At 21.2% G+C, this 72089-nt stretch overlaps 2 pseudogenes; both read right to left on the minus strand.

The window, feature by feature from the left end:
- Nucleotides 1–3148: 3148 nt before the first annotated feature.
- Nucleotides 3149–54964, minus strand: LOC111304024 (1,4-alpha-glucan-branching enzyme 2-2, chloroplastic/amyloplastic-like; annotated as a pseudogene).
- LOC149515362 (18S ribosomal RNA) lies at nt 51098–52789 on the minus strand (annotated as a pseudogene).
- Nucleotides 54965–72089: the final 17125 nt, after the last annotated feature.

The following is a 72089-nucleotide window of genomic DNA, read 5'->3' on the forward strand; positions in this document are numbered from 1 at the left end:
TAGTGTATTTTAGTAATTTCACACATTTCAAGATGTGATTAAGGTTTTCAAAATTTTAAAAATCATTAAATAATATCAAACTATAATTTGAGCATTTCGTGAAATTCTGACCTTACAAAGGTTAACTTACTAAAACACCCCAAAGAGGCTTTTGGTTTGGGGGAATCTATGCATTTTCCCCCTGAATCGTATTGTTAAGTATTTGATTCCAATATTTGATTTAAAATAATATGATTCCAAGGGAAACTAACAGATTTTTAATAGTACCCAAAGTCTTAGAATTAAAAACCCACTTCCCCTTGTGGTATTTTAAGATTCTAAAGGAAAAATTATGTTATTTTCAAATTTGACCTAAATAAAAAATTATGAAATAGCCGTTACTATTTTAAAAAGTATGTCTGAAAGTGACTACAAATCAATTGTAGATTTTTGCTGTAAAAAAATATTTTTTTATTGATGATATTTTATAAATAAAAACAACAATCAAATATATGTTAAGGAGATTATGATAATTATTTAAGAATTAATATATGTGAATTCCTTCCAACCAAACGAGTGAATTTGAACACGGGATACCTTGAAAATGGAAGAAAACTTCGGGTATCACACTTTTTCAGGGATCAAACTTTATCCTAAAATCTAAGATTTCGCGAACCAAATGTCCCTCAAAGTATTTTACAAAAACACCCCTAGAGTATTTTTATAATTTCACATTTCTCAATGTGTGATCTAGGTTTTTAATTTACAAAAAATCCTTAAAAAAATTCAATTATGATCCAAAAAATTTCACGAAAATTTAACTTTAAAAAGGCCAAATTATGAAAATATCTTTAAAGGATATTTTGGTAAATTTACCTTTCTTAAAGTGCAACCAAGGTTTTCAGTGTTTCAAAATCACAACTTTCAATCTTAATCCACATTGGTTCCAATATGATTATTACAAATTCATCTAAGGGTGCAAAATTCACATTTGTTTTTGTTTTAAGGAATAAACTCACTCTTGGATCAAGATTCCTAATGTGGTTCAATGGTTCAAATTATTTAACGCCAAAGAAGTGATTTTTAAAGTTTTTTTATCATGTGAAAAAACCATTTTACTCTTGTTATAAAGTTTTTAATCTTTAGGCTATTTTCTTGGAAATCGATACTCCCATGTTTATTTTTGTGATTTTAAACCACAAAAAATTATGAAATAATATGAAACTAAAATCTGAAAGTTTTTGTGAAAATCCGACTTTAAAAAGGTCAAATTACGAAATTATTTTAAAAAGATATTTTAGTAATTTCACACATCCCGAGGTGCAGCTATAGTTTTGAATGTACAAAAAATCAACTTTTTAAAAGCATTATCTGAAAAGTTTCACAAAAAATCGATTTTGAGAAGCTTAAATGATAAAATTACCCTTTAAGAGGTATTTTGATAATTTCATACATTTTAAAATGCAATCAAGATTTTTAAAATTATAAAAATTATCAAATAATAGCAAACCATGATTTAAAGCGCTTTGCAAAATTTTAATTTTGGGAAGAGCAAATTATGAAAATACCTTTAAAAATATTTTTATAATTTCACACCTCTAAATAGGTGATTTGAGTTTCTAATGCATCAAAAATCCTAAAAAAAATTCAATTATGATTAGAAAATTTTAATGAAAATTTCACTTCGAAAAGGTCAAATTACGAAAATATCTTCAAAGGATATTTTGATAATTTTACTTTTTTGAAATGCAATCAAGGTTTTTAGTGTTTTAAAATAAAAAACTCCAATTTTAATTCACATTGGTTTCAATTTAATTGTCATGAATTCATCCAAGAGTCCAAATTCACCTTTATTTTTGTTTTAAGGAGCAAATTTTTACCTTTAGATCAAGATTTCTTATGTGATATAACAATTCAGATTATTCGTTATAAAAGATATGATTTTTAAAACTCTTAGATCAAGTGAAAAGATTATTTTACGTCAAATATAAAATTTTTAATCTTTAAGTCATTTTTTTTAAAAAATGGATGCTCTTGTGTTAATTTTTGTAATTTTAAAATAAAAAAAATTATAAAATAATATAAAATTAAAATTTTAAAAATTATGTAAAAATTTAATTTCGTGAAAATCAAATTATAAAATTATTGAATTTTAATAATTTCACGCTTTTCAAAATGTTTCATGATTTTAAATATTTGAAAAATTATCAAATATTTTAAAAATGTGATTCAAACAATTTTACAAAAAAAGGATTCGAAGGCAGATTAAATTATGAAAGTACCTTAAAAAATAGAATGCAATTGGTCGGCGATATTAGACAATAGGCTTACATCTCTTGTGATCTAAGTTCTGATGACTGGTTCTTCCATCACCACTCATGCTCGCCACTGTTTTAACTTCTCTCATTCCTTTATCTTCTTCCTTGAACTCAAACCAAAATCCTTACAAAGCCCTCGGAGGAAATCCCTCTTTTAACAAAAAATTTGGATTCTCTATCTCGTAAAACCCCAATAATTGCCCCATTAAGATGCCTACAGCTCCATGGATGAAGGCTCCTCGCCTTCTCCAACCGCGTGAAGTGTTAAACCCTTCAAAACCCACCACCAAAAAGGGCTCAAACAGAAATGCTAAAGCACCTGACAAGGCATTGTTTGGCAAGGAAAGTGGGGTTAGAGGGAAGAAAGTGATGAAAAATATCATTAGAAGCATGGAAAAGCTACAAGGAAATGTTGTTTTGGAAGTTACCCAGATTGGGATTTCTGAAGAATTCGAGCTGGAAAGGTGGTTGGAGGAGATTGGAAGAGATGGAGAAGCGAAGAAATATGATACGAAAATGCCTTGGTTTATGTTTAGGAAGATGAAAAAGGAGAAAGTTTTGACTCAGGCTGAAATTAGTCTTGATAAAGATTTGCTTGAGAGATTGAGAAGGAAGGCTATTAGGATGAGGAAATGGGTTACGGTGATGAAAGCGGTTGTAACTCAGGCTGTTGTTGATAAGATAAGGTTGGCTTGGAGGAAGAATGAGCTTGTGATGGTGAAATTTGGCGTCCCTTTGTGTAGAAATATGGATAGAGCAAGAGGAATCGTTGAGGTTTGTGCGACAACTCCTCGAGAAGACATTTTCTTTAAGCCACTCCATTATCAGGAGACTCCATGATAGAGAAAAGTTTAGCGGTCTAAATGTTCTGATTCTTTCACAGGTTCTGCTACTTCTTCAACAGTTACACAAATTTCCACGGGTAATGATTTGCCAACTGCATTTGGTTCATCTTTTACTAGCGCATAGACCACTGCTGTTCTACCTGGTGCATACACCAAGAAGGAACGAGGCCGGTCATAGACCACTGCTGTTCCACTTGGTGCATACATTAAGAAGGAACGAGGCCGGTCATCATACCATCCTTCCTGCAGAAGCCCCCATTAGGTTATAAGTTGGAGAACCCTTGATTGAATGTCGAAAGGGCATACAGAATTCAGCAATAAATCTTCAGAGAATTTACTTACAGTGCTGAAGTACTCAGCATTATGGTTAAGTCCATTGAAGTCTCCAAATAATGGATCATCTGAATCCAATACAATCTGGGAAAAGGAACAAAATAAAAATGTTAATCATCTCGTGACAAACAGCATGAACTTTGTTGAAACAATATTTGAAGAATCAATAACAATATAAAAAATGAATGATTTGTGGATACGAATAACTAAGTGGGCAAGGTGGGATAACAAAAGGCATAAGGAATTTTTGGCATGCAAATTCTTTCATCTTGTATGAACCAAAAGATGTTATACCTTGTACTTTCCTGGCTTTAAGCAGCCCACTCGGTAGTCAAAATAGCTGTTATGCCAGTGAAAGTTGAACACAAAAACCAGGTTGCCTCTTTCAAAGACAATCATCCTATCTCCTTCATCCTTCCGTGATATATATTGGTGCTCAGAAGTCATGAACTGAATAAACAATCAACCGCGCATCATTTTTAGTGGAAAGTAAAGCTTCTTGGCTACCCAGACAACACTGTTTGATTTGGATAAATCTCATAGCATGAACAGGCGATAATTCATAATCACAGAAGACCATAACACAGAATACTAGTTCAAAATAAAAGGTAAAACTTTGTTTTCTAGGGATTATGAAATTAAGGGAAAGAAATTGTTTAAAAATTGAGTAATCCTGTGAACTAATAATGCTTCTCTTCTGTCTTTTATGTGAAGAGAAAGAATCTACTAAAATCAGAGTCACGCCCGCAGGCATGTATGGTGAGCCTGAAGGTTTTAAAGATCCATGATCATGAAATGATTTAAATGAAATCATTTAATGATAAATTTTGTCAAAAACTTCAAGCAATGACTTCAAGAAGATTACAATAGACATTTTGCTAATTAAAGTGACAACTGAAAGTGATCACCGATGACTATCTCTATTTGCTTATTACTCTCTTAATTTTCACTTCCTCTCTTCTATTCTGCTTAATGTTCATTGATTTTCTTTGTTTATCATTCCTTTATTTTAAAATTTCGCATCCAATTGACTGTGATTAATCACTAGATAGAAAAATAAATAACATAAGCAATAAAATGTATGGTTAAGCAATCCCATTCATCAGAAAATATAAAACAACAAAACAACAAGCACCATCAATAGTTACGTCATACTTTGCTTCTAGATGCTGCATTGCCTGATCAAATTCATGCATCCCACGATACCTCAGATAGTCTGCATCCCCCTGTGTGCATATAACAAAATATAACAGTGTATTGCAGCACATGTGAACGCTCACACACATACAATGTGGAGACATTCATGCATAGCAACCGTAAGGATCAATAATACTGTTATATAGTTGATTGTTGATTGTAAAATACAAATGCAGACAACACTGCTAGTAGCCAGATGAAAGTAAAATCACATTACTATCAAACTTTGTAATAAATTGTAACAGAAGCAAATATGAAATGAAGAGAAACTTACAAGATCAAATCTATGCCGACATTTATCATAACTGAAATTATTCCCGGAATTACTGTGCCATTAGGAAGACGCTGGTCACCCATTGGAAAATCTATCCACTCTGAAGAAAAGAATAATGGAGAAATTATAACACAGCATCAAGAATCGTCAAATTGTACAATTTGATGATAAAGAATGAAGAGACATCAGGAAGAGTTGCAACCAGTTGATCTTTACCAGGATGACCAAATTCATTTCCCATGAAATTCAAATATCCTTCTCTACCTAATCCCATGGTAATAAGCCTAATCATTTTGTGTAATGCTATCCCACAATCTATAAGCGAAGTAGTTGGTCTATCTAGAGCCATAAAGTCATACATATCCCGCAAAAAGCAATTGAAGCTAATTATATTATTAATTATAAAGCTGAATCAGGCTGGTTATACACAATTTCTCTATTTAAATGAAAACCAGGGTAACTTTTTTTCGTTTGTATTTAACTTTGCAAAATGCAATATAATTGCAGATTTCTAAAACCTTGAGGCCAAGGAAAGAAAAGATTGTTAAGTAAAATCATTTCCTATATCCAGTTAGCTTTCCAAGTGCGTAATACTCATAAGCATGAATACAAGTAAGAACATATTTAACCTTATCCATCAACCAGAATGCTATTATTTTGTCACCAACCACCTCCTGTTGGTAAGTGTGTGAAAAATGTCGCCCATTTTCCAGTCTCCATCCCTCTTCCCATATGACATAACAACGCAAAAAGTACACATAGTTTAACATCAAATACATATCACAAGATAGTGGATTCCAGGTCATCACATGGTAAAAAGTTTTAAATTGGATAGTTACTCACTTAAGAAGCTCAATCCATTTATCAGCAATGGCCATGTGCAGTAGGTAATCAAATCCGACACCACCATCTTGGACAGGAAGGCAAAATGTAGGCATTCCACTCACCTGTAGCATACACAATTGCACAATTAGCATAACAAAGATAAAGAATATTGACATTTTCCCAAAAGAATTACTCATCTCAATTACATTCCTCTTAGTATTATCCTTTATTTGTTTTACTAATTATTTGATTGATTATTATGACAGATGACAATTTAAGATGGTGGAAGTCTACCTTCAACTAATTCCTTTTCAATATTCACAGAACTTAAAGAATGTTATTTTTGCTAATAATTTATGAAAATCTGCAACTAAATCACTCCAATAAAAACATTTTATCAATTAAATGTTCCTTACTATGCTAATATTTCTAAAGGTAAAACATAAATTACGTTTTATTATGCTAGTAGCTCTTTAGGTGAATTATTTGCACAAAAGATGTAATATGTGAAAAGCAAGGATATTTTAAAATTTCTAAAGATTCTTGTTTGTTCCCTTCAAGTTTTTTTGGAATTTTCATTTTTGGCATCTTTAGTTGCTATGTTTCCGTAACTCTTGGTCTAGAATAAAAATTAGTTCAATTTGCAGCAAGCATTTTTAACAATTCTTTAGTTCATTCTACAATATCAAAACACTTAACTACTAGCAAGGTAACCTACTTATTCATGGCAGATGAATTCAATTGATGCATGAAGAGAAGTGATGAAGCAGTAGAGAATTAGAAAAACATGTACAATACACAAAATGTTTGGTAGGCTTATGCATAGACATGTACATGTGTGCAAACTTTTTCAAAACCATTTCTATACTTAGCATCCTCATGGATCATGTAAAAAAGTATTGAAACCCCATTCCATTTACACAACCCAGTGCAACAAATGTCACTGTAGAAGAGACAGGGGACTTAAAGCGAACATCATAACTCTGAAACAGATAAATGATTATAAGTCCAAGGATGCTCAATGTGACTCAAAGAAGAGTTATAGAACATACATCTTCACCAATGGTGACAACCTCAGGATATAGCCTATGAATCATATGATTAACTAGCATCAGATAGACAACAGCATCTACATCAGTTACATATCCGAAGTACTCATTGTAGTTTCCAGTAAATGCTACCTACAGCAAGTTCAAGAAAACAAAGGTTAAGTCGGGATAATACATTGTAAAGATGCAATGACACTGACACCTTTTAATCCTCAAAAGAATTTAGTTAAGAAACAAATGTAGAGAAAGGATGCTTCACCACTTAACAAGAACCAAATGTTACATCAGTTCTACTTCTATATATAACATAAAGTCAAAACTTTGATAATTAACATCTGAACATGCAAGTAGCTTATTATATAACACCAAGCAAAATAGAAAATCTACAAACTCACTCAGATATTACCTGCAACCCATGATAGGTGTACATCATTGAAGTCACACCATCAAATCTAAACCCATCAAACTTGTATTCTTCCAGCCACCATCTTGCATTTAAAAAAAGAAACCTTAGTACCTAAAGCAACAAGTAAAAATTAATATTTACACACAATAGGATGGAAGGAAGCCAAAATCTTTCAACAAGCTATTGTTTAAGAGAAGTTTCAGTAGAAGTACATACTTTTCAGCTTCCATAATTAAAAAGGCGAGAATCCCACATCCAGTGGTGACCCTTTGACACCGAGTGGAAGTAATGAGCATCGATTCCATCAAACATGTTCAATCCATCTAACACATTATTAGATACGTGGCTGTATTCGTCAAACATCAATCAGATACAAAAATGGATGAGAAAATTAATTAATAACTTAATTTAACTAAAGAATAAAAATTATCTGAGACTTATAGCAAAAGATTACTTACTCAAAGCAATAGAGCAAATACTTGAATAAAAATTTGCTACAGTTTAGAAAAGAATTTAACATTAATGACACCAAAAGATAAAACTTTCATTGTAAACAATACAATAAGATTCCATTTGGTAGTTGATTTTGCTACTAGCTTTTTGCTTCCAGAAGCAGAAAGTACATTTGGGTAGAAAAGATAATAATACTTTAAAAGAATTAAAAATAAAAAATTTAATCTCTTGTAGATCAAAATACTATGATTTCTCTTTTAATAGAACAATTATACTGCAAATTCTATTACATTTAGTCATATATATTTTCAAACAATTATGACTTTGCTTTCTCCCTTTTAGGTTTGTTCTTTAGAAACCTTTTAGGAAGCCAAAAGCAACTAGAAAAAACATAGTAAGAGTAAGGACCAATAACAACCTAAATTCTCATGGCCATATTTGCATCAATTCTACTGGAAGAATGACCATACAGTCTAAGCAGGAAAAGAAGAAGACAAAGAGTTTATATTTTCATTTTTAGTACGAAAAAGCTGGGAAAAACTGTTTGCACAAAAACTGTAATAGCAAATAAAGCTGAAGGGTGTGTTTCTAGAAATGATATTCTCCTGCAAGTGCAATTATTACCGGTGTACAATATCCATAAGAACAAGTAGACCCAACCTCGTGAGCCCTATCTATCAGTGACTTAAGATCATCAGGGGTTTTAAATGGCTGCTTGGTGCAAAGAAGTTTGTCACATGATACCTGCAACATATTAAATGCAACTTGTTAAAAGTAGAAGAGTTTAGTTTCCATAACCAAAACTAAATTCTGAAGAAATATTTCTGTTTACATCCAAAACATAGCATTTTAGTGCAAGTTAACAAACATAAACAGCAACAAATAAAGATGAGCTGATATTTTGATGGAGATACCCAAAGCTAACATAATACGAGTGCTGTTGAATAGCCATGATTTGAACAGCATTATATCCAAGTCTTTTAATACGGGGAAGCACGTCATCTCTAAAGTTGGCATATGTGTTAATTATTGGCTCCTGCAACACAAAGTTGATAATATTAAGAAAACTAGGAAATGGATTAACCATACCAAAATGTAGCATGGAAGATAAAGATTGAAGGTGTTTGTGGGACAAATTTTCTTTGAATGACAGTATGATGAAAACTAGAGATAAATTTTGGTTTAATTGCAAATTTAGGCTTCTTAATGGGTCTTAGAAATGGGTGAAGAATTATAATGAAATACAATCAAACCAACTTCTATGTTATTTATTTGAAACTACTATTTAAGATATTTCTATACACAAAGCAGTTAATAGAGATCTAAGTCACTAGTTGTTTAGCATTTGCATTACCATTAACTAAAGTAATACTCATTATTTAGTATAATCCAAATGGAAGGACTTCTTTTAACCAAAGAACACAAAAAGTAGGCCATATAAACATACGTGGCTTTTTGCTAGCTTAATTTGACAGATTTTCTCTTTAAGAGAAGCTACCCTACCAATGCAGGAGAGTTTTGTTTCAAAATTTACAAGCCTTTCTAGATAGCTATATTGTTTGATGCTCTTTAAGATGTTCAATCTAAGTCAAAATATCTTTCTATCTTCCTTTTTTTTTGGGGGGGAGAGGTAAAATTGATAGTTTAAATACAATACTAAGATAGTTTTTCCTGTAAAATGTATTGTCTTATAAAACCTCCTACTTTACTTTTCAGTCTCAAAACTTTGCAGGAACACTTCATAAGAAGGGTTGAAAGAAATAGCATAAAAAATACGATCCCACATATTATAGCATTTAATGAAGCTTTTTATCAAACTTAAGGTTTCCTCTTTTAAGATTAAATAAATCAAGGAAATGCAATTCAGCACAGAGATAGAAGAGTTGAATAACAATTTGCTACATGCAAGGGAAAGGATGACACATACCATGCTACTCATTCCAACATATGATTCATAGACTCTAAGTGCTTTTGGTCTTTATGGCTAGGGGTGTCTGAATACCTACTTTTCCTATTACAGTATAAAAATCATTAGTCAGGTTAGAGAGTATAAAAATTTAAGATAAGACATATATTATAGACTAAACTAAGTTCACTGTGTTGTGCAGTGATTAAACTTGAACAAGCGAGAAAACAATTTAGAAACTGACTTCATATATGAAAAAGAACCAATCAAAATTGTTTTCTTAAAAACCTTTAAGGGCATTGATCTTAATATTAACGTTATAAAGGAAGACGTTCATCAAAACAACCTACTCTAAGATGAATAAGAAATTCATTATTTGTTTATACAATCATTTAATCATATTTGTGTGCAGGCATGCATGCATGCCTTTGTCTACATATCTTCAGACACGTGCAGTCATTTTAAAATGATCATAAACATTAGTTGGTATTTCTGATTTTCCCGAAGCTCCAAATATTTTAGCAGCTTATAGTTTGAAAAGAATAAGTTATCTAATCTTTCGAACAAAACTAAAAGATTAAATAGCCACTACCTATACCTTTTCTGGCGGATCATAGTATATTCTGTTGTATGGGATTTCACTGGTGCTTGAACAGAGAACTTAATCCAAGCAGGAATGGAGTTCTTAATCCCAAATGGTATTTTCATACAAATCTATAATTATATGGTCAAAAAGTTAAAATGGACACATGGAAAAAGAGGTTTGGATGAATGATAATTGACATGATCATAACAGTCCACCAGAAAAATATTTTTTTTTTCATCTTCTTCTTTTCTTTCTTTCTCCCTTCTTTTTAGGGCAGGAGTTAGTTTGATTCGAACTCAGCTACCTTGAATAATTTTGTTTGACTTGGAGACCACCCCATTAAATACTTCAATGCCTTTATGTCATGAATTCTAGTAATTAATTATTATGAAGGTTGTAGTATTAACCAATGATTTATTCAAACCATATACACATACAATAGGATCAGTGTAAAAAAAAAAGCATCATATTTAAAAGGTTCCTAGTCCACAGGTCATGATCAAAAGGTTAAATACATTGTTGATCTACAAGGAAAGAGTTGCAAGTTTTTATAGTTTCTTTTTACTCTGACTTAAAAAGTGGAAAAAGAAAATAATAAACAAGTAGCATTTGAATGTTAGCACAATAACTTTCAAGAGGCAAACTTATACTCATCTACAGGTAATTTACCTTCACTTGAGAACCATGGGGAATTGGTGATGAACCATCAGCATTATTAGACAAAAAGATTTCCTAGACACCAAACTCATTCTATTAAAAAACAATTAATATTTGTAGAATTAAACACTAGATGTTATTTAAATATAGAAATAACAATAGATCACTGCCAATGTAAATCAACACAGCTTTCTAAACACTTAGAACATAGTCACCTTCCCTTTTATACTTGAGATTGCATGGCATTAAATATATGAATTTGTTGATACAATTAATTGTTACATAAGCAAGGTGACTTTTGCTCTTAATTATAAAAACTTTGACAAGGTTTATCTTTTTAAATTTTCTATTTAGAGCTATTAAGAATACCAACTGCACCAGACTATACACCTAATCTTTGGTCCATTAAGAAGAATATTCATGCTCACATAAATATAAAAAGATCCATGTTTACATTCAGATTTAACATTAAGCTAAATGTTTTGACAAACTAAGCTTAAATAACTTTTAACTTCTTTCAGCATGTGCATTTAGAGAAGATATAAGCATTGACTTATGAACAGATGATATTGCAAATATTACAGTTTCTTAAGGCATATATCTTAGAGCACATAGGTCAAAATCAAAGAGAAAAGCATGGGAAACAGTAGCTCATTAAAAGCAACACAAATGATGTGTAGTTAATCAATAGATATAAAATTGTAAGAAGGTTGCCTCAGAAACAAAGTGTGGAGTTACTGATATTTTGACAGCACCAACTCCATCTTAGGATTGATTTATGTATGTCATGTATAGGAGGAGAAGATTCAAAAAGCAATCAAAGAAAATCACTTGAAGGTGTACCTACTAAAGTATTGCTCAATTATTATGAACTTCACTACACTTAATGTCAAGTAACCCATCAATGGAAGGTCAGTTCTTACGGACATGGAAAATATCATTTCAATGCACATGTGGCATTTATTATTACAGAAGCATAACATACTCGGCTCATAATATCTGCATTAGGGTTCCAATTGTTAAAATCTCCAATTAGTGCTACTGGCTGAAAAAGAAAATGCAGTAAAATAATCACAAAAATTGAAGAGAAAACAGAACACCTAGAAGTTAATAAGACTTTTTTTGATTGCATAGAGGTTAGTAAGATTAATTGTTAAAATCTCAAACATAATATCTGCATTAGGGTTCCAATTGTTAAAATCTCTAATTAATGCTGCTAACTGAAAAAGAAAATGCAGTAAAATAATCACAAAAATTAAAGAGAAAACAGAACACCTAGAAGTTAATAAGACTTTTTTTATTGCATAGAAGTTAGTAAGATTAATGGTTAAAATCTCAAAATGTAAAAATGATGCATAACAAACCCTAACTCCTGGGGACTATTCCCTGTAACTTATTCCTATCTCACTTAAAGCCAGATGAGATTATAATAAAAAAGAGCAATATCAACTTATCATAAAACAACTTCTAAGACCGAAAAAAATAAAATATGAATGGAGAATAACATTTTTACTAAAAATTAAAGTTAACAAGATAGCTATTAAGCAATGTAATACAAAGAAATGATAAAGGAAACATAGAGAGGATATTCACAAATAAAAAAATAAATAAAATAAACATATAAAAGTGAAATAATAGAGAAAGGACTAATTCTAAGGGCTTTAATAAAATTCTCAATTTTTGCTTGCACCAAAGAACTAAATACTTGCTCCACACTTTATTGAGCATCAAGGAACTAATTTCTTTCTTAGATCAATCTGCCTAAATTTTAAACATATAAAAGTAAAAGATCTGGAAAGTCATGTCCACTATTCCCACACAAATCAATCACAAGAATATTCCAACACTAATTTCATTTAATTGAAAATTGCTCATTTGAACCAGAAAGAGTAATAAATCAAAACAAATTAGATTTAGCGTAAAAAGTAATGACATGCAACCATGGGAGCTACAATTAATATGCAATATTACAGCTATGAAAAATAAGCCCATGCTAACAATTAGATATTTGGAAGAATGGTAACCTGCGTGTGAAGCCAAGCTTCTCATAGCCACGAGAAAATGCCTCCAAACCACCTTCATACTTGTCAATTTCCTATAATATTCTCTTATATATTGTATACCTGTAATTGGATAAAATATACAAGGTATTTTGGATATAAAATAGTAAAGTGAAAATGAAATACAAATAAAAATAAAAAATTAGACAAGAATAAAATAAGAACACTGCCTCAATAAAAGATGAAAAGCAAATAATACAAGATATTTAGCACCAAAGAGCCAATGTAGTGATAATGAAAACATATTGACCATCGAAATTAAAGCTGGCAAGTCAAATGACACCTAAACAATAAGTTAATCGAAAGCATAAAATTTTACACTTTTAGTATCTTTTTCCAACACAAACTATAACTCATTCCCCTGGCATTTGAATACATATATAATCATAAGACCATAAGTAGCAATAACCCCCTCGTATGCGAATTCACACATAATCATAAGACCATAAGCAGTTTATTGCTTTTTACAATTTAAGCCAGTCATAATGCACTTTAAAAATCAATCATATGATTCAATTACAAATTCTAGGAAACGAAAAAGAAAGCGGAGCTACTGAAATAAAAAACTTATATGATTCACATATAATCATAAGACCATAAGCAGCTTATTACTTTTAGCAATTTAGGCCAGCCATAATACACTTTAAAAATCAATCATATGATTCCATTATAGATTCTAGGAAATGAAAAGGAAAGCGAAGCTACTGAAATTTAAAAAAAAAAGTAAAGCTGCTTGGTTACTTGTCCAACCAAATAAAATCTAGTTAAACAACTAAATAATAGAAATAGAAAACCAACACAGGGCCTTGCAGTAATGAAAACAAACACTAAACATAACAAACTATAAGTGGTTTTTCAAGTATTACTTCTCAAAACCATAGAATAAATGTTTACTGCTAATAGGGAGACATACAAATGCAGATTTATTCACTAAGTTCCTATCCAGATACCAACATGGATATCCAAGGACCATGAGCAAGTTTGGCACTGTGCACATAGAAAAACACAGTGCACAAGCAACTACAAACAAAATAGCAAAAAAATTCCAAAAAACTAGAGAAATAAAATCTACAACCATCTTATAAAGTCTAGAGGATACTCAATATTTGAACCCAAATCATCACAGGTCACAAATACAAGCAAACAACAGAGGATTGTCTTACCAGTAATCAATATGTTCACGGAAACCCAAAAATGTTAGATCTATTTCATATATTTTTTATCCTGTACCAGGAGAGGGAATGGATCTCAGTTTTGCTTTACTTTTCTCAGTATATACTCTCCTGTGGAAAGGGACAGATGGCTCCTCAGAATGAGCTTCTTCATCATTATTTGCAAGTGTAGATGGAACAAATTCTTTTTCTTTAACCTCAACCTTTTCATCATCTTCCATTTTTTCACTGTCTACATCATGAATTAACTATAGCAAAATTATAAAGAGACAAGACAAATGATAGTTTAATATTGTATTTTGAACCACTAACTTGAAATGAGCATCAAAATTAGCTGCTAATGGCCAGAAGTTCAAAGACAAACACCAAGAACATACCATTCCCTGACCTTATTCCACAGCCTTTTATGTAGTATACAATAATTTTTTCCCAAAAGAGTCAAAGTTCAAAATTAGAACCACAAGTCTTCAATAACAAGTTAAAACTGTTTTAGAGAAGCAATAAGCTTGAATGACATCAACTCCATCTTGAAATTTCATTTTTCGATTTACTCCTACATATAAACTCATGAAAACTCAATTGCACTCAATCTAAAACTAAAAGTGTAATATTCTCATGCATTATTCTCAAAAAATTACAAACCTCTGGATCATCTAAAATAGTGCTAGGACTTTCCAATTGATCTGTCAAGGATGAAGAACTATAATCTTGACACCATGAACAATATTAAGAAAATTTAAAAAGAAAATCTGTTTACTAAACCTTTTCAAATAGTTTTGACTATTTGAATAATTATCTATTTCAAATCTTTATGACCTTTTACTTTGTCATCAAACAATTGGTTTTGTTCATACTATTTTATTTGGAATAAAATAATACTAATTTAATAATATTTCGAAACTTAATAACCAAAAAAATTAAAAAATAAATCTAATTGCTGAGCCAGTTTAAATAGTTAAGATTATATGAACAATTATTTATTTTAAATCGTTATGACATTTTTTTTACGTAAAACAATTGTTTTGTTCGTACAAGCTTATTCTGATTAAAATAATATTAATTTAATAATATTTCAAAAATTAATAAGTAAGAGGTTTTAAAAAATAAATTAGTTTATCGAATTCAATTCAAATGGTTAAGATTATTAGAATAATTATTTATTTGAAATCGTTCGGATCTTTTGTTTAGTCATAAAATAATTGTTTCAATTTATACAAACTTATTTAGAATAAATTAATACTAATTTATTAACATTCAAAAAATTAATAAGAAAGAGATTTAAAAATATAAATTTATTTATCGAACAAATTCAAATAGTTGTTACTTTTTGAATAATTGTTTATTTAAAATCATTATAATCTTTTAATTTATCATAAAACAATTGTTTCAGTTAATAGAAGCTTAAATGGAATAAAATAATATTAATTTATTAATATTTTTTAAAATAATAAGTAATAAGAAATTTAAAAAATAAATTTGTTTACCGAATCAGTTAAAATAATTATGGTTATTTGAATAATTATCTGTTTCAAATTATTATGACTTTTTGTTTTGTCATAAACCAATTGTTTTTAACCATACAAGCACATTCAAAATAAAATAATACTAATTTATTAATATTTAAAAATTAATAAGTAAGAGATTTAAAAATAAAACTGTTTACCGAACCTATTCAAATAGTTATGACTGTTTGAACAATTTTTAATCTTAAATCATTAATATCTTTATTTTGTCATAAAATAATTGTTTTTGACTATAGAAGCTTATTCGGTTAAAAATAATACTAATTTAATAATATTTTAATATTTTAATAATATTTTAAGAATTAATAAGAGATTTAAAAAATAAACGTGTTTGTTGAACTAGTTCAAATAGTTAAAATTATTAGAATAGTTATCTATTTTAAATTGTTTTGACATTTTGTTTAGTCATAAAATGTTTGTTTCATATCTTACAAGCTAATTTGGAATAAAAAAATCCAAATTTATTAACATTCGAAAAATTAATAAGTAAAAGATTTGAAAAAATAAATCTGTTTACCTAACAAGTTCAAATAGTTATGACTATTTGAACAATTATTTATTTAAAATTATTATGACTTTTTGCTTTGTTATAAAACAATTATTTTAGTTCATAAAAGTTTATCCAAAATAAAATATACTAATTTCTTAATATTTCAAAAATTAATAAGCAAGAGTTTAAAAAAATAATTTTTTTATTGAACAAATTCAAATAGTAACAACTATTTAAACAATTGTCTATTGAAAATCATTATAACATTTTGTTTTGTTGCAAAACAATATTTTCAATTCATACAAGCTTATTCAAAATAAAATATTACTAATATATTAATATTTCAAAAATTAATAAGTGATTTAAAAAGTAAATCTATTTACCAAATCAATTCAAATAATTATGGTCATTTCAACAATTATCTATTTCAAATTGTTATTACCTTTTGGTTGGTCATATAACAATTGTTTTTATCAGACAAGTTTATTCGAAATAAAATAAAATGAATTTATTAATATTTCAAAAATTAATATGTACGAGATTTAAAAAATAATTTTGTTTACTTAACCAGTTCAAATAATTATGACTATTTGAATAATTATTTATTTAAAATCGTTATGACTTTTTGCTTTATCATAAAACAAATATTTTTATTTATATAAGTTTGTTTGGAATAAAAAAAAAACTAATATATTAATATTTCAAAAATTAATAAGAGATTTAAAAAATAAATATGTTTATCAAACTAATTCAAATAGTTATGACCATTTGAGCAATTATTTATTTTAAATTGTTATGATTTTGTTCTGTTATAAAATAATAATTTATGTTTATACAAGCTTATTCGGATTAAAATAATACTAATTTTTTAATATTTCGACAATTAATAAGGAAAAAATTTAAAAAATAAATATGTTTAACGAACTAAATTAAATAATCATGACTATTTGAATAAATATCTAGTTCAAATTGTTATGACTTTTTATTTTATCATAAAAAATTATTTCAGTTCATATAAAATTATTCAAAATAAAATAATATTAAGTTATTAATATTTTAAAAATTAATTATACGAGATTTAAAAAATAAATTTATTTACCAAATAAGTTTAAATAATTATGACTATTTCAACAATTATATACCTGAAATTATTATAATATTTTGTTTTGTCATAAAATATATATTTTTTTGTTCATAAAAGTTTATTTCGAATAAAATAATATAAATTTATTAATATTAAGACAATTAATGGGTAAAAGATTTAAAAAATAAATTTGTTTACTAAACAAGTTTAAATCTTTATGACTATTTGAATAATTATTTATTTCAAATTATTATGACTTTTTGTTTTGTCATAAAACAATTATTTCTGTTCATACAAGTTTATTCGGATTAAAATAATATTAATTTATTAATATTTCAACAAATAATAAGTAAAAGATTTAAGAAATAAATATGTTTACTGATTAGTTCAAATTCTCATGACTATTTGAATAATTATCTATTTCAAATCATTGTGACATTTTGTTTTATAATAAAACAATTATTTCAGTTCATATAAGCATATTTGAAATAAAATAATGCTAATTTATTAATATTAAGAAAATTAATGAGTAAGAGATTTAAAAAATAAATTTGTTTATCGAAAATATTCAAATAGTTATGACTATCTAAGTAATTATCAATTTCAAAAAATTATGACCTTTTGTTTTGTCATAAATAATTGGTTCTATTCATGCAAGCTTGTTTTAAATAAAATAAAATATATTTATTAATATTTTAAAATTTAATAAGTAAAAATTTAAAAAATAAATGCTTTTTAAACACGTTCGAATAGTTATAACTATTTGAATAATTATTTATATCAAATCGTTATGACCTTTTGTTTTGTCATAAACCAATTTTTTTTATTCATAAAAATTTATTTAGAATAAAATAATATTAATTTATTAAAATTTCAAAAATTAATAAGCAAAAACTTTAAAAAATAAATCTGTTTACCAAGTGAGTTTAAATAATTATGACTATTTAAACAATTGTTTTTTTCAAATCATTATGATCTTTTGTTTTATCATAAAATAATTATTTCTATTCATATAATTTTATTCGAAATAAAATAATATTAATTTATTAATATTATAAAAATTAATAAGTATGAGATTTAAAAAATAAATTTATTTGTTGAACAAGTTTCAACAGTCATGTTCATTTAAACTATTATTTATTTCAAATCGTTATCATATTTTATTTTGTTGTAAAACAATTATTTCTATTCATACAAAATTATTCACAATAAAATAGTCTTAATTTATTAACATTTCAAAAATTAATAAGAGATTTAAAAACTAAATTTGTTTATTGAACTAGCTCAAATAGTTATGATTATTTGAAAATTAATGTATCTCAAATTGATATGCTTTTCATTTTTTCATAAAAAAATTATATCTGTTCATATAAGCTTGTTCAAAGTAAAATATTACTAAATTAATAATATTTTAAAAAATTAATGAGGTTTAAAAAATAAATGTGTTTACCGAACCAGTTCAAATAATTAATTCAAATAATTAAGATTATTAGAATAATTATCTATTTCAAATCATTTTGACCTTTTATTTTGTTATAAAATAATTATTTCAGTTCATAGATGCTTATTTGAAATAAAATTATACTAATTTATTAACATTAAAAAATTAATAAATTAGAAATTTTAAAAAATAAATTCGTTTATCGAACAAGTTTAAATAGTTATGACTATTTAAATAACTATCTATTTCAAATAGTTATTTGAATTAAAATAATATTGTTTTATTAATATTTCAAAAATTGATAAGTTAAATATTTAAAAAAAAGGTCAATTTATCGAATCGGTTCAAATAATTATGACCATTTGAATAATTATCTATGTCAAATCATTAGGAATTTTTGTTTTATCATAAAACAATTATTTTTCATCAAAGAAACTTATTCAAAATAAAATAATACTAATTTATTAATATTAAAAAATTAATAGGTAGGAGATTTAAAAAATAAATTTGTTTACTAAATTAGTTCCTATTTAAATAATTATTTATTTTAAATCGTTATAACCTTTTGTTCTATTACAAAATAATTGTTTTGGATCATATAAGTTTATTTAGAATAAAATAATACTAATGTAATAATATTTCAAAAATTAATAACTAAGAGATTTAAAAAAAAATTGTTTGCTAAAGTAGTTCAAATAGTTAAAGACTGTGTGAATAATTATCTATTTCAAATCATTATTGCCTTTTGTTTTTTCATAAAACAATTGCGTCAGTTCATACAAACTTATTTGAAATAAAATAATATTAATTTATTAATATTTCAAAAGTTAGTAAGTGATTTAAAAAGTAAATTCATTTATTGAATCAGTTCAAATAATTATGGTCATTTTAGCAATTATATATTTCAAATAGTTATTATCTTTTGTTTGATCATATAATAATAATTTTTAATTGTACAAGTTTATTCAAAATAAAATAACATTAATTTATTAATCTTTCAAAAATTAATAACAGTTTTAAAGAATAAATTTGTTTACCGAACTAGTTTAAATAGTTATGACTATTTGAATAATTGTATACTTTAAATTGTTATAACCTTTTATTCTATCATAAAACAATTATTTCTGTTCATATAAGCTTATTCGAAATAAAATAATAGTAATATAATAATATTTAAAAAATTAATAAATAAGAGATTTAAAAAATAAATTTGTTTGCCGAACTAATTCAATAGTTAGGATTATATAAAGAATTATCTATTTCAAATCGCTTTTGTTTTTTCATAAAATAATTTTTTTAATTCATACTAGCTTATTCGAAATAAAAAAAATAAATTTATTAATATTTTAAAAATTAATATGTAAGAGATTCAAAAACTAATTTTGTTTATCTATCCAGTTCAAATAATTATAATTATTTTTATAATTATCCATTTCAAATCGTTACAACTTTTTCTTTTATCATAAAACAAATATTTTTGTTTATATATGTTTGCTCATAATAAAAAAATACTGAACTATTAATTTTTCAAAAATTAATAAGAGATTTAAAAAATAAATCTGTTTATCAAATCAGTTCAAATAGTTAGAACTATTTGAGCAACTATTTCTTTAAAATTGTTATAATTTTTTGTTTTGTTATAAAATAATAGTTTCTGTTCATACAAGCTTATTTGAATTAAAATAATACTAATTTATTAATATTTCAATAATTAATAAGTAAAAAATTTTTAAAATGAATATGTTTACTTAACTAGATCAAATAGTTATGACTATTTGAATAAATAGCTATTTCAAATTGTTATGAGCTTTTGTTTTATCATTAAAAAATTGTTTTAATTAATATAAGTTTATTTGAAATAAAATAATACTAATTTATTAATATTTCAAAAATTAATAATTAAGAGATTTAAAAAATAAATCTATTTACCAAACAAGTTTAAATAATTATGACTATTTCCATAATTATCAATTTGAAATTGCTATAACTCTTTGTTTTGTTATAAAATTATTTTTTTCTATTCATAAAAGTTTATTTTGAATAAAATAAGAAAAAATTATTACTATTAAGATAATTAATAAGTAAAAGATTTAAAAATACATCTGTTTATTGAATAAGTTTACATCTTTATGATTATTTAAATAATTATTTATTTCAAATTGTTATGACTTTTTGTTTTATCATAAAATAATTGTTTCTGTTCATATAAGTTTATTCAAATTAAAATAATATTAATTTATTAATATTTTGACAAATAATAGGTAAAAAATTTAAGAAATGAATATGTTTACAGAACAAGTTCAAATAGTTATGAGTATGTAAACAATTATTTAATAAAATAAATAACCTTTTGTTTTATCATAAGACAATTATTTCAGTTCATAAAAACTTATTCAAAATAAAATAATATTATTTTATAATATTTTAAAAATTGATAAGTTGGAGATTTAAAAAAGAAGTCAGTTTATCAAATTGGTTCAAATAATTATGGTCATTTAAACAATTATGTATTCAAATCGATAGGAACTTTTTTTTTATCATAAAACAATTGTTTTTCACCATATAAGCCTATCGGAATAAAATAATACATTATTTATTAATAGTTCAAAAATTAGTAAGTAGGAGATTTAAAAAATAAATCTATTTACCGAACTAGTTCCTATTTGAATAATTATCTATTTCAATTCATTATAACATTTTATTTCATTATAAAATAATTGTTTTAATTCATTTAAGTTTATTCGAAATAAAATAATACTAAGTTAATAATATTCTAAAAATTAATAACTAAGAGATTTAAAAAATAAATCTATTTGAGGAAGTAGTTCAAATATTTAAGATTATATGAATAATTATTTATCTTAAATCATTATGACTCTGTTTTATTATAAAATAATTATTTCAGTTCATATAAATTTATTCGAAATAAAATAAAATAAAATTATTAATATTTCAAAATTTAATAAGTAAGTGATTTAAAAAATGAATCTATTTATCAAATCAGTTCAAATAGTTATGGCAATGTTAACAATTATCTATTTCAAATTGTTATTACTTTTTATTTGTTCATATAATAATTGTATTTGAACATTCAAGCTTATTTGAAATAAAATAATACTTATTGAGTAATCTTTCAAAAATTAATAAGTAAGAAATTTTAAAAAATAAATCTATTTATCAAACTAGTTCAAATAGTTATGACTATTTGAATAATTGTAAACTTTAAATCGTTATAACTTTTTGTTCTATTATAAAACAATTATTTTTGTTTATACAAGCTTATTCGGAATAAAATAATACTGATATAATAATATTTCAAAAATTAATAACTAAAAAAATTAAAAAATAAATTTAGTTGTTGAATCAATTCAAATATTTAAAACTATATGAATAATTATTTATTTTAAATCGTTATGACATTTTATTTTGTCATAAAATAAATTTTTTTTTGAATTCATACTAACTTATTCAGAATAAAATAAAATGAATTTATTAATATTTCAAAAATTCGTATATAAGAGATTTAAAAAATAATTTTGTTTACCTAATCAGTTCAAATAATTATGACCATTTGAAAAATTATCTATTTCAAATTGTTATGATTTTTTATTTTATCATAAAACAAATGTTTGTGCTCATAAAAGTTTGTTCGAAATAAAAAAATACTAATTTATTAATATTTCCAAAATTAATAAGAAATTTTAAAAATAAGTATGTTTATCAAACCATTTCAAATAGTTATAACTATTTGAGCAATTATTTATTTCAAATTGTTATGATGTTTTGGTTTGTTATAAAAAATAGTTTTTGTTTATGGAAGCTTATTCAGATAAAATAGTACTAATTTATTAATATTTTGACAATTAATAAGTAAAAAATTTAAAAAATAAATGTTTATTGAACTAGATCAAATAGCTATCACTATTTAAATAAATATCTATTTCAAATTGTGACCTTTTGTTTTGTCAATAAAAAAGTTATTTTAGTTCATAGATTCAAAATAAAATAATACTAAGTTATTAAGATTCCAAAAATTATTAATCAAGATATTTAAAAAAATGACTCATTTATAGAAGAAGTTTAAATAATTATGACTATTTCAATAATTATATATTTCAAATTGTTATAACCTTTTATTTTATCTTAAAATGATTTTGTCTCTTCATACAAACATATTTCGAATAAAATAATATAAATTTATTAATATTAAGATAATTATTAAGTAAAATATTTAAAAAATAAATCTATTTACCGAATAAGTTCAAATCTTTATGACTATTGAATAATTATTTATTTCAAATTGTTATGATTTTTTGTTTTATCATAAAACAATTGGTTCTGTTCATGCAAGCTTATTTCGAATAAAATAATATAAATTTATTAATATTTCAAATATTAGTAATTTAAAAAATATTTTTTGAACACGTTCAAATAGTTATGACTATTTGAATAATTATTTATTTTAAATTATTATGACATTTTATTTTGTCATAAACCAATTGTTTCTATTCATAAAGGCTTATTCTAAATAAAATGGTACTAATTTATTAAAATTTCAAAAATTAATAAGTAAAAGATTTAAAAAATAAATTTATTTATCGAATAAGTTTAAATAGTTATAACTATTAAATAATTATTTATTTCAAATCGTTATGCTTTTTTGTTTTATCATAAAACAATTGTTTATATTCATACAATTTTATCAAAAATAAAATAATATTAAATTATTAAGATTCTAAAAATTAATAAGTTGGAGATTTAAAAAATAAATTTATTTACCAAATAAGTTCAAATAGTCATGTCTATTTGAACTATTATCTATTTCAAATCATTATGATATTTTGTTTTTTGTAAAGCAATTGTTTTTATTTATACAAAATTCTTTGAAATAAAATAATATTAATTTATTAATTTTTAAAATTAATAAGAGATTTAAAAACTAAATTTGTTTATCAAACCAGTTTAAATAGTTATGACTATTTGAACAATTATTTATCTCAAATCATTATGATATTTATTTTGTCATAAAGTAATTGTTTCTATTCATACAAGCTTATTTGGAGTAAAATATTGCAAAACTAATAATGTTATAAAAATTAATAAGTAAGAGATTTAAAAAATGAATGTGTTTGTTAAACCAGTTCATATAGTTAAAACTATTAGAACAGTTATCTATTTCAAATTATTGACCTTTTATTTTGTCATAAAATAATTGTTTTAGTTTATGCATGCCTATTTGAAATAAAATAATACTATTTTATTAACATTCAAAAAATTAATCAATAAGAAATTTTAAAAATAAATATATTTACCGAACAAGTGCAAATAATTATACTATTTCATTTACATTCAGAAAATTAATCAACAAGAAATTAAAAAAAAATGTTTACCAAACAAGTTTAAATTGTTATGACTATTTGAATAGTTATATTTTAAAATCGTTGTGACCTTTTGTTTATAAAACAATTGTTTTAGTTCATAAAAGTTTATCTAAAATAAACTAATATTACTTTATTAATATTTCAAAAATTGAGAAGTTGGAGATTTAAAAAATATATCAGTTTCTAGAATTAGTTCAAATAATTATGGCTATTTGAATAATTGTCTATTTCAAATTGTTATGAACTTTTGTTTTATCATAAAACAATTATTTTTCATCATACCAACCTATTCAAAATAAAATAATATTAATTTAGTAATATTTCAAAAATTAATAAATAGGAAATTTAAAAAATAAATATGCTTATCGAACCCGTTCAAATAGTTATGATTATTTGAATAATTATATATTTCAAATCCTTATGACTTTTTGTTTTATCATAGAATAATTATTTATCTTCGTAGAAGCTTATTTGAAATAAAATAATACTAATATAATAATGTTATCAAAATTAATAACTAAGAGATTTAAAAAGTAATTTTGTTACTGAACCAATTCAAATAATTAAGGCTATGTAAATAATTATCTATTTCAAATCGCTATGATATTTTGTTTTGTTGTAAAACAAATGTTTTTTTTTATATAATCTTTTTTGGAATAAAATAATATTAATTTATTAATATTTTAATTAATATGAGATTAAAAAAATAAATCTGTTTACCAATTAATTAATATTTTTGTTTTGTTACAAAACAATTGTTTCTATTCATACAATCTAATTCGAAATAACATAATTTTAATTTATTAATGTTTCAAAAATTATTAAGAGACTGAAAAATTGAATCTATTTATTGAACAAGTTCAATTAGTTATGACTATTTGAATAATTACTTATTTCAAATCACTATAATTTTTTCTACTTATACATGCTTATTTCAATTAAAATAATATAAATTTATTAATATTTACACAACTATGAGTAAAAGATTTAAAAAAATAAATATATTTACCGAATAAGTTCAAATAGTTGTGACTATTTGAATAATTATTTATTTCAAATCATTATGATTTTTTGTTTTATCATAAAACAATTGTTTTTGTGCATATAAGTTTATTCGGATTAAAATAATATTAATTTATTAATATTTTGACAATTAATAAGTAAAAGATTTTAAAAATAAATATATTTATCGAACAAGTTCAAATGGTCATAACTATTTGAATAATTATCTATTTCAAATTGTCATGACATTTTATTTTATCATAAAATAATTGCATCAGTTCATATAGACTTATTTGATATAAAATAATACTAATTTATTCGAAATAAATCAATTTGCAGAACAAGTTCAAATAGTTATGACTATTTGAACAATTATCTATTTGAAATTATTATGATTTTTTGTTTTATCATAAAATAATTGTTTCTATACATATAAACTTATTCTAAATAAAATAATATAAATTAATTAATATTTCAAGAATTAATAAGTAAATAATTAAAAAATAAAATTATTTTCTGAACACATTCAAATCGTTAGAATTTTTTGTTTTCTCCTAAATCAATTGTTTCTATTCAGACAAGCATATTTGAAATAAAATAATAATTTATTAATATTCCAAAAATTAATAGGCTTGAGATTTGAAAAAATAAATTTGTTTACCGAACAAGTTCAAGTAGACATGACTATTTCAACAATTATCTATTTAAAATCATTATGACCATTTATTTTTTCATAAAACAATTATTTTAGTTCATAAAAGCTTATCCAAGATAAAATAATTTAACTTTATTAATATTTCAAAAATTAATAAATAAGAGATTTAAAAAATAAATTAGTTTATTGAATTAGTTCAAATAATCATGATCGTTTAGATAACTATCTATTTTAAATCGTATTATCTTTTGTTTTGTCATAAAATAATTGTTTTTCAGCATACAAGCTTTTTAAAAATAAAATAATATACTTTATTAATATTTCAAGAATTAATAAGAGATTTAAAAAATAAATCTATTTGCTAAACCAGTTCAAATAGTTATAACTATTTGAATAATTATCTGTTTGAAATTGTTATAACCTTTTGTTTTATCATAAAACCATTGTTTCTGTTTATACAAACTTATTGGAAAAAAAAAATTTTGAAAATTAAAGAGTAAAAGAATTAAAAAAAGAATTTATTTATCGAACAAATTCAAATAGTATGACTATCTAAACAATTATTTATTTCAAAACATTATGATCTTTTATTTTGACATAGAACAATTTGTTCTGTTTATGCAAGCGTATTTTAAATAAAATAATATAAATTTATTAATATATTAAAAATTAATAAGTAAAAGATTTTAAAATATAAATATGTTTACTAAGTAAGCTCAAATAGTCATAACTGTTTGAATAATTATTTATTTCAAATAGTTATGATTTTTCGTTTTGTTTTAAAACAATTATTTCTATTCATACAGGTTTATTTGGAATAAAATAATACTAATTTTTTAAAATTATAAAATGTAATAAGTTGAAGATTTAAAAAATTAATCTATTTATGGAATAAGTTTAAATAGTCATGTCCATTTATACTATTATGTATTTCAAATCATTATGACACTTTGTTTTATCGTAAAACAATTGTTTCTATTCATACAAAATTATTCAAAATAAAATCATATTAATTTATTACTATTTCAAAATTTAATAAGAGATTTAAACACTAAATCTCTTTACTAAACCAGTTCAAATAGTTATGACTAATTGAACAATTATTTATCTTAAATCATTATGATCTTTGTTTGCTTAAAATATTTTTTTTTATTTATACACACTTATTCGAAGTAAAATATTGCTAAATTAATAATATTCTAGAAATTAAAAAGTAAGGATTTAAAAAATAAATGTGATTACCAAACCAGTTCAAATAGTTAAGACTATTAGAGCAATTATTATTTCAAATCGTTTTAACCTTTTATTTAGTCATAAAATAATTGTTTCAGTTCATACATGCTTATTCGAAATAAAATAATATTAATTTATTAACATTCAGAAAATTAATAAGCAAAAAATTGTAAAAATAAATTTGTTTACCAAACAAGTTTAAATAGTTATGACTATTTGATCAATTATCTATTTAAAATCGTTATGATTTCTTACTTTATCATAAAACAATTGTTTCAATTTATAAAAACTTATCGAAAATAAAATAAGATTATTAATATTTTAAAAATCGATAAGTTAGAAATTTAAAACATTAATCGGTTTACCGAAGAAGTTCAAATAGTTTTGACTATTTAAACAATTATCTATCATAAAACATTATAATCTTATGTTTTGTCATAAAACAATTGGTTTTGTTCACGCAACCTTATGTCGAATAAAATAATTTAAGTTTACTAATATTTAAAAAATTAATAAGTAAAAATTTCAAAAATAAATCTATTTTCTAAACACATTCAAATAGTTATAACTATTTGAATAATTATTTATTTCAAATCGTAATTACCTTTTGTTTTGTCATAAACTAATTGTTTTGTGCATGAAAACTTATTCGAAATAAAATAATAGTAATTTATTAAAATTTTAAAAATTAATAAGTAAAAGATTTAAAATATAAATAAGCGAGTTCAAATAATTATAACTATTTAAACAATTATTTATTTCAAATTGTTATGATATTTTATTTTGTCATAAAACGTATGTTTCTATTCATACAAGTTTATTCAAAATAAAATAATACTAATATATTCTAAAAACTAATAAGTTGTAGATTAAAAAAAATAACTTGCCAATCAAGTTTAAATAGTCATGTCCATTTGAATTATTATTTATTTCAAATCGTTGTGACATTTTATTTTGTCGTAAAATAATTTTTTCTATTCAAACAAGCTTTTTCTGAATAAAATGATGTAAATTTATTGATATTCCAAAAATTAATAAGTAAAATTTAAAAGATAAAATTGTTTTTTGAATAGGTTCAAATTATTATGACTTTTTGAACAATTATCTATTTAAAATAGTTATGACCCTTTGTTTTGTCATAAACCAATTGTTTCTTTTCATATGAGTGTATTCAAAATAAAATAATACTAATTTATTAATATTTCAAAAATTAATATGTAAAAAATTTTAAAAATAAATCTATTTATCGAGTTAGTTTAAATTATTATGACTGTTTAAACAATTATTTATTTCAAATAATTATGATCTTTTGTTTTATCTTAAAACAATTGTTTCTATTCATTGAAGTTTATTTGAAATAAAATAATACTAATTGATTAATACTCTGAAAATTAGTAGGTAGGAAATTTAAAAAATAAATCTATTTACTAAACAAGTTTAAATAGTCATGTCCATTTGAACAATTATTTATTTTAAATCGTTATGACATTTTATTTTATCATAAAACAATTATTTTTGTTCATATAAAATTATTCAAAATAAAATAATACTGATTTATTAATATTTTGAAAATTAATAAGAGATTTAAAACTAAATCTATTTGTCAGAATAGTTCAAATAGTTATGACTATTTAAACAATTATCTATATCAAATTGTTATGATATTTATTTTGTCATAAAACAATTATTTCTTTTCATGCAAGCTTATTCATATTAAAATAATACTAATTTAATAATATTCTAAAAATTAGTAAGTGATTTGAAAAATAAATGTGTTTGTCGAACTAGTTCAAATAGTTAAGTTTTGTCATAAAACATATGTTTCTATTTATACAAATTTATTCGAAATAAAATAATGTTAATCAATTAATAGTCTAAAAATTAATAAATTAGAGATTTAAAAAAAAATTATTTATCGAACAAGTTTAAATAGTCATGTTCATTTGAATTATTATTTATTTTAAATCGTTATGACATTTTGTTTTGTCGTAAAACAATTGTTTATATTCAAATAAGCTTATTCTTAATAAAATAATATAAATTTATTAATATTTCAAAATTTAATAAGCAAAAATTTAAAAAATAAATATATTTTCTAAACATGTAAATAGTTATGACCCTTTGTTTTGTCATAAATTAATTGTTTCTGTTCATACAAGCGTATTCGAAATGAAATAGTACTAATTTATTAATATTTCAAAAATTAATAAGTAAAAAATTTTAAAAATAAATATATTTGCTGAGCTAGTTCAAATTGTTATGATTGTTTAAATAATTATTTATTTCAAATAGTAATGATCTTTTGTTTTGTCCTAAAACAATTGTTTCTATTCATACAAATTTATTCAGAATAAAATAATACTAATTGATTAATACTCTGAATATTAGTAGGTGGGAGATTTAAAAAACAAATCTATCATAAAACAATTGTTTGTCATCATACAAGCGTATTTGAAATAAAATAGTACTTAATATTTTAAAATTTAATAAGTAAGAGATTTAAAAAAAATGTTTACCAAATTAGTTCAAATAGTTATGACTATTTGAACAATTATATATTTCAAATCATTATAACCTTTTGTCATAAAACAATTATTTATGTTTATACAAGTTTATTTGAAAAAAATAATATTAATATAATATTATTGTGAAAATTAATAACTAAAAGATTTAAACCATAAATTTGTTTGTCGAACCAAATTAAATAGTTAAAACTATATGAGTATTTATCTATTTTAAATCGTTATAACCTTTTGTTTCGTTGTAAAACAAACGTTTTTGTTCAAATAAGTTTGTTTGAAATAAAATAATATTAATTTATTAATATTTTAAAAATTAATAAGAGATTTAAAATATTACTTTATTAATGTTTTGAAAATAAATCTGTTAATCAAACTAGTTCAATTAGTTATAACAATTTGAGCAATTATTTATTTTAAATCATTATGTCCATTTGTTTTCTCATAAAATAATTGTTTCTATTAGTAAATCTTATTTGGAATAAAGTAATGCTAATTTATTAATATTCTAGAAATTAATAAGTAAAAGATTTAATATATGAATCTGTTGGCTTGACCAATGCAACTAATTATGATTATTTGAACAATTATCTATTTCAAATTGTTATGACATTTTGTTTTGTCACAAAACAATTATTTCTATTCGCACAAGCTTATTCAGAATAACATAATTCTAATTTATTAATATTTCAAAAATTAATACGAGATTTAAAAACTAAATTTAGTTATCTGATCAGTTCAAATAGTTATAATTATTTGAACAATTATCTATCTCAAATCGTTATGATCTTTGTTTTGTCATAAAACAATTGTGTCTATTCATTCAAGCTTATTCAAAGTAAAATATTGCTAAACCAATAATATTTTAAAATTAATAAGTAAGAAATTTGAAAAAAAAATGTGTTTGCCAAACTAGTTCAAATAGTTAAGCCTATTAGAATATTTATTTATTTCAAATCTTTTTGACCTTTTGTTTAGTAATAAAATAATTGTTTGAATTCATACATACTTATTCAAAATAAAATAATACTATTAGAATAATTATCTATTTAAAATCATTATGATATTTTCTTTTATAATAAAATAATTGTTTCAATTCATAAAAGCTTATCCAAATAAAATAATATTACTTTATTAAAATTTCAAAAATTAAAAAGTTGGAGATTTAAAAAATAAATTAGTTTATCGAACCAGATTATAGCCATTTGAACAATTATCTGTTTCAAATTGTTATGAACTTTTGGTTTGTCATAAAACAATTGTTTTTCATCATACAAGCCTATTCAAAATAAAATAATACTGATTTATTAATATTTCAAAAATTAGTGAGTAGGAGATTTAAAAAAATAAACATGTTTATCGAACCAATTGAAATAGTTATGACTATTTGAATAATTATATATTTCAAATCATTATAATTTGTTATTTTTTCATAAAATAATTATTTATATTCATACAAGCTTCTTTGAAAAGAAATAATACTAATCTAATAGTATTATGAAAATTAATAACTAAGAGATCTAAAATATAAATTTGTTTATCGAATTAGTTTAAATAGTTAAGGCTATATAAGTAATTATCTATTTTAAATAATTATAAACTTTTTTTATTGTAAAACAATTGTTTTTGTTCAAATAAGTTTGTTCGAAATAAAATAATATTAATTTATTAATATTTTAAAAATTAATAAGAGATTTAAAAAATAAATCTGTTAATCAAACTAGTTCAATTGGTTATAACAATCTGAATAATCATTTATTTCAAATCATTATAACTATTTGTTTTGTTATTAAATAATTATTTCTATTGGTACAGTCTTATTCAAAATAAAATAATGCTAATTTATTAATATTTTAAAAATTAATAAGTAATGGATTTAATAGATGAATTTGTTGACCTAACCGGTATAAATAGTTATGACTGTTTGAACAATTATCTATTTCAAATCGTTGTGGTCTTTTGTTTTGTTACAAAAAAATTATTTTTTCATACAAGCTTATTTGGAATAACATAATTCTAATTTATTAATATTTCAAAAATTAATAAGAGATTTAAAAACTAAATCTGTTTATCAAATAAGTTCAAATAGTTATGATTATTTGAACAATTACTTATTTCAAATCGCTATAACCTTTTGTTTTGTTATAAAATAGTTGTCATAAAATAATTTTTTTATTCATACAAGCTTATTTGAATTAAAATAATGCAAATTTATTAATATTTCAATAATTAATAAGTAAAAAATTTTTAAAAAATAAATCTATTTATCGAATATGTTCAATTAGTTATGACTATTTGAATAATTATTTATTTTAAATCATTATGACTTTTTGGTTTATCATAAAACAATTGTTTTTGTTGATATATGCTTATTCATATTAAAATAATAGTAATTTGTTAATATTTCAATAATTAATAGGTAAAAGATTGTAAAAATAAATATGTTTATCAAACAAGTTCAAATAGTCATAACTATTTGAGTAATTATATATTTAAAATTGTTATGACCTTTTGTTTCATCACAAAACAATGGTATCAGTTCATATAGGCTTATTTAAAATAAAATAATATTAATTTATTAATATTTCAAAAATTAATGCGTAAGAAATTTAAAAAATAAATCTATTTATCGAACAAGTTCAAATAGTTATGGCTATTTGAATAATTATCTATTTCAAATCGTTATGGCCTTTTTTTTCGTCATCATACAATTGTTTATGTTCATACAAGCTTATTTCAAATAAAATAATATAAATTTATTAATATTCAAAAATTAATAAGTAAAAATTTTAAAAATAAATATATTTTCTGAACACGTTTAAATAATTATCTATTTCAAATAGTTATGACATTTTGTTTTGTCATAAATCAATTGTTTCTATTCATACAAGCTTATTTGAAGTAAAATATTGCTAAACTATTAATATTCTAAAATTAATAAGAGATTTAAAAAATAAATGTTTGCCAAAACAGTTCAAATAGTTAATATTATTAAAACATTTATCTATTTCAAATTGTTCTAACATTTTGTTTAGTCATAAAATAATTGTTTTAGTTCATACATGCTTATTGAAAATAAAATAATATTATTTTATTAACATTCAAAAAATTAATAAGTAAGAAATTTTAAAAAATAAATCGTTTATTAAATTAATTCAAATAGTTATGACTATTTGAACATTTATCTATTTAAAATTGTTATGACCTTTGATTTTATAATAAAATAATTGTTTCAGTTCATAAAAGCTTATACAAAATAAAATAATATTACCTTGTTAATACTTCAAAAATTGAGAAGTTGGGGATTTAAAAAATAAATTAGATTATTAAATCAATTCAAATAATTTTGGTCATTTGAACAATTATCTATTTCAAATCATTATAAACTTTTGTTTTGTCATAAAACAATTATTTTTCATCATATAAGCCTATTTAGAATAAACTAATAGTAATTTATTAATATTTAAAAAATTAATGAGTAGGAGATTTAGAAAATAAATCTAATTATTGAACTAGTTCAAATAGTTATGACTATTTGAACAATTTATATTTCAAATCGTTATAACCTTTTGTTTTATCATAAAATAATTATTTATGTTCATACCAGTTTATTTGGAATAAAATAATACTAATCTAATAATAGTATGAAAATTAATAATTAAGAAATTTAAAAAATAAATTAAAAATAAATTTATTTACCAAATCAGTTCAAATCGTTAAGGCTATATGAATAATTATTTATTTCAAATTGTTATGACTTTTTGTTTTGTTGTAAAACAAATGTTTTTGTTTATATAAGTTTGCTAGAATAAAATAATATTAATTTATTAACATTTTGAAAATTAATAAGAGATTTAAAAAATAAATCTGTTTATCAAATCAATTCAATTAATTATAACAATTTAAATAATTATCTATTTCAAATCGTTATGACCATTTGTTTTTTCATAAAAGAATTGTGTCTATTGATGCAGTCTTATTCGAAATAAAATAATTCTACTTTATTAATATTCTAAAAATTAATAAATAATGGATTTATAAAATGAATATGTTAACTTATTTAGTTATGATTATTTGAACAATTATCTATTTTAAATCATTATGATATTTTGTTTTGTCACAAAACAATTGTTTTTATTTGTACCAGCATATTCATAATAATATAATCCTAATTTATTAATATTTCAAAAGTTAATAAGTAAGAGATTTAATAACTAAACCTGTTTGTCAAACAAGTTCAAATAATTATGATTATTTGAATAGTTACCTATTTCAAATCGTTATAACCTTTTGTTTTATCATAAAATAATTTTTTCTATTCATACAAGCTTATTTCAATTAAAATAATACAAATTTATTAATATTCAGACAATTAATAAGTAAAGAATTTTAAAAAATAAATCTATTTATCGAACAAGTTCAAATAGTTATGATTATTTGAATAATTATTTATTTTAAATTGTTTTGAGCTTTTCTTTTGTCATAAAACTATTATTTTTGTTTATACAAGCTTATTCGGATTAAAATAATATTAATTTATTAATATTACAACAAAATAAGTAAAAGATTTAAAAAAAATGTTTATCGAACAAGTTCAAATAGTCATAACTATTTGACTAGTTATCAATTTCAAATCATTACAACCTTTTCTTTTGTCATAAAACAATTGTAATAGCTCATATAGGCTTATTCAAAATAAAATAATATGAATTTATTAATATTCTAAAAATTAATGAGTAAGAGATTTAAAAAATGAATTCATTTATTGAACAAGTTCAAATAGTTATGGCTATTTGAACAATTTTTTATTTCAAATCGTTATGACATTTTATTTTGTCATAAAACAATTGTTTCTGTTCATACAAATTTATTTCAAATAAAATAATATAAATTTATTAATATTTCAAAAATTAATAAGTAAAAATTTAAAATATAAATCTTTTTTTTAACATGTTAAATAGTTATGACCAATTGTTTCTGTTCATACAAGCGTATTCAAAATAAAATAATACTAATTTATTAATTTTTCAAAAATTAATAAGTAAAAATTTTTTAAAATAAATCTATTTATCGAGGAAGTTAAAATAGTTATGGCTGTTTGAACAATTATTTATTTTAAATAGTTATGATCTTTTGTTTTGTCATAAAACAATTGTTTCTATTCTTACAAGTTTATTCAAAATAAAATAATATTAATTTATGAATATTATGAAATTTAATAGGTAGGAGATTTTCAAAATAAATATGTTTATTGAATAAGTTCAAATAGTCATGTCCGTTTGAATAATTATCCATTTCAAATCATTAAGACATTTTATTTGATCATAAAAAAATTGTTTATGTTCTTGCAAAATTAGTCAAAATAAATTAATATTGATCTATTAATATTTTAAAAATTAATAAAAGATTTAAAAAATAAATCTATTATCGAAACAGTTTAAATAGTTATGATTATTTGAATAATTATCTATGTAAAATAGTTATGATTCTTATTTTGTCATAAAACAATTGTTTCATTCCATACAAGCTTATTTAGATTAAAATAATATTAATTTAATAATGTTTCAAAAATTAGTAAGTAAGATATTTAAAAAGTAAATGTGTTTGTTGAACTAATTCAAATAGTTAAGACTATTAGAATAATTATTTATTTCAAATCATTCTGGCCTTTCATTTAGTCATAAAATGATTATTTAAGTTCATACAAGCTTATTTAGAATAAAATAATGCTAATTTATTAACATTCAAAAAATTAGTAAACAAGGGATTTAAAAAAATAAATGTTTATTGAACAAGTTCAAATAGATTTGACTATTTGAACAATTATTTTTTTAAAGTCGTATGACCTTTTGTTTGTGATAATATAATTGTTTTAGTTCATAAAATCTTATTGGAATAAAATATTACCACTTTATTAATATTTCAAAAATTAGTAAGTAAGAGATTTAAAAACTAAAGTTGTTTTCTGAATCAATTTAAATAGTTATGACTATTTGAACAAATTTGAATCTCAAATCGTTATGATCTTTGTTTTCTCATAAAACAATTGTTTATGATCATAGAAGCTTATTCAGATAAAAATAATACTAATTTAATAAGATGCCAAAAATTCGTAAGAGATTTAAAATAAATGTGTTTGCCAAATCAGTTCAAATAGTTAGGACTATTAAAATAATTATCTATTTCAAATCATTTTGATCTTTTGTTTAGTCATATAATAATTGTTTTGGTTCATAAAAGCTTATTTGGAATAAAACAATACTAATTTATTAAATTTCAAAAAATTAATAAGCATAAGATTTGAAAAAATAAATTTGTTTACTGAAAAAGTTCAAATAGTTATGACTATTTGAATAATTATCTATTTAAAATCATTATGATCATTTGTTTTGTCATAAAGCAATTTTTTTAGTTCGTAAAAACTTATTCAAAATAGAATAATGCTACTTTATTAATTTTTCAAAAGTTAATAAGTAAGAGATTTAAAAAATAAATTAGTTTATCGAATTAGTTCAAATAATTATGGCCATTTGAACAACTATCTATTTCAAATTGTTATTACTTTTTGTTTTGTCATAAAACGATTGTTTTTCAATATGCAAGCTTAATCAAAAGAAAGTAATACTAATTTATTATTATTTCAAGAATTAGTAAGAGATTTAAAAAATAAATCTATTTACTGAATCAGTTTAAATAGTTTTGACTATTTGAATATTTATTCATTTCAAATTGTTATAACCTTTTGTTCTATTATAAAACAATTGTTTCTATTCATATGAGCTTATTCGAAATGAAATAATACTAATTTAGTAATATTTTGAAAATTAATAACTAAGAGATTTAAAAAATAAATCCATTTGCTGAACCAATTCAAACAATTAAGACTATATGAATAGTTATTTATTTCAAGCTTATTCGGAATAGAACAGTTATTTCAACTCATACAAGCTTATTTGGAATAGAATAAAACTAATTAATTAATATTTCAAAAATTTATAAGAGATTTAGAGAATAATTCTATTTACTGAACCTATTCAAATAATTATAACTATTTGAACAATTATCTATTTCAAATCGTTATTACTTTTTGTTTTGTCATAAAATAATTTTTTTTGTTAATATAAGTTTGATCGAAATAAAATAATACTAAATTATTAATATTTAGAAAATTAATCCATAAGAAATTTAAAAAGTAAATCTGCTTATGAAACTATTTCAAATAGTTTTGATTATTTGAATAATTATTTATTTAAAAATGTTTTAACCTTTTATTTTGTCATCCAATAATAGGATTTGTTTGTACTATTTTATTTGGAATAAAACAATACTAATTTAATAATATTCTCAAACTCAATAACCAAATAAATTAAAAAATAAATCTAATTACCAAACCAGTTTAAATATTGAGACTATGTGAATGATTATCTATTTCAAATCGTTAAGACCTTTTCTTTTATCGTAAAATAATTGTTTTGTTCGTACAAGCTTATTTGGATTAAAATAATACTAATTTAATAATATTTTAACAATTAAGAAGTAAGAGATTTAAAAAATAAATTTATTTATCGAATCAGTTCAAATGGTTAAGACGAAGAAAATATTATCTATTTCAAATCATTCTGATCTTTTGTTTAGTTTTAAAATAGTTTTTTTAATTTATATAAGCTTGTTCAGAATAAATTAATACTAATTTATTAACATTTGAAAAATCAATAAGAAATAGATTTTAAAAAATAAATTTGCTTACGAAAAAGTTTAAATAGTTATTATTATTATTTGAACAATTGTCTATTGAAAATCGTTATAACCTTTTGGTTTGTGGTAAAAAAATTGTTTCAGTTCATAAAAGCTTATTCAAAATAAGATAATACTAATTCCTTAATATTTCAAAAATTAATAAGCAAAAGTTTAAAAAAAAATTCATTTGTCTATCGAATAAATTTGAATAGTTACAACTATTTAACAATTATCTATTTAAAACCGTTATTACCATTTGTTTTGTCATAAAACAAATGTTTCAGTTCAAAGAAGTTTATTTGAAATAAAATAATACTTATTTATCAATATTCCAAAAGGTAATAAGTAAGTGATTTAAAAAATGAATCTATTTACTAAATCAGTTCAAATAATTATGGCCATTTCAAAAATTATCTATTTTAAATCATTATTAACTTTTGTTTCGTCATATAACGATTGTTTTTTATCATACATGCTTATTCGGAATAAAATAATACTAATTTATTAATCTTTCAAAAATTAATAAGAGAGTTAAAAAATAATCTGTTTACCAAACCAATTCAAATAGTTATGGCTATTTAAGTAATTGTATACTTCAAATTGTTATAACCTTTTGTTCTATCATAAAATAATTATTTCTGTTCATATAAGTTTATTTGAAATAAAATAATAGTAATATAATAATATTTTAAAAATTAATAACTAAGAGATTTAAAACATAAATTTGTTTGCCGAACCCGTTCAAATTGTTAAGACTATATGAACACTTACCTATTTCAAATTATTATGACCTGTTGTTTTGTCATGAAATAATTTTTTCAAATCATACTAGCTTATTCGAAATAAAATCAAATAGATTTATTAATATTTTGAAAATTAATAAGTAAGAGATTTAAAAAATTATTCTATTTACCTAACCAGTTTAAATAATTATGACTATTTGAACAATTATTTATTTCAAATCATTATAACTTTTTGTTTTGTCATACAGGAAATGTTTTTGTTCATATAAGTTTGTTTGGAATAAAATAATACCAATCTATTAATATTTCAAAAACTAATAAGAGATTGAAAAAATAAATCTGTTTATCGAACTAGTTTAAATAGTTGTGAATATTTAAGCAATTATTTATTTTAAATCATTGTGACTTTTTGGTCTAGTATAAAACAATAGTTTCTATTCATACATGCTTATTCAGATTAAAATAATACTAATTTATTAAATTTTGACAATTAGTAAGTAAAAAAATTAAAAAATAAATATGTTTACCGAACTAGATTAGTTAGTCTTGACTACTTAAATAATTATCTATTTCAAATTGTTATGACTTTTTCTTTTATCATAAAAAATTATTTTAGTTCATATAAACTTATTTGAAATACCAAGTTCAAAATATTATGAAAACTAATAATTAAGAGAATTAAAAATGAATCCGTTTACTGAATAAGTTTAAATAAATATGACTATTTGAATAGTTATTTATTTTATATTTATTTGAAATTGCTATAACCTTTTGTTTTGTCACAAAATGATTTTTTTCTATTCATAGAAGCTTATTTCGAAGAAAATAATACAAACTTATAAATATTAAGACAATTTATAAGTAAAAGATTTAAAAAATAAATATGTTTACTGAACAAGTTCAAATAGTTATAACTATTTAAATAATTATCTATTTCAAATTACTGTGACCTTTTGTTTTGTAATAAAACAATTGCTTTAGTTCATATAAACTTATTTGAAATAAAACAATACTAATTTATTTATATTCAAAAAATTAAAGAGTAAGACAATTAAAAAAATGAATCTGCTTACTGAACAAGTTCAAATTGTTATGAATATTTGAATAATTATCTATTTCAAAACATTATGACTTTTTATTTTGTCATAAAACAATTGGTTCTATTTATGCAAGCTTATTTTGAATAAAATAATATAAATTTATTAATATTTTAAAAATTAATAATAAAATTTTGGAAAATAAAGCTATTTTTTGAACATATTCAAATAGTTATTACTATTTGAATAATTATCTATTTTAAATCGTTATAATCATTTGTTTTGTCATAAACCAGTTGGTTGTATTCAAACAAGCTATTTCAGAATAAAATAATACTAATATATTAATAGTCCAAAATTAACAAGTAAAAAATTTAAAAAATAAATTTGTTTTCTGAGCGAGTTCAAATAATTTTGACTATTTGAACAATTATTTATTTCAAATTATTATGATCTCTTGTTTTGTCATAAAACAATTATTTCTATTTATACAAGTTTATTCAGAATAAAATAATACTAATTTATTAATATTCTAAAAATTAATAAGTTGATGATTAAAAACATTAATCTGTTTTTTGAACAAGTTTAACTAGTCATGTCAATTTGAACTATTTTCTATTTCAATTCGTTATGACAATTTATTTTGTCATAAAAGAATTGTTTCTATTCATACAAAATTATTTAGCATAGAATAATACTAGTTTATTACTATTTGAAAAATTAATAAGAGATTTAAAAAATAAATCTATTAGCCAAATCAGTTTAAATAGTTATGACTATTTAAACAATTACTTATCTCAAATCATTATGATCTTTGTTTTGTCCTAAAACATTTGTTTCTATTCACACAAGCTTATTTGGAGTAAAATATTGCTAAATTATTGATATTCTAAAAATTAATAAGGATTTAAAAAATAAATGTGTTTGTTGATCCAATTCAAATAGTTAAGACTATTAGAAAAATTATCTATTTCAAATCGTTCTGACCTTTTGTTTGGTCATAAAATAATTGTTTCAGTTCATAAATGCTTATTCATAATAAAATAATACTAATTTATTAATATTCAAAAAATTAATAAGTAAGATATTTAAAAAAATAAATTTGTTTACTAAACAATTTCAAATAGTTATGACTACTTAAATAATTATCTATTGAAAATCATTATGATTTTTTATTGTATTATAAAACAATTGTTTCAGTTCATAAAAGCTTATCTAAAATAAAATAATATTACTTTATTAACATTTTAAAAATTGATGAGGTAGAGATTTAAAACATAAATCAGTTTATCGAATCAGTTCAAATGATTATGGCCATTTGAACAATTATCTATTTTAAATCATTATGAACTTTTGTGTTATCATAAAACAATTATTTTTCATCATACTAGCCTATTTGGAATAAAAAAAAAATACTAATTTATTAATATTTCAGAAATTAATAAGTGGTAGATTTAAAAACTTAAATTTGTTTACTGAACCAGTTCAAATAGTTATAACTATTTGAGCAATTATATATTTCAATTTCTTATAATCTTTTGTTTTGTCATAAAATAATTATTTATGTTCATATAGGTTTTTTCAAAATAAAATAATACTAATGTAATAGTATTCTAAAAATGAATAGCTAAAAGATTTAAAAAATAAATTTATTTATTGAACTTGTTCAAATAGTTAAGGCTATATGAACAATTTTTTTTTATTTCAAATTGTTTTGACATTTTATTTTGTCGTAAAATAATTTTTTTAGTTCTTACTAACTTATTAGGAATGAAATAAAACAAATTTATTAATATTTCAAAAATTATTCAACAAGAGATTTAAAAGATAATTATGTTTGTTGAACTAGTTTAAATAATTATGATTATTTGAACAATTATCTATTTCAAATCGTTATAACCTTTTGTTTTATCATAAAACAAATGTTTTTGTTCAAATAAGTTTGTTCAAAATAAAATAATATTAATTTATTAATATTTGAAAAATTAATAAGTAGGAGAATTAATAAAATAAATCTGTTTACTAAATCAGTTTAATTAGTTATAACTATTTGAATAATTATTTATTCAAAAGGTCAAAACGATTTAAAGGTCATAACGATTTGAAGTAGATAATTATTCAAATTGTCATGATTATTTGATCTAGTGTGGTAAACATATTTTTAAAATTTTTTACTTACTAATTGTCAAAATATTAATAAATTAGTATTATTTAATGCAAATAAGCTTGTATGAATAGAAACAATTGTTTTACAACAAAACAAAATGTCATAATGATTTGAAATAAATAATTGCTTAAATAGTCATAACTATTTGAACTAGTTTGATACATAGATTTATTGCCTAAATCAGTTATTAATTTTTAAAATATTAATATATTAGTATTACTTTATTTGAATAAACTTATATGAATAAAAACATTTGTTGTATGACAAAACAAAAAGTAATAATGATTTGAAATATATAATTGTTCAAATAGTATAATTTTTTGAACTAGTTAGGTAAATAGAATTATTTTTTAAATCTCTTACTTATTATTTTTTGAAATATTAATAAATTCATTTTATTTTATTTCGAATAAGCTAGTATGAATTGAAAAAATTATTTTATGACCAGACAAAAGGTCATAACGATTTGAAATAGATAATTGTTCATATAGTCTTAACTATTTGAATTGGTTTGGCAAACAAATTTATTTTTTAAATCCCTTAGTTATTAATTTTTGGAATATTATTAGATTAGTATGGTTTTATTTTGAATAAGTTTGTATAAATAGAAATAATTATTTTATGACATAACAAAAGGTTATAATGATTTGAAGTATAGAATTGTTCAAATAGTCATAACTATTTTAATATAAATTTAATATTAATAATAAATTAATAGAAGTATATTCATTACTAATAATGATATAAACTTATATATAAATAAGCTTATTATTATATTATTCTAAATTAATAATATATATCAAAATTATATAATTAGATTTTATTTTTAATATTATTAAATAGTTAGGATTGGTTATAAATAGTTAATTAATTATTATAAAAATATTATAATAACTGTTCAAATTAAAATGAACATATTAGTTGCAATAAATATTGTATAGTTATATAATATATTGATTTTAATACCTAATTAAATCATTGATATTTTAATTATCAATAATTATTAAAATATTGAAATTAATTTAAATAATAATAATAATCATTATTAACAAAAGTCAATAGTTTTTTTAATTTGTTAATATTAATCAAACTTATTAATTAATATATAAATTACAATTACAAATAATAAATTATAAAATTTATTTAATAATTGATAAAAAATAGTTATTCTTTTGTAATTTTTTTTATTAAATTAATCTTATATATTAACTAATTAATATTATTATTTATTTAATAATAGTTGATATAAATCAAATAATTGTTATAATTTAATAAAAAGTATTTGATTATTTATTTGTTAATAGTTATTATTAATATTTTATTGACTATTATTACTAAATAAAGATTATAGATATAGTAATTAATTAATTACTATTAATAAACTAAATATTTATGCTATTAGTTAGTATAAATATTTATACTAAATATTGATATATTATTATTAAATTAATATATCAATATATTAAATTGAACAATATATTTGTAATTAATAATAATTATTAATTATTAGTTATTTAAAAATAATATGTATATTAAAACAAATATTAATAAATAAATAGTTAAATATTTACTAATATAACATATATTCATATTATATAATAAAAAAATAATTAATATTTTAAAACAATTAAATTATTATAAATTTCCTAAATTTATAATATTTAGTATTATTAATATTTAAATAATATTTAAATTGTTTATAAAAATTCTTATTAATAAATAATTAATAATTATTGAATAATTATTGTACAAATAATAATAATTGAATTAATTTGTAACAAAATAGACTATTTATTATCAATAAATAGAATTTATTTCAAATAATTTAAACATATAATATTTTAAATATTTATAAAATATTATGGGAACAAATTCAAATAGATAAACTTATACATTCAAAAATAATTGTTTTATGACAAAACAAAAAGTACTAACAATTTTATTTCAAATAAGCTTGTATGTTGAAAAACAATTGTTTTATGACAAAATGAAAGGTAATAATGATTTGAAATAGATAATTAAATTAATTATAATTAATTATAATATCATGCAAATATAATTAATAGTTATTATATTTATAATAATAATTCATAATTAATAAAATAATTATCCAAGTTTATAGTTTACAATGTGCTATAATAATTTATAGCTAATTATGATAAATTAACTTATTTATTAAATATTTAAAATTATTAAATATATTAATTATATAGTGATCATTAATATGCCAAATAATGTATATATTAATTAATATTTATAATGTATTTAATAATAAATAAATTTGTATATTTATAATAAACAAATTTATTAAATTAAATTATAAAATAATTAATATAAATTAATATTATAGATAATATTATAATAATTATAATTAATATTTAACCTATTAAAATATTTTTATTATTAGTATAATAACTATTATTTTATATATTATATATTTATATTATACTATAATAACAAATAATATAATAATAACAATATCTTATAATACTAATTAAATGTATAATTAAGTTAATATTATAATTATATAGTATAATATTTTTCATATTATATAATTGTTATTAATAATTATAAATATCAATTATAATTAATATTATTATAGTAATAAATTAAATATTAACAAATATAATAATTTAAATTGATTATTAATCAAATAATCATAATTGTTATTTAACTGATTATTTAATTAGTATTTGTAATTAAATATAAGTTAACTATATATATTATTTGATATTACAAGTTAATGATTTAGTTAATATATATAAATGATCAATATATTTAATAAATATAATTAATTATAATTATAACTAATTATATAATTTATTAATTTATATTATAAATATAAGTAGAATATATAAATTTATAATTATTTATTATATTAATATAAATTTTAATAAATATAAATTATAAATATTATAATTTATATTTTAAGAAATATTATAATATTATAATAAATTCGTATATATTATAATATAAGATTGTTATAAACAATTGTAAGTTTATAAACTAGTTATATTATAATATAATAACTAGAACTTATTATAATTTAATTATATTAATTAATTTATTAATTAATTTATACAATTAATAAGTAGTTATAATTAGTTTTATCCGATTTAATTGAAATAATAATCTGGATACTATTGAATTTTATTATAACCTATTAACTAATTATAACTAAATTAGAAATTCAATACTATATATCTGGAGGAGAAGTAGAAGATAATGATATAAAATTATTGATAATCCATATATTTAAACTAAATATTTAAATAATAATATTTATAATCAAATAACATAAATATTATATTATATTCTATTATAATTTAATAAATTTATATATTTTCTAAAAAAGTTGATAATCATTTTAACTAGAATATATATAAAATAATTTAAATTATTATTATAATTTATAACTTATTATTATGTTAAAATTTTAATTATTATATATTAATATTAATTATAAATATAATATAATTATGTTATAACCCATTATGTAATATTTATTTTAATTATTTAAATATTAATAAAAATTATATATTTCAAATGGACATGATTATATGAACTTGTTTGGTATTATAATAAATATAATTTAATTATATGATCTAGAAATTATTTAAATTACAATAATATCATTATAATAATTTATATCAATATATTAATTATATATTTATAAGGATGTTTATTATCATAATTATTATAAATTATTATATATTATTAATAGTTTAGTCATAACAAATACTATTTTAATTGTATTTTAAATAATTTTTATAAAATATAATTAATTAAAGATATTATATTAATTATCTAATATAATTATAATTTAATTATTTAAATAATTTAATTAAAAATTATCAAAGGGAAATTTTTGTTTTATTTTGAAAATTAATAATAACTTGGCAAAATTGGAATAAAGAAATAATTTAATATTTATCAATATTGATTGATAATATCATTAATTTATTGATAAAATATTAAAGTAATTAATATTTATTAATTATACTATTAATTATTATATTTAATTATAATTAATTATTTATAACATAATTAAGCTATTAGATAATATTAATATAAATATTAATTATATATTAATGTTAAACAAATTATTAAATATTATAATTAATACGCATGCATTATAATACATCATAATTATATATTTAGTTATATATAATAATTTGGTATAAGTAATTAAATTATAATAAAATTTAATTAAATTATGATATATTGGTTATAATAATTATCTAATATATAATTAAGCTAATTATTAGAGTTAATAAGTAATTAAATTATTTTATTCCGAATAAGCTCGTATGAACAAAAATATTAATATTATTAATTCTATTATTTGTAATAATATGGATATATAATTATTCATATTAATAATAGTATTAATAATATTTCAATAAAATATTAAATTAATTTAACTAATAAATTAGATATAATTATACTATAATGATATATTGACTCAATATATTATAAATAATTATTTTATTTTATATAGCATTAATTATAAATAATTATATAACTAATAAATTTATTATTATTAATTTAAATAATATATTAATCTAATTGCCAAACCAGTTTAAATAGTTAAGACTATATAAACGATTATCTATTTTAAATTGTTACAACCTTTTATTTTGTTGTAAAACATAAATATTTATATAGTTAAATTATATAATAATTTAATAATTATTACTTAATATATAATTATATTTAATACTTAAATATTTATTATTATAATAAATAAAATAATTGAATAATTTATTATATAATAATATATGAACAATAAATTTATATACTATTATTACTTAATTATTTTGATTGTTAATTATATAATTAAAATAAATATAAAACAAATCATATTAATAATTCAAAAAATACAATATATAGATTAAATCATTTCTAAGTATTTTATTAAACTTATAATATTATCAATGCCAAATTGAAAATTTGTTTATAATTATTAAAATTTAATAATTTTAATTGATAATCATCTCCTCAAGAATTAGTATTATCTATTTAATAGTAATAATGATATCTATTTTATTATTAATATATAAGATATTGTTAATAATTATTATAACTTAATTGGGTTATAATTATTAATTCATAATATTAAATTTATTATCTTTAATTATAATAAATTAATTTTATTATTATTATATTATAATTAAATTTATATTTAATTATAAAAATGGTTATTTGTCATATAGAGACACATATATATTAGTTATTTTTTGTAAAATATTAATTCACAATATTATGTTATTACATATAAGTTAATATTAAAATAATTTTAATTATTTATTTTTAATTTTAATAATTATTAATAATAAGCATTATTAACTTGTTAATCACTTTTATAACTATATAATTATAAAAATATATTATATAATTAATAAATTAGTATAGAATTAATTTATATATTATAAAATTAATAATATAATATATTATTTTAACTAAATAATATGCAACCATTTAATATAATATTATTTATAATTAGTATTTAATGTTATATAATATTTATTTAATTAATAATTACAACTATTTGATTACAAGTAATTAAATAAAATTACTTTATTAATTTATTACATAATTTATTTAGTACAATATTATCTAATAATATGGAATTATTATCTTATAATATAATGTAAATATATTATTTTATAAACTATATTATATATAATTAATATTTATAATATTGTAAATAATTATTATTTAATAATATCTTAATTTCTAAAATATAATAATATAATTTATTAAAATAATTATTAAATAATATAATTGTTTAACTTGTTTATTTATTATAATTATAGCTTATAATATGAATGTAATTTATATAATAAATATATATAAATTAGTTATATATAAATAAATAGTATATTATAATAATTATTTTTATAATTATAATAATTTATAATATATTCATTATTTATTAATATCGATATAATTCTATTATTTGTAGTTAATAAATATTAATTTATAGCAAAATTATATAATTACTTAATAATATAATTATAATTTACAATTATATATTAAAATAAATTATTAATTAACAATTGTTTTAATATATCAAATTAATATAATTATTAATATAATTAATAATGATAATATTTTAATAATATATTTATATCAATTAATATTATAATTAATTAATAATTAACAATATAAACATTATTGTAAATTAATTATTTAAAATATTTATAAATATATTCAAAATATAAATCCAAAATATTTATATTAATAAATACATAAATATATTACTTAAATATTTAACAATTAATTATATTCATATATTTTGTTTATATTTTAATTTATAATAATTAATAAATTAATCTATTTAATATTATTATTATTGTTCTCTGTCTTTTACTATAGGTATAGGGAATTTATTTTCATAACTATATTTAATTGTCTATAGTCAATACACATCCTCTAGGTGCCATCATTTTCTTAATTAAAAAACAATAATTTTTAATTAGTATTATTTTAGCTATAATTTAGTATCAAATAATTATTATATTTTTATTAAATATATATCAAATATGTAATTATGAATTACAATATTAATTATATAATAATTATAATATTTTATAATTTATTAATTATAATTCAAAATTATTTAGTTGATAAATAGATTTATTTTTTTAAATCTCTTTCTTATTAATTTTGTGAATATTAATAAATTAGTATTAATTTATTTTGAATAAGCTTGTATGAACTAAAACAATTGTTTTATGACTAAACAAAAGGTCAAAATGATTTCAAATAGATAATTGTTCTAATAGTCTTAGCTATTTGAACTAATTCGGTAAACAAATTTATTTTTTAATTCTCTTATTTATTAATTTTCAAAATATTATTAAATTAGTATTATTTTAATTAGAATAAGTTTGTATGAACAAAACAATTCTTTTACGACAAAAGAAAAGGTCATAATGATTTGAAATAGATAATCATAAATATAATAAATAGTTATAAAATTATATATTAAATTATATTATTAATAATAATTAGTTAATATATATAATATTTCAAAAAACATTTATTATTATAATTATTTAAAACAAACTAGTTGTCATATGCTTGTCTCAAATTATACTATTTATTAATATTAATATAATTAATAATTTTAATTATTTATATAAATTTACAATAACAAATATTTTATAAATATTGATTATTTATTATAAATAACTAATTTTTTGAATTAATAAATTATTAATTTTAATATAATTCAATATTAAGTTAATTTATAACAAATAGTTATAATTAATTATTAGTTTAATATTCTATTAGTTTCATGCCTAATAAAATAAAATAAATTAATTAAATAGTATAATTATTTATTATATTATAATTATTAATATTAAATAAGCTAATATAAGAATATAATAACTATATAATATTATAACTAAATATATTATATTAAATATATAATTATTAAATAAAAATTAATTTATAATTATAAATTAATAATTATTATAATTAATTAATTATAATAAATTAGCATTAATATTTTTTATTAATATTAATAAATATAATTATATAATTATATTTATCAAATAATATATAAAATATATTAATAATTATTATAATAATTATTTATAAATTAATTATAATAATAGTTATAATTAGTACCATAATTATTTGAACTAATTTCTCTATCATATATATAAATTATTATGTTATAACTAATAATAATTGGATAAAATATTATTATTATTGTTATTGTAATATTATTTTTAAATATTATAATTATTATTAATTAATATTATAATATTTATTATACTTTATAATAATATTAATTAATTAATTAACTTAAATTAATTATTATTCAAAAAATATTAATTATCTGATAAATTATAATTAATATTTTATTAATATATTTAATATTATATTATAATTATAATATATTAATATAATTATTAATCTGAATAATTAATTAATAAAAAGTTATAATGACTTGAAATATATAATTGTTTAAATAGTTATAATTATTTAAACTAGTTCAGTAAACAAATAATCTCCTACTTATTAATTTTTGAAATATTAATAAACTAGTATTATTAATAATTTAAAAATTAATAATATATTAATGATTATAATAATTAATTATGACTATTTTAATAATGAATTGTTTAATTATTTATATAAATTATGTATAAAATGAACTAAGATAATTGTAATAATTATTATTATAATAATTTATAATATATTATTTATAACACATCCAGATAGTTATGACTATTTTATTAAATAGTAAATCTAATTTACTATTTTAATATTAAATTAATATAAGATAACTATATATTAAATTATAATATAATTAATTAATATAATTGAAATTAAGCTATTAATTAATAATATTGTTTTAATATTATAACAAACTTATTTCAAATTTATTTACTGAACAAGTTGAAATAGTTATAACTATTTAAACAATTATTTATTTTAAATTATTAAAATAATAATAAATAATTAAAATAAATATAATAATTATAAATAACTTAAATATATAATAGTTATTAATATTATATAAATATATAATATATAATATATTATATAACTATATAGTATAATATATTAGTATAATTTATAAATATGATATAATTAGATTATTTTATCAAATAGTTAAATAATTATTTGTAATCATGACTTAAGATTAGTATTTTAACTATATTAATATTAATTATAGTATTATATTTAAATTATATAATTAATATTATTATTTGATATATTACTAATATAGAAATAATATAACATAATTATTAATTTCGAATAAGAATGTATGAGATGAAGCAATTATATTAAATTTAAATTATAATAATTACTAATTTATTATAATAATAATTATTATAATATTATTTTATTAATATTTTAAAAAAAAATTTAAACTAATAGTTTATATTAAATTGTAATACATTATAATAATCAAATAATTGAAATAAATTTTGATTTTAATATTATAATTATTGAAAAATTTGATTGTAAACTTTAATCAAAAGGAATTTATTAATTATTTGTTGTTATATTAATTTAATAATAATTATTATCTATTATTTGATAATAGATTAAATATTTATATTTGTTTATTTTTATATAAAAATATACTCATTCATTATAATATAAAACAATAAATATTTAATATTATTTTACAAATAATATATAATATATATTTATATATTTGAATAATATAATATTATTTTACTATTTGATTAATTAATAATTGTTGAAATATTACTACTATTATTAAAATTGAATACTAATTAATATAACATGTCACTTGTTAATTTATCATTAATTTTATAATATTAATTAATTATAAAATATTATAATACTTATAATATTATAATTAAAATTATAAATTATAAAATTATTTATAAATTTAAAGTAATAGATAATTTAATAAATTACTACAATAATTTATTGTACTAATTTAACAATTACGATTTGAAAAGGTCTTAACTAGGCTTCAAATATAATGATACTTATAATTATTAAATATTAATAAATTAATAAATTAATCTATTAATTGTTAAATTATAAAGTGATTTAAAAAATAAATCTATTTATTAAACTTATTCAAATAGTTATGACTATTTGAGCAATTATTTATTTCAAATCTTAACATATTAATATTATATAATTTATCTAATATTAAAATAACACTAATTTCTTAATTTTTAACTAATAAGTAAAAATTTTAAAAAATAAATCTATTTAACGAGCAAGTTTAAATAGTCATGGTTATTTGAATAATTATCTATTTGAAATCATTATGACCTTTTGTTTTGTGATAAAATAATTTTTTCTATTTATCTAATATTTGAATTGTTTCAACTTATTAAATTAATAAGTAATTTATTAATTACTCTTTCACTCTATTTTCAAAGTCCTTTTCATCTTTCCCTTACGGAACTTGTTTGCTATCGATCTCTCGCTCGTATTCAACCTTGGATAGAATTTACTATCCGATTGGGGCTGTATTCCCAAAAAAAACTCGACTCATAGACAGTGCCTCATGGTGCAATAGGGTCCAGGCATAACAAGGCTCTCACCCTCTACAGTGCCTTTTTACAAAGGGCAAGGACTTAGTCAACGTAAGCTGATGACTCACACTTACTAGGAATTTTTTGTTGAAGACCAACAATTGCAATGATCTATGCCTATTATGATAAAATTTCAAAGATTACTTGGGCCTATCAGCCAAGGCTATAGACTCGTTGAATATATCAGTGTAGCACTCGTGTAGCCCAAAACATCTAAAAGCATCATAGACCTATTATTACTTCAAACTTTCTTGCTCTAAGTAGCCATAGTCCCTTTAAGAAGCTAGCCATGAAAGATTATCTCCTCGTAGCTAGTTAATAGGCTGAGGTCTCATTCGTTAATAAAATTAAGCAGACAAGTCGCTCTACCAACTAAGAACGACCATACACCACCACTTATGGAATCAAGAAAGAGCTTTCAGTATGTTAATCCTTACTATGTCTGGAACTGATAAGTTTTTTTGTGTTGAGTCAAATTAAACTACAAGCTCCGCTCCTAGTGGTGCCTTTCCATCAATTCCTTTAAGTTTCAGCCTTGCAACCATACTCCCCCTTGAATCTAAAAACTTTGATTTTTCATAAGGTGTCGACGGAGTCCTAAAAGTAACATTCGTTGATCCCTGGTCGGCATCATTTATAGTTAAGACTAGGATGGTATTTGATCAACTTTGAGCCCCCAACTTTCATTCTTGATTAATGAAAACATTTTTAGCAAATGCTTTTATAGTTGATCGTCTTTCAAAAATCCAAGAATTTCACCTCTGACTATAAAATACGAATGCCCCTAACTGTCCCTATTAATCATTACTCCGATCCTAAAGGCCAACACAATAGCACCAAAATCTTATGATGTTATCCTATGCTAATGTATACAAACATAGAGGCCTACTTTGAGCACTCTAATTTTTTCAAAATAACATCGCTAGAGGAATGAACTGGCTAGTTAAGGTTAGGAGCATATCATTGGTTATAAGGACAAGTAGACTAGTGCTCACTGTGAGGTGGACTAGACGACCCAACTCTAGTTCCAACTACGAGTTTTTTAACTGTAACAACTTAATTATATGCTATTAGAGCTAGAATTATCGTGGCTGCTGGCACCAGACTTGCCCTTCAATGGATCTTCATTAAGGGATTTAGATTGTATTCATTTCAATTACTAGACTCATAGAGCCCAAATTGTTATTTATTATCCAACCTCTCCGTGTCAAGATTGGGTAATTGTTTGCCTGTTGCCTTCCTTAGATATGTTAGCCTTTTCTTAGGTTCCCTCTCTAAAATCGAACCTTAATTCTCCGTAACCAATCACCACCATAATAAGCCACTATCCTACCATCAAAAGTTGATAGGGTAAAAATTTGAATGATGCATCGTTGGCATAAAAGCCATGTGATATGTCGAGTTATAATGAATCATTAGAGCAAAGGGCAAAACCTGTATCGATCGTTTATCTAATAAATGCATCCCTTCCAAAAGCAGGGGTTTGTTGTATGCTTCAACTATAGAATTACTATGGTTATCTGAGTAGTAGATACCATCAAACAAACTATAACTAATTTAATAAGCCATTCACAATTTCATAGTCTAAATTAGTTCATACTTACACATGCATGGCTCAATATTTGAGACAAGCATATGACTACTGGCATGATCAACCAAGTAGCATTCCTTTAGGACATTGGGACTGCATAAGCCTCAACACACTAATTAAATGGTAGAGAGAGCCAACAGGGAGTACAAGCATCATGTGTGTCGAGCACATAAAATGCATAGCTTTGGACGAACAAGGGCTGAGGCCAGTGCCCACAAAACATTCTACATTCGAGAGCATGAATGAACACTAGTGTACCAATGTGACCATGGGGGTTTGGGTGGCACACTTAAGACACGGGGCACAATTAAGGTCCGACCCGTAAACCTTAAAGACATAAGGTAGATAAGGGATGGCAAGACATTCAATTTTTTTCAATTTAGGTATGCAACACAAGATCCCGATTGCACTCTCAGGGTACGATGACCACATGAGAGAGATTGAAAAGGGTGACGATCGATAGTTCGATGCATCGAGCATAGAGCCTGCCAACATGTATAACCATAACACTACTCATATGCCTATTGCATACAAGTGGTAGCATTCATGCACACCGATCCATAACCTGCCTAATCGATTCCACAACAGCAAGCGGAAAAAATGACGCATGAGCCATACCACAACCACTTGGCAGGGAAAAACATAAGTAAAGGTCACGAGACTGCACTTACATCCAATAGGCAATAACGACATAACACCACTAATGTTTGGTTTAGCCAGGACTGCATATGCAAACTCTGCTGTCATTACCCCAGAGGGACGTTACCCAATTCAAGGACTTGTTCATGGGGTCTTAGGTAGCATTGACTGCATGCACTGGCTTGGCTAGGCCAAGGCATTTTTTATGGTCGACAAGAAGGGACCATGAGACTATCAAATACTTGAAAGACTTGGTCAACCTAAGCCCATTATCACAGCTTCTGCTTACACCACCCTAGAGAGTCATTGCATGATTTAAGGACTTGATCTTAGGGTATGGTATAGCATTAGCAGCAGGCATAGGCTTGAGCTTGACCTTTTTTGAGTGCATCCCAACCGATCATGGTCATAGGCTCTTGTGAGTCACTAAAGCAATCGGTCTCTTGATAACATGGCTAAAAGGCATGCATGACTTGAATTTTGCCTCAAAGACGTTGCTATGGATGTACGCAATGAGAGGCCCATCACGCACATCTACTTCTTCCGAGAAAAAAGAGAGAGAGAGCACCCGAACAACCAACCCTTAAAAAGCATAAAAGATTTTATAGATATGCTAGCATAGACATTAAAGTGTCTGAAATTGGAAAACTTTTTTCAAATGGGCATATCTCACACCAAGGGTCTGTAAGTGCCAATGGTGGTCGAGGCATGTACCTGTACCAAAAGACCCAACATATGCCGATGGTGTTCGAGGTAAGTACCTACAACAAGGGCCAGCATGTGCCAATAATGATGGAGGCAATTGTTCATATGAAGGGTCATATTCTTCCGATGCTGATCAAGGCGCATGCATGTGCCGATAGTGGTTAAGGCCTTAGTTAAAGTTTGATTTTAGGCCATGGTGCACACGCTGAGCTTAGGCATGTGCTAGTGCCATATTTTTTTGCCTCGGGCACCATCACTGAAGCATCGCCAAAAGAACCTGATTGGCAGCATTGAGGGTTTCGACGATTAGGGGAAGGGGTTAAGGGGTGTGCGCACATGATATGCGATAGGTGGTGGCCCTTGACCCTTATATTGGCTCCTTATCCCCCAAGCAACCTCGATTATTCAACCTCTTTAAAGAGTATAAGAGCTTTTATCAGTTCGTAGCCAGTAGCCATTCAAGTATCTGAAATGAAACTTTTTTTAAATGGATACAAAATCTTTCACACTTTGACATTTTAGCTGAATTTTTTTGTGGATGCCAACAAAAATACAAGGATCACATATACCAAATTTGAGGCCAAAACTCCTAAAAATTTTTTAAAAAATACTAGATTGTAAAAAATTTTAAAAATCGTAAAAAATAAGAAATGAGTCATCTTGTTGTGAAACTTCACAGGAAGGCTTAAGGGACCATTATATAAATTTACAATCCATAAAAATGGCATTGGCATGGCAAAAATATGAAAACGTGTCTAAACCCACCTATTGTCCCTTCGTAAAGCACGTGGTGCATGGCCTAGCATGTGCTTATGGTGTTTGAGTGAACTGCCTGCACAAATGGCCAGCATATGCTGAGACCAAGGGTGAACATGTCTCGATGGTGGTCGAGGCATGTGCATGTGTCACAGTTTGCATGTTGGTCCAGGCTCAGAGGTTCTCTTTGAGTCAAGAAATAATTTCGATTCTAAAGGGATAGGATTCGACAGCCAAAGGGACCAAGCCTTGAGGCCTACTAAAGGCCCAGGTCATAGGGAACTAGCCCAAAACATTGGATTTGGCAGTGATCAAAACTTGAAAGCCTCAAGCATGGTGTTCAAGTTTGGTAGAATTGAGCCAACCTCTAGTGCGGGCACTGATGAGTGCTTATATCAATTAACAAGTCATAAAAACGACATTGGTGTAACAAAAATATGAAAATGTGTCTGAACCCACCTAATACCCTATCATGGTATGCATAGTGCATGGCTCAAGCCCAAGATACCCGTGCATGGTGTATAGCTCAGCATGTGCCAATGGTGTTCAAAAGAACTACCCGTACAAAGGCCAACATGTACAGATGATGGTCGAAGCATGTACTAAAACCTAGGGCCAACATGTCTTGATGATGGTTGAGGCATACGCATGTGTCACGGTTCTAGTGGAACAGGGTTTGATAGTTAAGGGAACCAAGCTTTAAGACTTACTAATGGCTTAAGTTATAGGGAACTAGCCTAGAATAATGGTATGAGCAATGATCAATTCTCTAGAGGTTCAGGCATGGTGTTCAAGTTTGACATAACTGAGCCAAGCCCAGGTGTGGGAGCTAGTGAGCACTTATATGAATTTACAAGCCATAAAAATGCTACTAACATGGCAAAAATATGAAGATGTGCTTGAACCTACCAACTACTCGATCGTGGTGCACATAGTGTGCTGCTCGAGCCTAGTATGTGCCTAGACCAAGGGCCAACATGCCCCAATGGTGGTCGAGGCATGTGCATGTATCATAGTCTATAAGCTGGTTTAAGCCTAGAGGTTTTATTCGAGTCGAGTAGTAGTTTCAGTTCTAGAAGGATAGGGTATGACAATTGAGAAAACCAGACCTTGAGGCTTATTGCAAACCCAAGTCATAGGGAACTAGTCCAAAACAATGGTATAGGTAGTGATCAAGACTCTAGAGGCTCAATCACATGTTCAAGTTCGACAGAGTTGAGTTGGACCCAAGTGCGGGTGCTGGTGAGCAATACGTGGGCACATGGTCAGACCCAGGTTCGAGCACTGATAATCAAGATGCAAACGCATGGCCAGACCCAGATGCAGGCATGCCTGAATACAATCTTGGAAGGATCAAATTTGTAGGCTTTTAGAAGGCCCAGTACTACAGCATAATCTTTGACAAGCTAGAAATATAATGAGCACTTCGAGCACTAATAATCAAGATGCAGACGCATGGCCAGACCCAGATGCAGGCATGCCTGAATACAATCTTGGAAGGATCAGATTTGTAGGCTTTTAGAAGGCCCAGTACTACAGCATAATCTTTGACAAGCTAGAATTATAATGAGCACTTGAGCTTTGTAGGCTAACTTAGGCACATAGAGTCAATTCCCTATCCAAGGCCGTATGTGGTTTGGCTTAAGATCGGAGCTTATGACATATACATTGAGCATCATTTCATGCTAATAGTGATCAAAGGGTAGACAAGTGCCTTAGGTGGAAAAGTCATGGTACACATGCCACAGCAAGTGTCAGCATCTGCCACAAATGTGTCCAAGGAACAACCAGCACTAAGGACCAGCTTATGCCAACAGTGATCAAGGCAAGTACCCATTCAAACATTGCATGCATCTAGTGATAGTGTCTAAGGCAACATCTCGAACAAAGAGGTCAACATCTACTGATGGTGTCCAAGGCAATAACGAGCTGGCATCTGCTGACGGTGTTGGATGTGGTTGTCCATGTAGCAATCGAGGGCCAGAGGCAATCAATGGCATTCGAGGTAACAACTTGCACTGAAGGCTAGTGTGTCTTGATGGAGATTGAGACAAGTGATCACATTAAGGGCGAGCCCATCCTTGTAACAAATACCAAGGGCATTTGGTTGCCATTTACTTAGACATTCAAGGAAGGGATGTTATTACCTAACCAAATCGGTTGCAATGGGGAACACCATTCATCCCCAACCTCAAAGGGGTGTGGTGTAAAAAAAATGAAGTGAGAGGGCTTTGGTGGGTGTGGGGGAGAGGGACAAATTGAACAGCAAAAGGCTAAATCGTAGTGAATCATGGCAACAAGGCCACTATACCACTTACAACAATTAAACTAATTTATTTTAATTATTCAAATAGTCATAATTATTTCAACTGTTTCAGCAAACAAATTTATTTATAAATCTCTTATTGATTAATTTTTGAAATACTAATAAATTTTTTTATTTTATTCTGAATAAGTTAGTAAGAACTGAAAAAATTATTTTACGATAAAACAAAATGTCATAACAATTTAAAATAAAGAATTGTTCTTATAGCCTTAACTATTTGAACTAGTTTAGCAAACAAATTTATCTTTTAAATCTATTAGTTATTAATTTTCAGAATATTATTATAATAGTATTATTTTATTTCGAATAAACTTGTATGAATAGCAATAATTGTTTTATGAAAGAACAAAAGGTTATAAGAAATTGAAATATAAATAGTCATAACTATTTAAATTAGTTCGATAAATAAATTTATTTTTTAAATCTCCTACTTATTAATTTTTGAAATATTAATAAATTAATATTATTTTATTACGAATAAGCTAGTATGATGAAAAACAATTGTTTTATGTCAAAACAAAAGTTCATAATGATTTGAAATAGATAAATGTTCAAATGGTCATAATTATTTTAACTGATTTGATAATAAATTTATGTTTTAAATCTTTAACTTATCAATTTTTAAAATATTAATAAAGTAATATTATTTTATTTGGGACAAGCTTTTATGATCTAAAACAATTGTTTTATGATAAAATAAAAGGTCATAATGATTTTAGATAGATAATTATTCAAATAGTCATAACTATTTGAACTTGTTCAGTAAATAAATTTATTTTTTAAGATTTTTTGCTTATTAATTTTCTGAATATTAATAAATTAGTATTATTTTATTTTGAATAAGCATGTATGAATTGAAATAATTATTTTATGACTAAACAAAAGGTTAGAATGATTTGAAATAGATAATTGTTCTAATAGTCTTAACTATTTGAATTGAATCAACAAACACATTTATTTTCTAAACCCTTACTTATTAATTTTTAGAATATTATTAACTTAGCAATATTTTACTCTGAATAAATTTGTATGAAAAGAAACAAATGTTTTAAGACAAAACAAAGATCATAATGATTTGAGATAGATAATTGTTTAAATAGTTATAACTATTCAAACTAGTTCGGTAAAGAGATTTAGTTTTTAAATCTCTTATTAATTTTTGAAATAGTAATAAATTAGTATTATTTTATTATAAATAATTGTGTATGAATAGAAACAATTGTTTTACAACAAAATAAAATGTCATAACAATTTGAAATAGATAATAGTTCAAATAGAAATGACTATTTGAATTGGTTCAATAAACTAATTAATTTTTTAAATCTTCAACTTATTAATTTTTAGAATGTTAATATATTAGTATTATTTTATTCCAAATAAACTTTTATGAATAGAAACAATTGTTTTATAACAAAACAAAAGATCATAATAATTTGAAATAAATAATTGTTCAAACAATCATAACTATTTGAACTAACTTAGTAAACAAATTTATTTTTTAAAATCTTTTACTTATTAATTTTGGAATATTAATTAATTAGAATTATTTTATTCCAAATAAGCTTGTTTGAACAAAAACAATTGGTTTATGACAAACAAATGGTCATAATGATTAGAAATAGATAATTATTCAAATAGTCATAATTATTTGAATGTGTTCAGAAAATAGCTTTATTTTCTAAAATTTTACTTATTAATTTTTAGAATATTAATAAATTTATATTATTTTATTCAAAATACGCTTGCATGAACAGAACCAATTATTTTATGACAAAACAAAATGTCATAATGTTTTGAAATAGATAATTGTTTAGATAGTCATAACTATTTCAACTTGATCGATAAGAAACAATTGTTTTACAACAAAATAAAATGTCATAACAATTTGAAATAGATAATAGTTCAAATGGACATAACTATTTGAACTGGTTCAGTAAACTAATTAATTTTTTAAATGTTCAACTTATTAATTTTTAGAATGTTAATATATTAGTATTATTTTATTCCAAATAAACTTGTATGAATAGAAACAATTGTTTTATAACAAAACAAAAGATCATAATGATTTGAAATAAATAATTGTTCAAACAATCATAACTATTTGAACTCACTCGGTAAACAAATTTATTTTTTAAATATTTCACTTATTAATTTTGGAATATTAATTAATTAGAATTATTTTATTCCAAATAAGGTTGTTTGAACAGAAACAATTGGTTTATGACAAAACAAATGGTCATAAGGATTTGAAATAGATAATTATTCAAATAGTTATAACTATTTGAATGTGTTTAGAAAATAGCTTTATTTTCTAAAATTATACTTATTAATTTTTGGAATATTAATAAATTTATATTATTTTATTCAAAATATGCTTGCACGAATAGAACCAATTGTTTTATGACAAAACAAAATGTCATAATGTTTTGAAATAGATAATTATTTAGATAGTCATAACTATTTCAACTTGATTGATAACAAAATTTATTTTTTTAATTCTGTTACTCTTTAATTTTTAGAATATTATTTTATCTCAAATAGGCTTATATGAATTGAAGCAATTATTTTATTACAAAACAAAAGCTCACAATGATTTGAAATAGATTATTATTCAAATAGTCATGACTATTTGAACTTGTTCGACAAACATATTTATTTTTTTAAATCTTTTACTTATAAATTGTTGAAATATTAATAAATTAATATTATTTTATTCCGAATAAGCTAGTATGAACAAAAACAATTGTTTTATGACAAAACAAAAAGTCATAACAATTTGAAATAAATAATTATTCAAATAGTCATAACGATTTGAACTTGTTCAGTAAACAGATTTATTTTTAAATGTTTTACTTATTAATTGTCTTAATTTAATAAATTTGTATTATTTTATTCAAAATAAGCTTGTATGAACAGAAAAAATCATTTTATGACAAAGCAAAAGGTTATAGCGATTTTCAATAAATAATTGTTCAAATAATTATAATTATTTAAACTTGTTCAGTAAATAGATTCATTTTTTAAATCTCTTAATTATTATTAGCTTTTTAGGTGAGATGGTGATCCAAGAGGAGGGGTGAATTGGATTTCTCCAAATTCTTCCTAAACAATGATTTCAATATAGTTGAATGGAAATTAAAACAATAAACACTTTTGATGGAAATATAATGCAAACAATAACAAGTAATGAACCTAAAATCAAATATAAACAATAATAAATTGTAAGGAGATAAGGATAGAGAAATTAAACACAATGATTTATAGAGGTTCGGTCCTTCTCCACAAGGCACCTACGTCCTCTCTTCTTGGTTGTCCACACCAAGGCTTCAATCCACTATTCCTGAAATGAAAATACAACCTATCTTTTTCTTTCTAAGGCTTAAGATAGAAACCTCTACTCTTTGTAGTATTTTACCCAATCTCACTACAAAGCTCTTAAGAGGATATCTCACCTCTTGTTCTCTTCCACCCTTGTATATCAAAGGTAATTTTGCAAACAATAGAACAACCTCTCTAAGGCTAAGTGTTTGCTAAGTTTAAGTACAAGAAAATGATGAATGAACAACAAATATAATTTGGATACAATAAATACAAAGATATGGACTTTGAAGCTCTAAAAACTCTTGATTCTTTGAGAGAATGAAAATATGGCTTATTGGCTCTTACTCTCTTGATTCATCAATCTTCTTGGTGTGTTGGAGTGCCCAATTTATAGAGAAATTGAAGAGGTAGCTGTTGGAAGTGTTTGGGAGAAGAAAATAGCCGTTGGAAGCACCAAAAAGTAGCCGTTGGAGTGTTTTTGCCTAGAACCGATTGATCCCCTATGTGGGGGATCAATCCCTTTTCTGGATTTTTAGTCATGGGAGCATTCTGTTTGAAAACCAATCGATCCCTTCTATAGGGGATTGATCCTATCCATGCTGGGTGGTAGTTTTCTATTTGGCACTCTACTTATTAATTTGATCATAACTTGAGTTATACAAATCCAAATCACAAACCATTTGAAGATTTATAAACTAGACTTAAAGGACTTTCTATCCATATAAAGTTCATCACCTAATTCACTGTGTACAAATTATAGCGAATTTTCAAAAATTACACCTTGTGCAGTTTTTCTGACAACTGCAAAGTGTCTAGTAAAGATTCAAAATCTTTTCTTAGAAAATTTGGATTTTGATTTTGTTTGATCCATTAGAAAGTAGACTCAAAGAGCTTTCCAACCATATAAAATTAAAATATTAAAACTTTGTGAATTAATACAGAAAAATAAAGTAAGTTCAATGTTGGAAAACTTTGTTCTTGTAAAATAGCTTTCTTAAGTTAATCTATTTCTCAAATCCAATATTATCAAATTTGTATTAAGTCCAAAATGAATAAGTTCACTTTAAAAAAAACAATTGGACTTTCATTTAAGCTCAAATAAATAATCTTTAAAGATAGATTTGGTTTGAGAAATATGAAAACAAAGAAAGGTTTGTTTAAGCTTTGAAAATCATATTATTTATTTAGTACCAAAATATAAAACTTAAGAACATGTACTAAATAAATCTTTTTTAAAATCTTGATCAAGTTTATTTAGCTTTAATATTTTTTTCATTTCAAAATAAGGATCAATTCAAGGCTAATAATCATTTTTAGGATCAAACGCTTACCACTACACCAGAAGCTATAACTGATAGTGAAGGTGCAACTCTATTTCCTTATTCTCTTTTGGTAGCGCAGAGCCCCGTACTAAGCAATAGGCAGACATAAGGGGTTTCGCAAAGCCTTCATGGGATACCTCACCCATTGGGCCTGGGCAGGTTAGGTTGCCATACACTAAAATTCGATCCACCATGGGATACCTCACCTAGATGAATCGACATATCAAGTCCCTAAGAGAGACCACTGGACCCCATAATCCAACAATCCCCCCCAGCGGCACCTAGGGGACTCGAACCTGTAACCTCACTTTGATACCGGTTTTCAGGATCAAGTGCTTACCACTACACCAAAAGCTATAGCTGATAGTAAAGGTGCAACTCTATTTCCTTATTCTCTTTTGGTAGCGCAGAGCTCCGTACTAAGTGACAGGTGGACATAAGGGGCTTCGCAAAGCCTTCATGGGATACCTCACCCATTGGGCCTCGGCAGGTTCGATTACCATACACTGAAATTTGATCCACTATGGGATATCTCACCTAGATGAATCGACATACCGAGTCCCTAAGAGAGACCGCTGGACCCCATAATCCAACAATTATTAATTTTCAAAATATTAATAACTTAATATTATTTTATTTCGAATAAGCTTATATGAATTGAAATAATTTTTTTATGACAGAAGAAAAGGTCATAACAATTTGAAATAGATAACTATTCAAATAGTCATGACTGTTTGATCTAGTTTAGTAAACATATTTAATTTTTTACATTTTTTACTTATTAATTGTCAAAATATTAATAAATTTGTATTATTTTAAACTGAATAAGCTTGAATAAATAGAAACTATTATCTTATAATAGAACAAAAAGTCATAATGATTTGAAATAAATAATTGCTTAAATAGACTTAATTTGAACTAGTTTGATAAATAGATTTATTTTTTAAAATTTTTATTAATTTTTGAAATATTAATAGATTAGTATTATTTTATTTCAAACAAACTTATATGAACAAAAACATTAGTTTTATGACAAAACAAAAGGTCATAACAATTTGAAATAGATAATTATTCAAATAGTCATAATTATTTGAACTGGTTAGGTAAATAGAATTATTTTTTAATTCTCTTACTTATTAATTTTGAAATTTTAATAAATTTATTTTATTTTATTCTAAATAAGCTAGTATGAATTGAAAATATTGTTTTATGAAAAAACAAAAGGTTATAATGATTTGAAATAGATAATTATTTATATAGTTTTAACTATTTGAACTAGTTCGACAAATAATTTTATTTTTTAAATCTCTTAATTATTAATTTTCAGAATATTATTAGATTAGCTTTATTTTATTTCAAATAAGCTTGTCTGAATAGAAATAATTGTTTTATGACAAAATAAAATGTTATAACAATTTGAAGTATACAACTACTCTAATAGTCATAACTATTTGAATTGATTTTATAAACAGATTTATTTTTTAAACCTCTTACTTACTAATTTTTGAAAGATTAATAAATTAGTATTATTTTATTCCGAATAAGCTTGAATGATCAAAAAAAATTGTCATACGACCAAACCAAAGGTAAAAACAATTTGAAATAGATAATTATTGAAATGGCCAAAATTATTTAAACTGATTTGGTAAACATATTCACTTTTTAAATCACTTACTTATTTGAATTTGTTCGGTAAATAGATTTATTTTTTTAAATCTCTTTCATATTAATTTTTCAAATGTTAATAAATTAGTATTAATTTATTCTGAATAAGTTTGTATGAACTGAAATAATTGTTTTATGACTAAACAAAAGATCAAAATGATATGAAATAGATAATTATTCTAATAATTTTAACCATTTGAACTAATTCAGTAAACAAATTTATTTTTTAAATCTCTTATTAATTTTCAAAATATTATTAAATTAGTATTATTTTAATCCAAATAAGCTTGTACAGAAAAATAATTGTTTTACGTTAAAAGAAAAGGTCATAACAATTTGAAATAGATAATCATTCATAAAGTCTTAACTATTTGAACTAGTTCGACAATTAGATTTATTTTTTAATTTTCTTGGTTATTAAGTTTTGAAATATTATTAAATTAGTATTATTTTATTCTAAATAAAATAGTATGAACAGAACCAATTGTTTGATGATAAAATAAAAGGTTATAACGATTTGAAATAAATAATTATTGAAATAGTCTAAATTATTTGAAATGGTTTGGTAAGCAGATTTTCTTTTTACATCTCTTACAGATTTATTTTCTAAATATTAATAAAATAATACTATTTTATTTCCAACAAACTTATATTAACAAAAACAATTGTTTTATGACAAAACAAATCTTTAAATATTTTTACTTTAAAATAGATTTGAAATTAAATATTTAATTTTTAAATTAAACAAATTTAAACTTAAATTAGAATAATATTCAAATAGTTATGAATATTTGAATTATAAGATTTCAAATATAAAAAATTAATAACTAAGAGATTTAAAAGGTAATATTTTTCTAATTATTTAGCTATTGTTTTATGACAACTCAAATAAAAAACTTTTAATAAGTTTAAATTACAAAAGGTATGATTCAAATTTATTAATAAATTATTAATTTAGTACGATTTGAAATAAAAAAATGTTCAAATTGTTATAGCTAATTGAACTAGTATGGTAAATAGATTTATTTATTAAATCTCTTATTAATTTGTGAAATATTAATAAATTAATAGTATTTTATTTCGAACAAACTTATATGAACAAAAACTTTTTTTTACGACAAAACAAAAGGTCATAACGATTTGAAATAGATAATTATTCATATAATCTTAACTATTTGAATTAGTTTGGTAAACAAATTTATTTTTTAAATCTATTAGTTATTAAATTTCATAATATTACTAGATTAGTATTATTTTATTTTGAATAAGCTTGTATGAAGATAAATAATTATTTTATGACAAAACAAAAGGTTATTAAACTTATTATTCATTAAATAATAATTATTATTTAATAATATTATATAATATATTATAACAATAGTATTATCAATTTAATATAAGATTATATTAATTAATTTAATATCAAGTTATTTAATAATTAATATTAATACTTAAATTATATTTATATTAATATAATTTTAATAATTTATAACAATTAATATTATAATTATATATACATATTTGACTATTAGAGTTTACATTATTAAATAAATTATCTATTTATATAAGTATTAATATATTAATATTATTTACTTATAAATTTATAATTATAATATTAATAATTTGTTAATAATAATTTATAATACTATTAATAATATCTTATAAAAAAATAATATTATAATATAATAATTATATTAAAATAATTTAAAACTTATAATGTTTAGTTAATATTTATGAAGTAATTATTAAATAATATAATTATTATTAATTTATAGTATTAAATTACATTATAATTTATTTATTTAGTATAAATATTAATATATTATAAATATTATTAAATTAATTAAAAATATTAAATTATTTTTAATAATTTACTCAATTATTTTATTAATTTATTAAACTCAATTAAATATTAATTAATATTTTAGTAATAATAATTAACATAATTATTAATATATAAAGGTAATATTATGTTTTATAACAATGAATATTATAGTAATTTAATATCATAATATTTTTAATTAAATTTGTTTAATAATGATAATTATTATGTTAATAATAATTAATATTAATATAATTTATTAATTTTAAATTTGTTTAATTAATAATAAGTATTAGTTTAGTAATAATAAATTACAGAATAATATTATAATAATATTAGAAATCTAAGATAATTAATAATATTAATTATAATAATTAAATAAATTATATTAATATAATTATTTATTGAATAGATTGTAATTTGTATATTATTTTATTATCTAATTTATTATAAATTAGATATAATTTGACTTTTTGTTTAATTAAATAAGTATTATTATATTTATTATTATATTAATAATTTTAGTTATATTAAATAATAAGTATAATATAATTAATTAATTATTATTATTATTATTATTATATATAATAATTTATTATAAATTATAAATTTATATTAATAGTTTAATAATTATAACTTTTAAGTTTAAATATCATATATAATATTTTATTATATAATAATATTAATAATTATATAATAATTATATAAATTGATTTTTATATAAATTAATTATATTATTAATTTAAAATATACTAATTAAATAAATTAATTAATTGGTTATTATTATATATATCATTAAATAGTAAGTGATAATTGGTTATTATTCATAACAATTGTTCCTGTTCATGCAAAATTATTTAGAATAAAATAATACTAAATAGATTAATAATACTGTAATTTGTTGTTACTATTAATAATATTACTATTTGAAATGGTTTGGTAAGCAGATTTTCTTTTTAAATCTCTTACAGATTTATTTTTTAAATATTAATAAAACAATATTATTTTATTTCAAACAAATTTATATTAACAAAAACAATTGTTTCATGACAAAACAAAAAGTAATAACGATTTAAAATAAATAATTGTTTAAATAGTTATAATTATTTAACTAAACAAAAACATAATTATAACTTTCCGAACCAGTTCAAATAATGATGACTATTTAAACAATTACCTATTTCAAATCGTTATTACTTTTGTTTTGTCATAAAATAATTGTTTTTGCTAATACAAGCTTATACGGACTAAAATAATACTAATTTATTAATATTTTTAAAATTAATAAGTAAGAGATTTAAAAAATAAATTTATTTTTTGAATCAGTAACAAAAATCTAGTTATAATTATATTTCAATTATAAAATGATTGTTTATTTATAATTATATGTTAAAATAATTTATATTATTAAATATTGGATGAAATATATTATATTTCATAATTTTTATAATTATAACTAATAAAATGAATTACTATTATAAATAATAATAATAAATATAGTTAATATTAAAATAATATAGTATTTAATATAATTATTAAAGATTATAATAATTTAATAGTAATATTATAAGCAAGATTAGTCTATAGCTTGTTTTATAATATAATTTAGATTGATATATAATACTTTATTATAATTAATATACTTTATTAATAATAATTAATATTAATTGTATTATAATTATTATATAATTAATATAATTATAATAGTATGGTAATAAATTATTATACTATTATGTTTATTTAAATAAACAAAGTAAATATTAAAATTATTTAAATAAATATATTTGTAACTAATTACAAAAGGTTATAACGACTTGAAATATATAATTGTTTAAATAGTCATAATTATTTGATCTAGTTCAATAAACAAATAATCTCCTACTTATTAATTTTTGAAATATTAATAAACTAGTATTATTTTATTCTAATTAGGCTTGTATGATGAAAGACAATTGTTTTATGATAAAACAAAAGTTCAAAATGATTTGAAATAGATAATTATTCAAATGGCCATAACTATTTGAACTGATTTGATAAAATGATTTATGTTTTAAATCTCCAACTTCTTAATTTTTGAAATATTAATAAAGTAATATTATTTCTCAAATTTTGAAATATTAACAAAGTAATATTATTTTATTTTGGATAAGCTTTTATGAAATGAAACAATTGTTTTATGATAAAACAAAATGTCATAATGATTTTAAAATGATAATTGTTTAAATAGTCATAACTATTTAAACTTCTTTGGTAAATAGATTTATTTTTTAATTCCTTGCTTATTAATTTTTTGAATGTTAATAAAATAGTATTATTTTATTTCGAATAAGCATGTATGAACTGAACAATTATTTTATGACTAAACAAAATGTTAGAATGATTTAAAATAGATAATTATTATAATAGTCTTAACTATTTGAACTGGTTCAACAAATACATTTATTTTTTAAATCTCTTACTTATTAATTTTTAGAGTATTATTAGTTTAGCAATATTTTACTCCAAATAAGTTTGTATGGATAGAAACAACTGTTTTATGACAAAACAAAGATCATATCAATTTGAGATAGATAATTATTCAAATAGTCATAACTATTTGAATTGGTCTGATAAATAGATATAGTTTTTAAATCTCTTATTAATTTTCAAACCGGTTATAAATATATATTATTCTATCAAATAATTAATATTATTTAAATTATTTAAATTTAATTATTAATCTAGTTATATAATCCTAATTAGATTTATTTAATTAAATTATTTAAATAAATAATAAACAATTTAAAATTAGTTTAATATCCAGTTGTATTAGTATCAATTATAGTATAACTATTATCTATCTTAATTTATTTAAAAATTATGTAATTATATTTAAATAATAGTTATGACTATTTGAACAATATTAATTTATGAAAACATTAATATTTTTTATTGTATTATCTAATAATTTAATTAGATAATATATAAATATTATATCTATATTTAATATTTTAGTTTAATTATCTAAACTTATATTAATTGAATAAAAAATTATTTTAATATTTAAAATATTAAATATGTTATTAATATAATATTTAATAATATAAATAGTTAATAATATATTAAATTTCAATATATTTATTATTAAAATAATAATATCCTTACTTATAATTGATAACAAAAGTATCGATATTGATTATTAATAAATTGATTCTAGATGGAAAAAAATTAGTAACTAATTGTCATAACGTATATTATAAGCTTGTATGATTAGAAACAATTTTTTTTATGACAAAACAAAGATCATAGCAGTTTGAGATTGATATTTGTTCAAATGCTCTTAACTATTTGAATCATTATTAATTATTAATTAATTAAATTAATAATAAAATTGTTAATTAAAATAGCTAATTTATAATAAATCAAATTTTCTATGACTACTATTGCTTATTTAAACAAATTTTATATACAAAATATAAAATTATATAACAAATTTTAATATTAATTATAATTAGCTATTTTATTATATAATTTATATTATTAATTCCAAATAAGCTTATTTAAACTTTAAATTATTTTTTATAGTTGCAAAAATATTATTTTTAATAACTGATTTGTTATTAATTTAAATTTGTTTACAAATACAATTCAAATAGTTATGACTATATGAACAATTATCTATCTTAAATCGTTATGATCTTCGTTTTATCATAAAACAATTGTTTCTATTCATACATGCTTATTTGGAGTAAAATATTGCTAAACTAATAATATTTTAAAAATTAATAAGTAAGAGATTTAAAAAATCAATGTGTTTACTGAACAAATTCAAATGGTTAAGACTATTAGATTTATTATATAAGCAATGACACCTTAGTTCAAAAGGAATAATTATCAAAGGGAAATAATGTTCATATGAGATAATTTTTCATAGTCAATTTATTATATATATTTAATAACAATTATCATAGTTTTATAGGATGATTTTTTTTAATCATATAATAATATGAACATTATTTATTAGCCATAATTATTAATAATATGACAATTAATAATTATTTAGTAATTGAATATTCTATGTAACTTAAAAAATCTATTATTAATATTATTTGGATATTATTTATTATTGATATAATAATATATTAAATTATATTATTACCATGGATACTAATTAAGTAAATTATGATAATAATTTGAAATAAATAGAGATTAATTAAATATTAGTTATTTAAAATATGCTAATTTAATTAAAGATATAAAAATTAATATCTCTTACTTATTAATTATTTGAATAATTAGATATTTGCCTTGTCTCAAATATCGGATTTCTGAATAATTATCTATTTTAATTATCGATAATTTATCATAAAAGATCAAATATACATTTTAAAATATTTATGATTATTTTTAATAATTATTTAACAAAATTCATAAATTATATTATTATTTCATAGCTTATTTATTAATAAATATCGATAATTAAATAATAAAATTTAAATATTTTAATTTAAATATTTAAAATTTTTAATTATTAACTTTCAAAAAATTAATAAGCAAAAGATATGAAAAAATAAATCTATTTACCGATAAAGTTCAAATAGTTATGACTATTTGAACAATTATTTATTTATATATTTTTAATTATAATTTATAAATCTAATTATTTAATATTAAATTATAATATTTAGCAATAATTTGTTATTGTTATTAATTATATCAATAATTAATATTATTTAATACTATAAAATATGATTATAATATATAATAACTATAATATTATTCTAATTAATATAGTCAAATTATATATATTATTAATATAATTATAAATTAGCTTGAATGAATTTACAATTATAATATTATAATCATAATATTAATAATTCAAATATAATAAAATGAATTAGATAATTTATTATAAATTATAATTGTTATTAATTATAACAATTATAAACAAATTAATAATAAACAATATCATTATTAATACTATAAATAGTTATAGTATAATATTTGCAAAACAAAAACTATAATTTGTATATAATATTATATATAAATTATTATATAATTAATTAACTTATTAAATATTATATTTCTATTTATAATTAAATACTTATTATTATGTACTTAATATTTATATAAATAATTATAAACTTATTTGAATATATACTAAATATTATATATATTCATTATTATATTATATAATTAACAATTTAATATATAATTTCTCTAGTGATATAATTATAATTATAATTATAATAAATAATATATACTATTTTACGATTATATTTATTAAATTATAATACTATAAATTATATATTAATTTATGAAAGATAAATTTATTATATTAAAATCTATATTGTTATACTAATAATAATACGTGTAATTAATTTATATTAATAAATTAATATAACAAGTTCAATTAATATTGTAATATTATTAATAAACTATATTATGTATAATTATATATAATTATTATGTATAATTATTTTAATTGTTAATAATTAATGATATTTTATTATTGTATATATTATCTAATTAAATTACTATAATAAATAATAATATAATTATATTAGGTTAATAATTGTAACTATAATTAATAGTTATTTATAGTATTACTTATATGATAAACAAGAATTTATTAATTCTATTATTTCATAATTTTTGTTATATAATAATTAATTTTATTTATATCAATTTTGAATTATAATTAAATTATATTTATATTTATATTTAAATTATTAATAGTTAATGGTATATTATAATTAATATTTTCTAAATTAATAAGTAAAAAAATTATTATAATCTGTTTAGTTTTTAATTAGTATTATAAACTTATTACAATTGTTAATAATAAGCTTGATTTTCTAGATGAGGAACTAATGGCCATCTCTGAGTTAGAGGAAGATGATGAATAGAAATAGAGGATGTATTTCGATGGGGCCGCTAATAAATTATTTTATTAATGAGTTATTAATATAATATATTATTATTATTATTATTAATTGGTTATGGATTATTAAACCATTATAGTTATTATATTATATATTATATTTATTATATTTATTATAATATAATTATAAAAATTATATTTTATAATCTATTTTTGGATAAATTTATATTTCATATAAATATTATTAATTAATTAATAATACTAATAGTATTATGGTTCAATTATTAATTATTAATTATTAATAGATACATTTATTAATAATTTATAATTATTAAATATTATTAAATTATAATTATAATATTAAATTGATAAATTATAAAAAATATTATTTATCTAAAATATTAATAACCTCTTAAATTATAATATATATTAATTTAAATTATTTAATTATTGTAACTATATTAATAAATTATTTTAGTTTATGTATTTAAATTATTATAATTTATCAATTTAATAATTTATTATTAAATTAATTAATTATAAATTTAGTATATTAATTGATTAATTTAATATTAAATATATTTTGATTATATTATTGATAATACTTTAATCAAAAGTAATAATGTTAATTACAGTAGTAAATTAATTATAATATTAAGTTTATAAGTTAATAGTTAATGATACTCAAATTAATACATGATTATTGTAAATAATAATTATCATAAGATTTAAAAAATAAATCTATTTAGTTTATAATCTTTAATTAATTATAATTAATTATTTAATTATTTAATTTTAATAAATTGTTGCTATAAATAATATATGATAATTAATTATAATTAGTTAAAGATTATAAATTAAATATAATAGTAACAAATAGTTATAGTTAATTCTAATAATTTAAAATATTGAATCGATATTAATTATTAGAATAAATTATTATATATTAATA

The sequence above is a fragment of the Durio zibethinus genome, chromosome 13 (genome assembly GCF_047325235.1).
Source record: "Durio zibethinus cultivar Kanyao isolate XHJ-2024 chromosome 13, ASM4732523v1, whole genome shotgun sequence".
In the NCBI taxonomy this organism is placed as follows: domain Eukaryota; kingdom Viridiplantae; phylum Streptophyta; class Magnoliopsida; order Malvales; family Malvaceae; genus Durio; species Durio zibethinus.